The sequence below is a fragment of the Babylonia areolata genome, chromosome 19 (genome assembly GCF_041734735.1).
Source record: "Babylonia areolata isolate BAREFJ2019XMU chromosome 19, ASM4173473v1, whole genome shotgun sequence".
NCBI lineage: Eukaryota > Metazoa > Mollusca > Gastropoda > Neogastropoda > Buccinidae > Babylonia > Babylonia areolata.
Window position 1 is genome coordinate 4,909,363 of NC_134894.1, and position 52,500 is coordinate 4,961,862.

At 39.5% G+C, this 52,500-nt stretch overlaps 4 protein-coding genes across 17 annotated transcripts in view; 2 read left to right on the forward strand and 2 right to left on the reverse strand.

Annotated features, from left to right (window-relative positions):
- Positions 1 to 9,189: 9,189 nt before the first annotated feature.
- On the forward strand, positions 9,190 to 19,182 carry LOC143293402 (S-acyl fatty acid synthase thioesterase, medium chain-like). Its single transcript, XM_076604238.1, has 7 exons — positions 9,190 to 9,349; positions 10,614 to 10,752; positions 13,019 to 13,118; positions 14,491 to 14,569; positions 15,242 to 15,335; positions 16,000 to 16,085; positions 16,481 to 19,182. Exons 1-7 carry the CDS (start codon positions 9,205 to 9,207, stop codon positions 16,615 to 16,617), a joined length of 780 nt encoding a protein of 259 aa, XP_076460353.1. The 5' UTR covers positions 9,190 to 9,204; the 3' UTR covers positions 16,618 to 19,182.
- Positions 19,183 to 20,250: 1,068 nt separating this feature from the next.
- Positions 20,251 to 23,668, reverse strand: LOC143293403 (BBSome-interacting protein 1-like). Its single transcript, XM_076604239.1, has 2 exons — positions 23,559 to 23,668; positions 20,251 to 22,513 (listed from the first exon to the last, which is right to left on the reverse strand). Exon 2 carries the CDS (start codon positions 22,198 to 22,200, stop codon positions 21,973 to 21,975), a length of 228 nt encoding a protein of 75 aa, XP_076460354.1. The 5' UTR covers positions 22,201 to 22,513; positions 23,559 to 23,668; the 3' UTR covers positions 20,251 to 21,972.
- A 226-nt stretch (positions 23,669 to 23,894) lies between these two features.
- LOC143294036 (uncharacterized) lies at positions 23,895 to 40,225 on the forward strand. Of its 2 annotated transcripts, XM_076605435.1 has the most exons (9): positions 23,902 to 24,012; positions 25,657 to 25,686; positions 28,946 to 29,024; positions 31,726 to 31,779; positions 33,044 to 33,114; positions 34,170 to 34,228; positions 35,801 to 35,912; positions 37,618 to 37,665; positions 38,550 to 40,225. In XM_076605435.1, the coding sequence occupies exons 1-9, from the start codon at positions 23,902 to 23,904 to the stop codon at positions 38,715 to 38,717; spliced, it is 732 nt and encodes a 243-aa protein (XP_076461550.1). In that variant the 3' UTR covers positions 38,718 to 40,225. The 2 variants fall into 2 exon arrangements, with proteins under 2 accessions (XP_076461551.1, XP_076461550.1); XM_076605436.1 differs by lacking the exon at positions 25,657 to 25,686 and having other exon boundaries at positions 23,895 to 24,012.
- Positions 40,226 to 51,185: 10,960 nt separating this feature from the next.
- Positions 51,186 to 52,500, reverse strand: part of LOC143294037 (glycoprotein-N-acetylgalactosamine 3-beta-galactosyltransferase 1-like) — a 9,857-nt gene continuing 8,542 nt past the window's right edge. For all 13 annotated transcript variants that reach the window (XM_076605449.1, XM_076605446.1, XM_076605443.1 and 10 more), the window contains one exon: positions 51,186 to 52,500. This exon is cut by the window's right edge and continues 125 nt beyond it. In XM_076605449.1, the coding sequence (XP_076461564.1) occupies positions 52,464 to 52,500 (37 nt within the window). In that variant the 3' untranslated portion in view covers positions 51,186 to 52,463.

The window sequence follows — 52,500 nt, forward strand, 5'->3', positions numbered from 1 at the left end:
GACAGAGAGAGAAAGAAAGACGAGAGAGACAGAGACAAGGAGAGGGGGGTGGGGGGGTGGGGGGCACAGTTCTTCATTTTCATCATTTTAAACACATTACACATATTTTTATTCTTGTGTCAAAATGCAGTTGTTGGTTGCATCAGAGACAGAGAGAGAAAGGAAGACGAGAGAGACAGAGACAAGGAGAGGGGGGTGGGGGGGTGGGGGGCACAGTTCTTCATTTTCACCATTTTAAACACATTACACATATTTTTATTCTTGTGTCAAAATGCAGTTGTTGGTTGCATCAGAGACAGAGAGAGAAAGGGAGACGAGAGAGACAGAGACAGAGAGAGAAAGGGAGACGAGCGAAGCAGTAACAGAGACAGGGGGAGAGGGAGGGAGAGGGAGAAGGGGAGACAAGAAGGTGTGCCTACGTGCGTGTGTGTGTGTGTGCGTGTGTGTGTGTGTGTGTGTGTGTGTGTGTGTGTGTGTGTGTGTGTGTGTGTGTGTGTGTGTGCGCGAGAGAGGGAGAGAGAGAGACAAGACAAATTCTTTATTTCGAGGATAATAGATAAGCACTGGTGTGCTTTTTTTACACCCAGTCCCCGCCCTGAATAGGGTCTACACTACACAATATTTAATAAAAATGAAAGCATGGTGTTAGTAGAGATACACAACAGAGGAAAAAAAATATGCATAAATCAAAACAAAACAACAAACACACACACACACACACACACACACACACACACACACACACACACACACACACACACACACACACACACACACACACACACACACGGCATACAGGCACTAGCATGGTGTTAGTAAAAAGCATAGGAAAAAAAAAGAACAAAATCAAAGAAACACACACCGCATTACACATCAGAATGGGGGATAGAGGGTGAGGAAGGTTCTGTCAACCATACACATTTGACAAATAGTATCAATAAAATGAACGAGAATGAGAGAGGGGCACAGAGAGACATACAGACACACGCACCTTATGACACACAGATCAATTAACATGGGTATTCCGCAAGGTTCTATAATTTCCCCACTTCTGTTCAACATAATGTTATATGATTAGCCAAAATATCTGTCTAAATCTATAAATCTCGCTCAATATGCTGATGATATAGCAGTTTGGATGAACGTAACTTTGCGAAAGAAAACGGGCCTGCGTTATATCAATCACATTAACAATTTATATCAATCAGAACTTGATGAATTAAACATTTATATGAAAGATAATGGATTACAGTTTTCAACTGAAAAGACACACATGATACTTTTTAATAATGGTGCTGCCCCCAAAATTACCAACTTTTCATCTTGATGGAAGAGAACTCTTCTACAAATCTCAGGTCAAATTCCTTGGTGTTTATTTTACTCCAAAGCTAAATTGGAAGAAACATCCAGAAAACATGAGATCAAAAGCAATGAAAAGCTTACATTTGCTTAAAATTGTCAGTAAACAGCCTTGGGGTCAAGATTCAAAAACACTTATTCATCTCGCTACTGCACTGGTAAGATCTAGACTGACGTATGGACAGGAGGTATATTTCTCTGCTCCCAATGCTTTCCTTTAAAAAAAAAAGCAAAGCCTAGATAGCAAAGCCATAAAGCTGGCCCTAGGTGTTCCGTTTCATACGAACACATTACAGTCGTATAGAGCTGCAGGAATACTACCTCTTAATGAATTAAGAAAGCTAGCATCGGCAAAATATGTAATTAGAGCAAATGCTACACATAATTCTGTCAAAACTGAGATTAATATACGGTCTGACAAACTTTTTTTTCGAAACGAGCGAAACAGAACAGAAATCTAGAAACTATTTCTACATACGTGTCAGATACTATTAATCAATCAAATGTTGATCCACAAAACGTTGCTCCGATTATGAGCACTTAACCAGTTCCATTATGAGAATTAACGGAGAAGCTTTTGATATTCAATATTGTGACATTAAGAAAGATGAAAATCCCAATATACTAGTTTCTCGAGTCAAATCACACTTGTCCGAAACATACCCCCACCACTTAAAAATATTTACAGACGGTTCTGTTCTAGAAAATCAGTTTGCTGGTTCTGGATATGCAATTCCTGCTTTGAAAATTGAAAAGTCATATCATATTGGAAAGGCCGTCTCAATTTTTACAGCTGAATTATTTGCCGTCCTTATGGCATTAACATATCTAATTGATCTGCCCCTGAACTTGATTAATGTTTTATTTTGTGTCGATTCAAAATCAGTTCTGCAGTCTATCAAATCAGGTTGTACGAACATTAATTATAACATCATTTTTGAAATAAGATTTTTGATTCACTGTATTCAAATGAGAGGAACTAATATTGAAATGTGCTGGATTCCCTTACACTGTGGGCTTTTCTCTAATGAACGTGCAGATCTTGCAAAGCTTGGAGCTAAAAACGCTTTAAATGCAATTGAACTTCCTCATCGTTTATCATCATCTGAAATGTGTAATATTGTTGAAAGAAATATGCAAAATTCCTTTATGTCTTTAGAAGTTAACACTTCTGCCTTATTAAATGCTAAAAGAACTGGCAGGGCTGTTAAGAGCATGGCATTTAGGTTATTACTAAATGCCCCATACACAAAATATTGTGAAAATATTGATTGCATTTGTAAGGGACGTTTTACGGTAGAGTACGTTTTAACCCGCTGTTTAGTAATGAAACCTTTTTTGCCTCCAGAAATTACGGAACACGTGTTACCAGTTTCAACTGTTAACATTTTTTGGAAAGAGTTATATATTTCAAATTGTTCTTTATTAAAGTTAGCTAGCTATGTGTTAAATAGTCCAGTTGGTTGTTTATTGTAGGTCCCCACATGAACCTCTTTTCAAATAATAATCTACAGAAGTAGTGCATACAATGTTTGATTTTTGTTTTTGTTTTTTGTTTTTGGTCCTAATCCCGCTTTCCCCGTCCCACCTCTCACAAACACCCTTCCAATATTATGTTCTTTCTTTCTCCAATCACTGACACTCACCCTCTCCATTTTACATTTAGTACTCTATCTTTTCTCCACATTCTGTTCTCTGTGTGTGTGTGTGTGTGTGTGTGTGTGTGTGTGTGTGTGTGTGTGTGTGTCTGTCTGTCTGTCTGTCTGTCTGTCTCTCTCTTCCTTACGTAGTCCCCTCCCCCTTGACCCCACCCCACCCCACCTCCCCTCCACCTCAACCGCCCCCATTTTCATTCGAATATACAGAAATGTCGATTTCTAATTAATAATAACAATCATCATTATGATAGAAATGATAATAATCCAAATGATAATAATATCGTTTATTTTCAGTCTAATGTCATCATCTTAGATGAACAGACTATAAATAAATAAACGAAGAAAAGGCAGAAATACAGACATACAGAAACAGACACGGAGAGACAAACAGACTGACTGACTGAAACCATTTATTGTAAGATTAACTTTTTGTTGTACTGACATTTCCGCAACCATTTGAATAAATATTAACTGAGCAACATAAAGAAAATCTAATTTGAGAAAGAAAAAAAACACCTACCAATGATATGAATTTAAAAAGAACATATTTAACAAATCAGTTTACCAAATTTCATTAATATCAATATCTCAAAAAATGTTTTAACGCACACACACACTCACATACATGTATCCCCACCCACTCCATACATGCATCCATTGCATGCACACAGACGTCCATTCAAAAAGAAAGAGACAGACACAGGGTGACACAGAGACAGAGAAATACAGATGGTTTATACAAGAGAGATCAGAATAATGACATTCACGGCAGTAAGCGTTCCGTGGGCTGACAAGGAAGACTGGCTGACACAGGCGATCCATCAGAGCTTGGGGACAGGTCAAAAGGAGCTCTCTCTCTCTCTCTCTCTCTCACACACACGCACACACACGCACACACACACACATACACACACGCACACACACACACACGCAAAAACACACACACACGCACGCGCACACACACACGCACACACACACACACACACACACACACACACACACACTCACGCGCACACACACACACACGCACGCGCGCGCGCACACACACACACACACACACGCACACACACGCGCACACACACACACACACACACACACACACACACTGGACCGACAGGCAGGATGGATGGGAAGTGGCAGGCAGGCAGCCATTCGCCGGGCCTGGTTGGCACGTGAGCTTTATTGTTCATTTGACTCTTTGGTTTACCAAGAAAACTGCACCGTATGGGGAAAGTACACTCAAATTGTTTTGGGGAAAAGAAAAAAAAGTCATCGAATTTCAGTTAATTAATACTACTACTACTAATAATAGTATTTATATAGCGCTGGATTTTGTGCAGAGACAAATCAAAGCGTTTTCACACCAGTCATTCACACGCATGCATAACTCTAAAACTGTAGAAACTAAAGACAAGGAAGGGCAGGCAAGGGAGGCTATTTTGGGAAGAGGTGGGTTTTAAGGGCAGACTTGAAAGAGCTGAGTGTAGAGACTTGACGAAGTGAAAGAGGAAGTTCATTCCAATCGCAAGGTCCAGAGACAGAGAAAGAACGGCGGCCAACAGTCGAGTGTTTGAATCTGGGTATGCGTAAACAGAGTGGATCCGAAGCCGATCGTAGTGAGCGAGATGGAGTGCAGAGGTGAAGGCAGCCGCAGAGATAGGAAGGGGCAGTTTTGTGAATACATCTATAACATAGAGTGCTGATCTTGTACTTTATTCGGTGTGAGACAGGGAGCCAGTGGAGATGTTGCAAAAGAGGAGTGATGTGCTCAGATCTTTTCTTTCTGAGGACGAGTCGAGCAGCAGAGTTTTGTATGCGCTGAAGGGACTGAATGGATGAAGCAGGCAGACCAGACAATAGAGAGTTTCAGTAGTCAAGGCGAGAGAGAATGAGAGAAACGACAAGTCTAGATGTTGCGTCAGTGGACAGATATTTCCGGACGGCACTGATGCGCCCTAGTTGACAGTAGCAGCACTGACATGTCTGACTAATACATTTTTGCATGGACAGTGTATTGTCAAGGACAATACCGAGGTTCCTGACTGACGTGGAAAGAGGGATGGATGTACTGCCAAGTTTGATTGTGTCGATTGTGATGGAAGACAGTTTTTGTTTAATTCCTATGATCATTGCTTCAGTTTTGTCCGCGTTCAATTGTAACCTATTTCGAGTCATCCAGTTTTGAATGTCCAGGAAGCAGTTGGATGTCTCTTGCAAGAGCGACAACAATTTTTCAGGGGTATCACTCTTCTTGAGTTGAGTGTCATCAGCATAGGAATGATGACTGATATTATGGCGGTTGATAATTTCAGCGAGAGGAGCAGTGTACAGTGTGAAGAGCACTGGGCCTAAAACAGATCCCTGTGGGACTCCATGTTCGATTTTAACGGGTTCAGATTGGAAATGATCAACAATGACAGACTGGAATCGATCAGTGAGATAAGATTTGAACCAGTTTAGAACAGTGCTGTTGATACCAAATGTAAAATGAAGACGGGAAAGAAGGATGAATTAGGAATAATTAGGAACAAAAACCAACTGGGTTATCAAGATATACATATAAGAGTGTGAGAAAGTTTTCTACCCATGAGGTAAGGTAAAGGTTAAGTGTGATGGAGATGATGAAGATGATGGTGATGATGATGAGGAGGATGAGGATGATGATGACGACGACAGCAATAATCATCATCATCATCGTCAGCATTGTTACCACTTCTTTTCGGTCAAGTTTTTTCGTTTTTGTTTTTTGTTGCTGTTTTTTTTGTTTGTTTGTTTGTTTGTTTCTTTGTTGTTTTTGTTGTTCTTTTGTTTGTTTGTTTTTTGGTGTTTTTTTTTTTCATTGTTTGAAGTGTTTCAGCGTTAACCGAAAAGAGTAGGGGGCGGGGATGGGAGCATTTTACAATACACTTTTCAATAACATAATGGAAGTCATTCCATATTTCTTAGCATCCGTGCAAATAAACAATCAAACAAACACAAACAAATCTTGAGAAAAAAAATAAAATAAAATGGGCAAACATGAAATACGATTTAACAATTGCTAGGAGTTAAACCGGTGCTTCTTATAATGCTAACTGACAGCTACTTTTTTTTTTACGGTCCCTGGTCATCATAAATCTGTTCCTTTCAGTGCAACAGAAGTGAGGTCCGGGGCTGTCTCTTAGAATGCTAAAATGAAGACAGACCGATCCCTCTAACATGGAACAATACAACTTTCACAGAACTCAGACCAGTCCTGAACAATGGGGGTGGTGGCCAAGGGGTCCGCCTAGGAAGCGAGAGAACCTGGCCGTTCAGGATCAAATCCCGCACACGACAGAATGTTCTCCCCTTACAATAGAACTTGAGTGATGGAGGTATGGACGCTAGTCATTCGGATGAGACGATTAAACCGAGGTCCCGTGTGTAGCACGCACTTAGCACACGTAAAAGCCGTCCCCCCTCCCTCCCTCTCCCCACAGCAACATTAGAGTTGTCCCTGACAAAGTTCTACAGAAAGTTCCAGATAGAGAAAGAAGGGGGGGGGGGCGTGGAGGGGGGAGGAGGAGAGAAAACGTTGTCGCTGTACTGGAGCGACGCGTTCTCCTTGGGAAGAGCAGCCATGATTTCATACACAAAAAATATCTTAAAACTAAAATGTTGTAACATTAAAAAGCACATAAAAAGATATTCTAAGACAAAAAATATAATAAAGATTTGACATTAAAGAGCGTCAGTCTAGGGCGTTGGACAATTCTGTGAAGTGAAGTCGCCCAGGTCTGAAATACATACATACATACATATAGAGAGAGAAAAAAAAATGCCCAGTAACACAATCGGCCTCTTTTTCACTGTCGTCTTCTCCTATTTCAGTGAAATTCTCGCAAGTTTGATTGATTGATATGGATAATGATACAGCGCCTATCCTCGGTCGGACACCAAGCTCTAAGTGCTTTACAAACACGGGGTCATTTGCATAACAGGCTGCCTTTTTGAGTAGAGCCGACTGACGGCTGTCACTGGGCGCTCATCATCCGTTTCCTGTGTCATTCAGTCTGATTTCAGGCACGCACATATACACACTCAGACAGACATGTAACATTTTACGTGTATAACCGTTTTGTTTTATTTACCCCGTCATGTAGGCAGGATGACTCCGTTTTCGGGGGTGGGGGTGGGGGGGGGGGTGTTTGCTAGGTATGTTCTTGTTTCCATAACCCACCGAACGCTGACATGGATTACAGGATCTTTAACGTGCGTAATTGATCTTATGTGTGCGTATACACACGAAGGGGGTTTAGGCAATGGCAGATCTGCACACGTGTTGACCTGGGAGATCGGAAAAATCTCCACCCTTTACCCACCAGACGCCGTCACCGAAATTTGAACCCGGTACCCACAGATTGAAAGTCCAACGCTTTAACCATTCGGTTATTGCACCCGAAGATCTAAATGACGTTTACAAAGTCTGTAACTGGTTTAAAGCAGTTGAACAGCTGGCAACAAGAAGAAGAAGATCAACAACAATAACAACAGCAACAACAAGTGTATAGAAAAACCAAAAAAAACACCGATGAATGAACGAACACGCCAGACAATTTCGAGTCACCAGATAAATTCATGGTTCGGATTAATCAGAAAGCAATATTATTATTGGAAGCTTACCCAAACGGTAACGCTTTTTGACATATCTAAAGTTTATCATCTTTAAACATGGTGTTCGTTGGAGATGACTTTTTTTCTGAACCCGGATGGTATATTTCTCTAATATAGACCTAGGATTCTTATGAAGGGCTACGCAAATCTATAAAAGGAATAAAATAAAATAAATGCCTTTTTTTCTTCAGTTTATCTGTACATCTGTTTTGCTATGCTTTTCTTTGTTGTTATTTTTGTTTGTTCGTTTCTTTGTTTTATTTTTGTTTTCGTTTTTAGTCAAGTGAAATGTTTGATTTCGTTCTTTTTTCTTTTTTTCTTTTTATGGCTTCTTTTTTATATATACTTTTTTCCCTTGTAATACTCAACATATACGTAGCCCAACTATTCCAAGACATATTTAAACGAAGGCGCACAATACACACACACACACACACACACACACACACACACACACACACAAGTACAAGTGGTTGCACACGACGAAAACAATGAACAGCAGCAAACAACAAGAGCAAACAACTAGTGTCGATGGTTTACAGTTTGAGGCCTGTTCCACGCTCAGCAGTTGGTGCAAGATGAACACAGCTCCTGTGTTGGCGGTTTTCAGCCGAGATGATCCATCATTTTTGCCACACAAGAACGTGACAAAACTCGCATGGTGGTGGCGTGTCTGTCTGAACACTGAAGGGTAACATTTACCTGTCTCCACTGTCTCTTTCTCCCTGGAACGGTGGTTTCTGAAGGTTGGTGAATGCGTGTTGATTAAGTTTCTAGACTATTTGTTCGTTTTAGACTTATAGGAATCGTGAGATTTTGCAGTTTGCTTGTGTTGAAATGTATACCAAGAGTTGTTGCTTTTTTTTTTTTTTTTTTTACTTTGTGGGATTTTTTCAAAGCTTATTTTGAGATTTTATAGGTTTGCATATTTTATGTGCATTATCTACCTACATCGACACGTAAGCTAGTGCTTCCCCATATCGTCTACGCCGATATCTATCTATCTATCTGTCTATCTGTCTGTCTACCTGTATCTATATATATTTGTATGTGTATATGCGTATTCGTGTATGTGTGCATACGCGCGCGCGCGTGTATGTGTGTGTATGTGTGTATGTGTGTGTGTGTGTGTGTGTGTGTGTGTGTGTGTGTGTGTGCGTGTGTGTGTGTGTGTGTGTGTGTATCTGTCTGTCTGTCTGTCTGCCTGCCTGCTTGTCTGTTTCTCTGTTGGTGTACGCGTTCTTTTTTTTCTCTTTTTTTTGTGTGTGTATGTGTGTGTGTGTGTCTGTCTGTGTGTCTGTGTGTCTGTCTGTTTGTCTGTCTGTGCCTGCCTGTCTGCCTGTTTGTTTCTGTGTCAGTGTGTGTATGTTTATCCATTTTGTTTTGTTTTGATTTTTAGGTGTGTGTTTTTTTTTGTTGTTTTGGGTTGTTGTTGTTTTTCCCAACGCTCAGAATAGGCGCTCATGATAATGATAAATTCACATCATCAATATTGATTATTCATTATTATGATAATAAATTATCATAGAACAGAAGCATCATCATCATCATCATGAGCTCCTCCTCCACCTGTCCCCTGATGAACTGCCGGTGTCCCCGCCCTGAGGCCTCCCACCGCCTCTTCTGCTTCCCCTGGGCCGGGGGAGGGTCCATCTTCTACGCCAACTGGGCCAACTACCTGCCCCCGAACATCGAGGGTACGTATGTAGCACCGCGCCCTAACTGACCTACTTACTTACATTCACGCAGCGTTACAGGTGCTCCATGCATAGAAAATGGTTGCTGTGGTTGGTTTTTGTTTGTTTGTTTTTTTGTTTTGCTTTTTTTTAGCTTGTTTATTTGTTTGTTAGTTTTTTGTTTGTTTGAATCTCTGTTGTTATTGTGTTGTTGTTTGTTTGTTTGTTTGTTTGTTGTTCTGTTGTTTTGTTTTGTTTTGTGTGTGTGTGTGTTTTTGTGTGTGTTTTTTGTGTTTTTTTCTTTTTTTTTAGATCGATTGAAGGTTACAAAATTAAACAAGATAAAAGTTCCTGAGATTAAAAAGAAAAAAAAAAAGCTTCTACTCAAAACACACACACATGCAAGCACGCACACGCACACGCACACACACAAGTGCGCGCGTGCACACACACACACACACACACACACACACACACACACACACACACACACACACACACAAAATGTGACCGATTATTTGCATAACGCATTTCTGTCTTCAAAAATCAGTCATCACTCATTTACCAAAACAAAATTTTGACAAAGTAACAGACGACTGTTTTACAGACATGATGATTTTATATGTTAGATTTTTTAAAGTTTTTAGAAAAGAGAAATATATCACTCAGGATGTCAATCACGTATAGAACAGTCGTCTATTTTACAGGCATTATGATTTTGTATCTTAGATTTTTTTAAAGGTTTTAGCAAAGAGATAATCACCATATCAGTCAGTTCTGTTTACAGGCATTTTGATTTTATATGTTATATTTTCTTAAAGGTTTTTAGAAAAGACAAGTATATCAGTCAAGACATCAGCCACTTATAGTAACAAACGTCTTTTTTGCAGACATTAGGATTTTACATGCTACATTTTTCTTAAATGTTTAACCCTTTCACCGCCAGTCAATTTAGAGTACAAAATTCCCTTGTGCTATAAACACAGAAAAGACTGGCTAAGAACAGCTGGGGATTCCCCCTGCGATGTATAGAAAATATGGCCTAATCCTATCACCGAGCATTAAGAGCAGTAGATTCATGGATAACAGACCAATGAATGGTCACCTTTTAGTGACATGGGTCCTCTACCACGCCTGTGCATAAAAATTATATGCGAGCTTGGCGGTGAAAGGGTTAAGAAAAAAGAAGTATATCAGTCAGCATACCACTCACTTATACTGATAGCATTTCATGATAAAGTATCACCCAGAGTAGCTATATCATTCTGATATTATTTCTGGGCAGTGTACGGCATCACCCTGAGAGGCAGGGAAACTAGGATGGCCGAGAAACCCTGTGCTTCCTCGCAGGAGACAGTGGCGGAGATCGCCTCCACCATTGCCAGTGAACTTGGGGACAAGCCCATCATCTTCTTCGGTCACAGGTAAGGAGTAGTGGAGTTGTTTAATCCTTTCACCGCCAAGCTCGCATTTATGCACAGGCGTGGTAGAGGACCCATGTCATTGAGAGGTGGCCATTTATTGGTCTGTTATCCATGAACCTACTGCTCTTAATGTTCGGTGGTAGGATAGGCCATATTTTCTATACATCGCAGGGGGAATCCCCAACTATTATTAGCCACTGTCTTTTCTGTGTTTATACCAAAGGGAATTTAGTACTCCAGATTGACTGGCGATGAAAGGGTTAACGACCTGAGGACAAGTTGTTCAGCGCTTGGGTCTTGGTGAGGTCAGTGGAGGTCGTGTTGCCCTAAGGTCAGGCTATCCAATTCAAGGTTTGGGGTCTTTGTTCGGTGAAGGTCGTGTTGCCCCAAGGTCAGGCTGTTCAGGGTTTTGGGTCTTTGTTCGGTGAAGGTCGTGTTGCCCCAAGGTCAGGCTATTCAGTCAAGGTTTTGTGTCTTTGTTCGGTGAAGGTCGTGTTGCCCTAAAGTTTGACTGTTCAGGGTTTTGGGTCTTTATTTGGTGAAGGTCGTGTTGCACTAAAGTTTGACTGTTCAGGGTTTTGGGTCTTTATTTGGTGAAGGTCGTGTTGCACTAAAGTTTGACTGCTCAGGGTTTTGGGTCTTTGTTCGGTGAAGGTCGTGTTGCCCTAAAGTTTGACTGTTCAGGGTTTTGGGTCTTTGTTCGGTGAAGGTCGTGTTCCCCAAGGTCAGGCTATTCAAGGTTTTGGGTCTTTGTTCGGTGAAGGTCGTGTTGCCCCAAGGTCAGGCTGTTCAGGGTTTTGGGTCTTGGTTAGGTGAAGGTCGTGTTGCCCCCAAGGTCAGGCTGTTCAGGGTTTTGGGTCTTCGTTAGGTGAAGGTCGCGTTGCCCTAAAGTTGGACTGTTCAGGGTTTTGGGTCTTTGTTCGGTAAAGGTCGTGTTGCCCTAAAGTTTGACTTTTCAGGGTTTTGGGTCTTTGTTCGGTGAAGGTCGTGTTGCGCCAAGGTCAGGCTATTCATGGTTTTGTGTCTTTGTTCTGTAAAGGTCGCGTTGCCCTAAAATCAGACTGTTCAGGGTTTTGGGTCTTGGTTAGGTGAAGGTCGCGTTGCCCCAAGGTCAGGATGTTCAGGGTTTGGGGTCTTGGTTAGGTGAAGGTCGCGTTGCCCCAAGGTCAGGATGTTCAGGGTTTTGGGTAGGTGAAGGTCGCGTTGCCCCAAGGTCAGGATCTTCAGGGTTTTGGGACTTCGTTAGGTGAAGGTCACGTTGTCCCAAGGTCATGCTGTTCAGGGTTTGGGGTCTTGGTTAGGTGAAGGTCACGTTGTCCCAAGGTCAGGATGTTCAGGGTTTGGGGTCTTGGTTAGGTGAAGGTCGCGTTGCCACAAGGGCAGGATGTTCAGGGTTTGGGGTCTTGGTTAGGTGAAGGTCGCGTTGCCCCAAGGTCAGGATGTTCAGGGTTTGGGGTCTTGGTTAGGTGAAGGTCGCGTTGCCCCAAGGTCATGCAGTTCAGGGTCCTGGGTCGTTGTTCGGTGAAGATCGCTTTGCAAGATTTGCTTTGCGCAAATTTCTTAAAAACGGAACAGTCAGATTACAGATTGCAGATTACAGAATACTTTATTATTTCAACGAGATAAATTCATTCTTTGTGGGCTTTTCCAAATACAATAGACTGAGCAACACGCTAGACGCCACGTTCCTGGCATCAGAGATCTTTTTCCACCCCTCTTGCCGCGGCCAATCAGAGGCAGCCTGTGTTTGTGTGTGTGTGTGTGTGTGTGTGTGTGTGTGTGTGTGCGCGCGCGCGCGCGCGTGTGTGTGTGTGTGTGTCTGTGTGCTTGCGTGCATGTATGCGTGCGCGAGTGTGTAAGTGTACACATGTGTCAGGAGAGCTTTTTTCTTTATATATATATATATGTATATGTTTCAGTCCGAGTGAAATTATATGTCCGCACAAATACAAAACTGATTAAATCACACAAATATTAAAATTTGTACGTTAGGAAGTAAAAACGCAATATTTCTCTAACTATTATCAAATCTGCGTGAAGATATTGGCAGAACGATGGATACTCTTAAACATAAATATTGAATCCGAAGGACATTTTAACTGAGCTAACGTGTACTGTAGTGTGTATGGTGCCTATTTCTGCATAAGTTTGATACGTTCCGTAACTGTTGTTTATGCTTCTGTAAACATACTTGTCTACTTCATTATGCCTGTGTGAGATCATTTATGAATATCAAGCGTATCTTTGTCTACAATACCCAACACAGTATGGGATGTCTCTTGGCTTACGAAACGGCGGTGTTGCTGAAAAAGGTGTACGGGAGACAACCTGAGCACATGTATCTCTCTGGGGTGTCTGCGCCGCATGTGAGTGCTCTTTCCTTGCATTACGTTTCTCACAACAGACATTATTTGAAATTTTGTGATTTCTGCTTCACGAACAAGTGAGCATTTGAATTGTTGAATTATTTCCTTCTGCGATGATTTGATTTATTTTTTGTCGTGGCAATGATTATCGTCTCACTTCCATGATCATCGTCATGAACATCATCATCACCATCATGATCATCAGCACTATGATCAGCATCATCATCATCATCATCACAGTGAAAATCATCATCATCAGTCTTATCTACTATCATCTTTTTCTGGGGTATTTAAACCTGATATCTGTCTGTCTGTCGGTCTGTCTCTCTCTCTCTTGGTCTGTCACACGTAGCTGCCTGTCAGTGAGCCAGCCTGTGTCTACTCTATCTATCAGTCTATCTATCTTCACACACACACACACACACAAATATATATTATATATTATATATATATATATTTGAGTGTGTGTGTGTGTGTGTGTGTGTGTAGCCGTGTACTGAACCGAGTGGTTCTATTAGGGTACGGTACAAAAGAACTAACTAATGATTGACTGTATTAACGGATAGACAAGAATTCCCGCGCACAGGCCAGGAACATATAGAGGCCAGTCACAAATAATCACCATGTCGTCAGATGCTTGGCGCAGTCTTCCATTTGATTCTTCTTAACGTCACAGTCAGTGACGTTTCTGGACACTGACAGTTTGTTCGAGAATATTCTAGTGAGTGCATATGACGCGTTCTTTCTCATTTGCTGTCACTGATGAAGGTTACAGTGTTTCACTGATTCTCAGTACTCTTAAGATGTGTGTAGTAGTCTGTTATGGTGATTATAAGATAGTAGACTACCACTTGGTAATGCATATGTTGTGCTAATGACATTTGTTTGTGTCATTCCAGGCCCTGTCTTCTCTTTTTATGTCTTCTTCTCTTAGTTCTTCTCTCATTGTCTTCCTCTTAGCTCTTTTCTTATGTTATCATAACTATTGTAAATAAAACAATAGAAAAACCCATTTGTGACTGGCCTCTATATGTTCCTGGCCTGTGCGCGGGAATTCTTGTCTATCCGTTAATACAGTCAATCATTAGTTAGTTCTTTTGTACCGAACCCTAATAGAACCACTCAGTTCACTACACGGCTACACACACACACACACACACACACACACACACACACACATATATATATATATATATATATATATATATATATCGTGTGTGTGTGCGCCCGCATGTGTGTGTGTGTCTGTGCGTATACGTGTGTCTGTTGGTGTGCATGTGCGTGTGACAATTTATTTATTTGTTTATTTATCTATTCATTTATTCATGTATTGATCTGTTTGTTAAATTACTTCGTATTTTGATCTCAACAGACGAAAAGCAGACGGGAGAATATGCGAGATTTGTCAGATGTGAAAGACGAAGAATTCCACGAGCACCTGAAGCAGTTGGGTATGCATGCGAGACAACAGTGCAATGTGGTTATGTGTGATCGAACAGTAGGCATGTGTGTGTGTGTGTGTGCGCGCGCGCGAGAGAGAGAGAGAGAGAGAGAGAGAGAGAGAGAGAGAGAGAGAGAAATTCTTTATTTCGAGGATAATAGATAAGCACAGGTGTGCTTTTTTTACATCCAGTCCCCGCCCTGAATAGGGTCTACACTACACAATATTTAATAAAATGAAAGCATGGTGTTAGTAGAGATACACAACAGAGGAAAAAAAATATGCATAAATCAAAACAAAACAACAATCACACACACACACACACACACACACACACACACACACACACACACACACACACACACACACGAACACACACACACGAACACACACACACACACACGAACACACACACACACACACACACACACACACACACACACACACACACACATGGCATACAGGCACTAGCATGGTGTTAGTAAAATGCACAGGAAAAAAAATGAACAAAATCAAAGAAACAAACACACACAACACACACCGCATTACACATCAGAATGGGGAGAGAGAGAGAGAGAGTGCGTGTGTGCGTGCGTGTGTCAGTGTGGTGTGTTTGTTGTTTGTGTGTGAACGCGCGCGCGCATCATCACTGCATGTTATGCTGTTCTAACTGCACATGCAGGGGGCACGCCACAGGAGCTGCTGGACAATCAAGAACTGCTGAAGATCTATCTCCCTGCACTGAAAGCGGACTATACCATGGTGTACCAAATCGCGTGAGTTTCAGATAGACAGAGAGATAGATAGATCATTTTGTTTTCATTATACTGATATTATTTATCTATTTAGATTTTTGTGTGCTTTTGTTGTTGTTTTGTTGTTATTGTTGTTGTTTGTTTGTTTGTTTTTGTTTTGTTTAAGTATTGAATACCTTCTAACGGCTCTTGGTAAATTCGTAAAAGTCCATGGTGCTTATGTAAGGGTTTCGTCATGCGAAGATTGGGTATTTTCTTGTCAGTTTTACTTTTCTTTTTCTTTTATGTACGTGTGGGTCACAGTGGGGCAGTGGGAGAGTTTATCACACACACACACACACACACACACACACACACACACACACACACACACACACACACAGAGAGAGAGAGAGAGAGAGAGAACCCAACAGCAGTTTAAGACATTCCTTCATACTTCAGGTCAATTTATTAGGTGAAATGGGGGAAAAAATGATAAAATAATAACACAACTGCTCATACTTTATCACGTTTATGATCTATTATTTATATATTTTACATGTAAATAAGACTCATTTCTTAATACTCCCTGCACCATCATCACCATCACCATCATAATCATCATAACTGTTACTCCTCACGATCATAAACTGATTATCTGCTGCAGTTTAAAGCTGTAGCCTGGACCTATATGTGATTGTTACAGCTATGAGCGCCCCACAGGTCCTGCTGCTTTGACGTGTAACTTCACTTTCTTCGATGGTATTCAGGATGAAGACCACAACTATGACGGTAAGCTCATCACACACATTCAAAAAGAACTAATCCGGCTTTTCCTGTTGTAAAACCGAATTTTATTAACGTTCATGGACATATCATGTACTATTTCCCGAGAAAATGAATTGGGGTTGTTGTTTTTTTCATGGACACACACAACTTGCATACGAACACTCGCAGGCAGACACACACACGCGAGAGAGAGAGAGAGCGAGAGAGAGAGAGAGAGAGAGAGGTGCACATAGCACACTCAGTTCTGGGTAAGAGCCAGGCCGAAAACAATTCCAAGTGTGATGGCCCAGGATCGAACCCGCGTCCTCAGCTCTCAGTCGTTCGTCCGTAACGCTAACCACTTCGCCACGGCGACTGGTTACTGCCTTAATTATTTGTTTGTTTGTGTCCGTCTGCAGACTGGAAAGAGTTGACACAAGGATCGTTCTCACTGTACAAGATGCCTGGTGGCCACTTCTACCTTAAGGAACCGTACAACTACCTCAGGATCCTGGAGTTCATTCGGAGAGACTTCCCTCAGGCATTTGGCTGTTAGAGACAAAGACAAGACAAGTCGAGACAAAATTATATATTTTCGAGGATTATAGATACCAGGCACCGAAGTATTTCTTTTTTTCTTTCCTAGCCTATCCTAAGTTGCATGAATATTGCTGTACTTGTGGCTAATTTTCTTTGAAGTTCCCAGTTGGTGTTATTTTTGGTCCTTTAGGGTCGATAGTGGAGTGATGGCCTAGAGGTAACGCGTCCGCCTAGGAAGCGAGAGAATCTGTGCGCGCTGGTTCGAATCACGGCACAGCCCCCGAAATTTTCTCCCCCTCCACTAGACCTTGAGTGGTGGTTTGGACGCTAGTCATTCGGATGAGACGATAAACCGAGGTCCCGTGTGCAGCATGCACTCAGCGCACGTAAAAGAACAAAACAAATAAAACTGCACACAGGAAAAAATACAACCAAAAAATGGGTGGCGCTGTAGTATGGCGACGCACTCTCCCTGGGGAGAGCAGCCCGAATTTCACACAGAGAAATCTGTTGTGATAAAAAGAAATACAAATATTGACAAAACCCCGTGTAGTCGGCTGAACTGTAACTAAAGTGCAAGCAATAAACAGATCCAGGCACTTACCTATACAGTGTCTGCACTGCATGGCACTGAATGATAAGGGCATAAGCATAAGCATGTTCATATGTATATGTATCTATCTCTGTACAGATAGATGGATAGATAGATACACAGAAACATAGACAGCTTGACAGAAGACATTCATTTAAAAGGGAGGATCGACTCATTACAACTCCATGCAGTGGATATACAATATGCCTATATGTCACATTTTTTCTTGTTTTTTTTAGAGTCGTTGTAGTGGTTGTTGCTTTTCAATTTGTTATTATATGGCGCTTCTCCAATAAATAATGATCTGAAGTGTCTCAAAAAGCTTATATTTAATCACCCAATGCTTTAAAAAGACAAGTGGCCTTTTTGTATTTTATCCAAAACATTCAACAGAAAAGTGGTCTCCGCTTTTTTTTCCTTTTTTTTTGTTTTTTGTTTTTTTGTTTGTTTGTTTGTTTTTTTGTTGTTTTTTTTTGTTTTGTTTTTTGTAACCTACTCAATATCGTACAGTAGTCGATTTTGGTACGTTAGCTAGGTTTTTGGCAGAAAGACAAAATTGGAATGGCTCACAAATGGCGGAACACAAAGTAAACAAGAGAGGCAAGGCCTTCAAGACTCACTTGTGACTGAGAGTAAAACACACAAGCTTTTTATGTATTGAATATAATTTCAAAATGTATTGTTTAAGATGAGAAAGATCAGTTTAAAGCAAATTAAGTCCCCTAGCATTAATTAGAGTAATTTCCCTTCTTTACTATCTGCACCAAAACGTTTGCAAAATAAACAAACTTCCATGCTTAGCAAAAGAAGTTCCTGTTTGAACAAAAAATGATGATTATGACTGCTCTTGTTGTTGGGTCGAATATCAGATCAAAGTGCCAAGTTTAGAGAATACAAAAAATATAAATATAACAGTAAATGCAGTTTGCATATAATTAGGCTTCATTATTTATTTTTTTGTGCCCATCCCATAGGTGCAATATTGTTTTAAAAAAGATGAGTGGAAAGAACTGAATTTTTCCTATTTTTATGCCTAATTTGGTGTCAACTGACAAAGTATTTCCAGAGAAAATGTCAATGTTAAAGTTTACCACGGACACACAGACACACACACACAGACAACCGAACACCGGGTTAAAACATACTCACTTTGTTTACACAAGTGAGTCAAAAATGTTCAAGCAGATATTAAATCAGGTATACTATGTTTATTTTTAGGTGTGTTGATAAAAGATTAACATACTTAATTGCAGAATTAAAGCATCAAAAGGATTAAATGCTTTGGGGGGAAAAAAACCGTTCAGAACATAATACTTTTCTTGTTTGATTAAAATTAATTGAAACTAGATCTGGCGCGAATAGATGGGGACATTTCGTTTCTGTTTCGTCACGTTTTTTTGTTTTTTTTTCATTTTGTTAACTGGCATTAGTGCTGTGAAAAAAACTAAGGATGCACAGCTTGTTGGAGGTGTTTTGGCTGCAGCTAGAGCCATTTGTTGATATTCTAGGGTCCGGTATTATTGTGGGCTGTTTAGGTACGTGTTTCAATGAGTAAAAGTGGTTGAAACAAACTTGCTCAAAATTCAGTACTATTGAACTTGAAGGCAGGTAATAGGTTTCTGTTAGTAATAATTATATTGTTCTCATCATGGTCAGTAATGACTGGTATTGCGTGATATTTAATGTTTTTGTCATGGATGATTGAATGGTTAATTGACTTGTGTGGTTGAAGAATTCTGTTGTACTACAGAATTGCATCACAAGGGTTTTGTGTGGTTGGATGCAAAATTATTGTCTGGTAGGTGCAGCATTTCATAAATTAGGAGAGATGGTGTTATTGTTGTTAGTAGAGGTGAAGCTTAGTTGTAATCTGTTTGAAAATGGCTGGGCTGTCTCTGTCACTATGTGAATTAGGTGTCTCCGAATTCTGAGTCATGGTACAATGGTTTGATGGGATAAACTTTAATTGTTTATTAATTCTGTATTAAAAAAAAAAAAAAGTACAAAAGAACTCTTTTCCCATTCCATTAAAAGTGTACATTGATGTCTATGGTGTACCCATTCCATGGGACATAAGTTGCACTCTAGAAGAAGAAAAGAATCATAATTAGTCCTTGTAGATGTATGAGGGCAAGCTTTAAAATTATCTCTCATAGTCACTGTAATCGTGACTGTTAAAAGCTGCACAATATGCCTGCAAAGTATGTGATTGTAATAGTGTGTTTGTTGTTTAAACTGAATGTTATGATTAGATGTGTATGTTGTGAGTACTGATTCAGGGTAATTCTGTTTTTGTTCGCAATGTTGAGGTTGTGAAATTGTAATTTTAAAGAGAGATTGTCTTATGTACTGTATGTCTAATTGTTAGGTAAAATTAAAACTTTGTTTTGAATGTAATAATATTTTATTGTGATGGTGTAGGTTAAGTACAACATTGTTCTCTGTCTGTGCTGGTTACAGTGTCTGTGCTCTCACGTTCACAACTGTCTCCATCGTCATCACTTCATGTCCTTTGGTTGTTGTTTTTTTTGACCTCTGTTCAATTCATCAAATGTCACCAAGAACTTTTGTATTAAGAGTAAGAATAACATCTACCTGTAATCTTTTATTTACTTTGTGTCAAAAGAAAGAAGAATAACTGAAATAAAATTGCAAAATTTTAAATCTCTTTTTTTTTTCTTTTTTTTTTTTTGTCTGACTAATTGAGCGAGATATCATTATCTTTGATCAATCTGAACTCGGGGAAAACTCTCTTCACACATGATTTTGGGTGGTGGGGGTTACATTTTCTAAAAAGCTCACACACTACACAAAACTACTTAACCAGTCTTGGCGGTCTTGAGTTCATATCTTATCAGACTCGGATGCACAACACTTTTTCAACCCATAGACATTTAAGTGATCATTGTCGTCACACACACACACACATACACACATACCTGCAGGCATACACACATGCACGCATACACACACACATGCACGCACACACACCACGCACACAAATATACTAACACATAATTCATCAAACACACAACAAATACCCTGAACACACATACACTTGTATACACACATAATTCATATGCATGCACATACTCTTTCTCCCCCTCTCAATGAAAAACAGACATGAGAAAATTCATGAAATATTTCTTATTCATGACATGTGATCAGTGCATAGATCAGTGAATATTTGAATGTATACTGACATGCACCCATCATCATCATGCCAACTACAGTTACATAAAAATATGTGTTGAAACTATACATGTTTTGTATGCATGTTTCATTTGTGTGTGACACGTGGTACCATATATGCATGTCCAAATAGTGGATTGCATGTTGTGGTTGTATGAGGTTAGCATGCATGTTTCGATGCAAGCATTTGATTTTGAAACTAAATGCTTGAATCAGTGTGTGAGAGTGTATATTGTGTATGTGTATTAGTGTGCAGTGATACAGAAAATATTACCAGAACGTATCTATCACCACTTGTAGCCTTTCTTTCATATTATGTTTTTATATTTAATTATCTTAAACACTTGCCCCTTCTCTTTTAAAAAAAACAAAATTCAAATGATCTAGAATGTTTCAAGATATGACAACACCATCACCCATTTTTCTTCCTTTTAGTTTCTTTTACCAGTTTTATGTTCCATTTCTCCTCTTTTTTCTTTTTTTTTTCCCCAATGAACTCCATCATAAGTTCATTCCAGTATTCAGCTTCTAGATATCTTTGTTTTTTAAGGAGAAATCAGAGGATGCGTAACAGTTCTGCAAATGAGCAGGAAAGTTTCAGCATCCATGGAAGGCTTTCTCTTTTTCTTTCTTTTTTCCTTTCTTTCTTTCTTCCCCCACCCCCACCCCCCACCCCCCTTGCATCATAATTTTTCTCCTTTCTGTTCTCTTTTCTTCCTTTTTTTTTTTTTTTCATATTCTTCCTGGAATGCAGAATACATCCTGACAAACAGTTAGGCAACACAAAAAACTAAGAAAAAAAAGAAAAAAAAGAAAGAAAAAAAAAAGAAAACAGTTGTATCTGCAAGATCTTCCAAAAAATGAAGAATATATCACAACTTTCAATTTCATCAAAAACAAAACCTCAACCAACATGTTGGAATGGAAACTTTAAAAGCTTCAGTTCAAACAGTCAATCAAGATCTACATACACCCACAGTAATGCATGAATGCACAAAAATGAGAGCTCTCGCGCGCACACGCACACACACAGAAAAAGAGAAAATTTACAAACACGCACACACACACACACACACATTCAAACTGTTGTGAGGTACAGGTACCAAAACTCATTCTGAAGCCCCATAATTAAAAAAAAAAAAAATCATTAACTCAGTTCAACAACCTTTTTGTGTATAGATCTTTCTTTTCCATGGATCTTCATAAATTTTAACAAAACTATATAGTTTTCACTTTGATTTATAATTATGAAAATCAAAAAGCCTGCCAACTGATACATGCATGTCTGTGTACTATGTTCTAATGCTTGCACATGCAAAAACATATACATGCACACGCTCACACACACATACACAAAATGATTTCACCAACTTGAATCAAATCTTTTTGTACTTTTCAAGTGAGACTGAAAAAAGTACATTCTCGGGCAAAACACAAGCATACTTCACTACCATACACTCTCTCATAGTCATACGGGCAAAGAATAGATCTGCACAACAAATACAGGCACATAGGTGCACACAGACATACAGAGAGATGCACACACAAACACACACGCACCACCTCCACAATAATGGCGCGGAAATATCAGTATCCTTTAAACATCTCCGCATCCTGCCCAAGTTCTTTCAGCTCCTGAGCCTTCACCTCCTCCATGGCTTCCTTCTGCATCTTCTCCATTTTCTCCAGGGTGACAGATTTCAGAGGGAGCAGTTTGGGCTTGCACAGCACCACTGTAGGCATGTCTTCCTGATACACCAACCCCTGTTTCGGCAACACCTCTTGAAGCTGAATTTTCCCCTCTGAGCTAGACATGGCTGAAGAGATTTCGAACCGATTACTCTCCCCTGCGTACAGAGAATTCCTCTATGACGCTTGGAAAATGAACAGCTATTCTCCCTTCCTCTTTTTTTTTTCTTCTTCTTCAAGGCACTAGATTTCACTTACAGATAAAGTATCTAGAATTTGAATTGTTTGGAAAATAATAAACTATTCGGCTGCACTCCTTGCCAAAGGAATTCAGCAGTCAAAGGTTCACAAACAAGAACTGTGTAATTGTAGTAGGGTCAAGGTTCTACAGCAGCCCTAGGTGTAGTTATACAAATCCTGGATCACCAGTTCCAACAACCTGAAACATCACAGACAGAGTGTTAATCATAAATGTAAACATTGCGAATATGACTAGTTTTTGTGCATTGAACAGTTTCTGAGGCTTGTCACAAAAATGAAACAAAAAGTGATTTTCACAAAGAAAAGTAGGACACCTATCCCTTCCTCTTCCTTACAAAATCCTTAAAATCCAACTCCTTAACTTTTTTGGAGAGAGGGGAAGAGGTGTGTGTGTGGGAGAGAGAGGGGGGGGGGGGGGGGGCTCAAGGCATACATGATATCCATTAAACTGATCAATTGCAAGCCCATGTGAACAGATACATGTGTGTGTGTGTGTATGTGGTGTAGTATGCATTCATCTTCATCATGATCATGTTTGAATGTAAGTCACGGTGCGTGCATGGCTACAATGGTTTGTGAGAGTCAGTGTCATGGTCAGGTTTTGTACCATGCATGTATGTTTTCACTCATAAGAGAGAGGGACACACACACACACACACACACACACACACAGAGGAGAAGCTTTGACACTTTAATGTCATTGGCCATGAGGTCTTCATGACATGGGTGAGTGCATCAAAATACTTTCATTGCATAACAAAACATTAGTAAATGAATGAAAATGGTGAAAGCAAATACCAAAAGAAAACAAAGTTCTTTCCTTGAGAAAAATGGTAGCAACAAACAGGCCACCCAACACATAATAACTTGGTTCATTAATCCATCAATACAACAGATTCCAACAATGGCTACAGAAGAAAATATCAAAGGGATCTAGCAATGCAGATTAAAAATATCTGAAATTATAAACAACAGAAAAGATAAGTATTTGTTGAAGATCAGAAAACATGTGAGCATTGAGGAAAAGAAAAGAAATTGAATTGAATGAAATTGGAATAAAAACGTTAAAAAAACCAACAAACTATGACTGACTCAATGACTGAATGTGAGAGAATCAGTACGAATTCATCGATAAAGTATTGAAATTTATATGGTTTCATTCATCTCTGATGAAAATATAACAGTCGGTTATTCAACAACGATTGAAATTATTTCTGAGTTACCTGACTGTAGCCGCAGAAAACAATGTAGTTTGGAATAAACTGCACCACCGCCTCAGTTCGTTGAAAGTATGCCAGAGAGAGAGGGGATGCCACTCACCAAACTACCTTGTGAACTTCCGTTGACCGTTCAAAAAATAAATAAACCAAATTTCTACGATAGCTATCAGTTAATGTCAATAAAACAAAAGCATGCACATTTAGATTTTGTTTCTATAATCTGCAAGATACAATCGCTGATCATTTTCAACGTAATACCAAAATATACTAGACCATTTTCCTTGCCAGAGCAGACGATAGTATCATGACCCGGATGTGATTGGTCGGTAGGCATAGACGCTCAGCAATGGCCGGCGAATACGAGGATGCGGTTTTGAGAGATCTGAAAGCCCATCTGCAGACTGCAAAGATTCCGCTTCAGAATCTGTCCACGCTAGCACAAAAAGGAGATGACCAGGTACTCGAGTTTAAGATTAGCTTATGGACGAAATTAAGTGAAATTATGCGAATCTACTTGATACACGGTTGTGTGGGAAGGTTGTAATGATCGTACATAATCTGCTTAACATTCTTTACTGGTTACTTGGATCATAAAAATTATGATCTGTCTCGTTCGATTTCACTTTCACTTTCACTGCGTTGACGGCCACAATCATCAATTTGATTTTTACGCCGTTATTGTTGTTGGGTTGCGATGAAAGAAAAACAAGCTACAGAAAGTGACAGACCTATTAATGAGGATGAAAACTTAGTCCTACTCTAAGTGGGTTCTCCGGCAGGCTACTATCACTTCACTTTTCGCCCTTCCGAGCTAGCCGGTCCCTTGATGATCTAAGACAGCAGGGCCCCAAAAATAAATTAAAAAACCCCAAAATATTAGGGTAAGAGAGGGGGTGGGGAAGAGGAGGGGAGGGGGGACCTATTATCTAATTAACTACTGATTGGGGGGCACCCTAGACTTAAAGGTGTCCAAGGTGTCTGCTGCTATAGCTGTTTCAGGCAGGTTGTTCCAGTCACATATCGTTCTGTTGCCTTTCATATGTTGAGTGGTTTGAGGGACAGCGGCCTGAAGAAAATCCACAAGTATCAATTCAGTTATGTTTCTAATTTGTTAATTTTCCACTCCACTATATTAAGCACAACAGTTAAGTTCAGTTACTCAGGAGGTGCCACTGCGTTAGGTCAAATCCATATTCGCTACACCACATCTGCGAAGCAGGTACCTGACCAGCTACCTGATCCAACCACCTTAATCAGGCCTTGAGGGGGGAAAGGGGCTTAAACAAATACATTGATACATCATTAAATTAATGAATAAATAAACATACAGTGAAATATATAAATGAATAACAAAAAAGGAGTAAGCAGACAGGTAATGGATGAAAAATTAATAAATGAAAAAAAACAAACATATGAAATAGAAAAAAGACAATAGTGATAAATAAATGAAAAATAAGGAAATATTTTTTTTAATAAATGTCAAAAAGAGAAGAAAAAAAAGCATGCACACACACGTACACACACACACACACACACACACACACACACACACACATTCACACAAATGCACACACACACACAAATGCACACAAATACACACAAATGCACACAAACATACATGCACAACAGATATGCAACAAATATGCAGTTTCATAGATATGAAAGCACAAACAGAAGTGCACAGGCACAACACCACACATAAAAGCACACAAGCCCTCTCTCTCTCTCTCGCAAACACACACACACCATCTCCCACATTATATATATATATATATATATATATATGTATGTATGCGTGTGTGTATGTGTTTGTGTGTGTTTGTGTGTGTGATTCTTTTGGCCAATGTGTAAGGACCTAACAGAGACAACCTGTATTTTTTTTTTTTTTTTTGGCCAATGTGTAAGGACCTAACAGAGACAACCTGTATTTTTTTTTTATAAGAAATTCAGTTGAAGATTGTTGAACAAGATATTCGTGATGTAATAATAGGAGACAATATGCATGTTAAACTCAAGCATTGATCTTGTAATCAACTGATGTTTTTGTATGCTGTCAATGCTTCATGTGTACTTCTTTTTCTGTTTGTTTCACACTGCATAGCTTAAAACACTGGATGAAAAATCTTTGCAGGTAAACACATTATACATCCTGGGTAACTAAAGGGATATTGGAAAGATTCTTGTTGCTGGTGCAGTGGAGATATAATATGCTTTGTGATCTGATGTTTGTGGCACATGATTAAATATTGCACGTGATGACTGGGGGTGATTTTGAGCTCAAACAAATCAATGGTAATTATTATTTTATGATGTTGGAAATGCTTTGCCTTTTTCACTTTCTTTCTCTTACTTTGTTTTGTTCTCTCTTTTACTTCATTTTCTTTCTCACCTACTTCATAATTCATTCCCTGATTCTTTTCTTTTTTTTTCACTTCTTTTTTTCTTTGCTCTCGAAATGGAAACTTAAACATATGTGTGTGTGTGTGTGTCTGAGAGAGAGAGGGAGTATGTCTGAGAGAGAGAGAGAAGAAGAAGAAGCAGAAGAAGTAGAAAAAGAAGAAGAGATACTACTTTCATGTCAAGTTGTTCCATTAAATGGTTTAATTAATTGGATTGAATTTCATTTTACTGCTTTTCTTACTCTTACACTTACAGTCAGAGTAATTGTAGCAAGTGTCCATCTGGATCCTTTTATTGACACAAAATGTATTTTTTATGAATTAATCTCTCTCTCTCTCTCTCTCTCTGTCTGTCTGTCTGTCTCTCTCTCTCTCTCTCTCACTCCATCTCTCTCATTTTTTATTCCCCAGTTTTTTCTGCCCATGTCAGAATTTTTCTTTTTCTTTTTTTCTTTTATCTTTTTTTTTTAGATTAGTTTCTTCTCTTTTTTTAGGGGCGGGTGGTGTGGGGGTCCTTGTTTTATCATGACTAATAACAGACTCATGTGTTATGGATTGTTATATGTGGTGGTTTGTTCATATTGTGTTTGAGAAAGGAAATTTACATTGTAAATGAATAGTATTAGCAACAAGAAAAAACAACAGGAAGAATGAAAAAAAGTGAATCAGTATGTTTGCATGTGATAAAGAGAGAGAATGTATATACATACTGTGTGTAGAAAGTGTGTGTGGGGAGGGGGTGGGGTGGGGGGGTTGGAGGGGGTATGGGGCACCTGCATGTTTGTGTTTTTATGTGCTAACACATACACACACATGCGCGCACATGCACATGCACATGCACACACACATGCACCCACAAATACACACACACACACACACACACACACACTCAAAACACACACACACACACACACACACTCACGAAACACACACACACGACACACACACACACACACACACACACACACACACACACACCTGCATGTTTGTGTTTCTTTGTGTGCTAACACACACACACACATACGCACGCACATGCGCACACACACACACACACACACACACACACACACACCATTCCCTGGTTCTGCTTTAACAGATTTGTTTGTATGTGTGTTTGTTTACTGATTTCATCAAGCTAAAAAAAAATTGCCAATTTCTCCTCACTAATAGTAATACATTGTTCTAAGGGTGGAACATTAGTGAGCATGCCCAGACCCTTAATTGTTGTTTACATGAATCTCCTTACCACTAAACCACAAAACAGAGTCTGACCATAGTTGAGTTTTGGTATATTTCATCTGCTGATGTGAGTGATAATCATAATGAATTTAATCACCAGTCATTTTGACATACAGTCCTGTTTTTGTTTTTCCTTGTTGTGTCTTTCAGTTGGTCTGTTTTTTGTTGTGTTTTTTTGTTTGGTTAGTTTTTGGGTTTTGTTTGTTTGTTTGTTTTTGTTTTGTTTTGTTGTTGTTTGTTTTGGTTTGGGTTTTTTTTTGTTTGTTGTTGTTGTTGTTGTTTTTTTTTTTTTTTTTTTGGGGGGGGGGGGTGGGGGGGGGGGGGGATTGGTTTGGGGGGGGGGGGTTGTTTTGTTTTTTGCCTGTTACTTGTTACAATGATGATGATAATGATCATGATGATGTGTGTTCTGGTTTGCCTGCGTATTATTAATATTATTTCTAGTCTTCTGTGATTGTAATGCTGTTGATGACAGTGATGATCATTTTTTGTCATTGTTTTTAGTATTATTCTTACTATAGTTGATATTTTATCCTCTGTTTGCTTTGTAGGAGGTATTAGATTCTTCATATTTATTTTGTGTTTGCAGCCCGCAACTCCTATCTTTTGCTCATTTCCACAAGTGGGATTCAAGTTGTATGGTCCTTTTCTTACCCACACCATGCAGGCAGCAGTAGTGAGCACACGTGCAGACAGTTTGGACACTAGAAATATCTTCACCCTTGATGTAACTTTCTGGCTGTGCTTTTGTTAGAACCACAGATGACACAGTCCTATGGACAAAAGTTCAGTGCTTTGACCACTCAGCAAAATACACCCATGCCAAATGTAAAGCAGATTATGGATATGCATAACATAATATAGATAATTATATTCAGTAGTTTGCTTTTTGCTTTGTATGAATTTTACATGTTGACATAATGTACATAATATATTATTCAGTTGGTTGTTGTTGGTTGGTATGGATTTTACATGAATGTATGCAAATAATTGTTGTTTGGCTAGGACCCTTAACACTTACGTAAATGGTAGGGGTTGTTCATTTATTTATTGATAATGTGTCTTTATCAATGTTCTCACAATATATGTGTTTGCTGCACTCAGATCATTCTGCGTGATAGTATGTGTATAGCTATTAGTGAACTTATTTTCTTCCTTCATATAGTTTGTGAATGTGCACAAGAGTATTTGTGTTATGCCAGACAGATGCGTTAGAGGGGTTGTTATAAACTTGTCTGACAATTCCTTAAAGAGTTTAAAAAAACATGACAACAATCTTGTCTTTTTTTTTCTTTTTTTTTTTTTTTTTGTCTTTCTCATTTGTTGCTGATAATATCCACACATGTGTATGCAAGTGTGTGTGTTTGTGTGTGTGTGTGTGTGTGTGTGTGTGTGTGTACGCATGCGCGTGTGCACATGTATATTTTTTCATGTGTGTATCTATCTGTACGTATGTATGCATGTGTGTTTATATATGTGTGTGCACGTGTGTGTATGCATGTGTGGGCATGTCTCTGTGTGTGTGTGTGTGTGTGTGTGTGTGTGTGTGTGTGTGTGTGTGAATATGTGTGTGTTTGCATACATATACATGTGAATAACTGAATCTGTCATTTTTACGGGTGAGAGAGAGTGAAAGATAGTGAGAGTGACACAAAGTGGGATAGAGAGGGTGTGTGTGTGTGGGTGGGAGAGAGAGAGAGAGAGAGAGAGAGAGAGAGAATTTTTCATTTTGCATCAACCTGTCTGCCACAGCTGGTCAAACAGTTCCTGTCAGAAAATATTCAAATTGATGGTTCCGGACCTGAAGCCAAGCAAAGTCAGCTTTACATTGGTAAGATGACCAGAAAAACCAGCCAGTAAGATTTTTTGTTTTCACACAACAAAATTCAACTTGTAATTGTATATATTTTTATATCCATGTTAAAGGTGGGGTAGTAGTGGTGAGTAGGGGTAGGTGTAGAAGGTAGAAGAGGTAGAGTAGAATAACAGGCAGAGGATAGGTGCACGATCCACTCTCTCTTCGTACCACAGCAGGGTCTTTTAGAAAGATGAATTGAGGTGTTTATTTCTCTAACTTAACAGCACACCTGGAACACACATAATATTAAAACCCAGGTTAAATCAATACCAAAACATATGCTAGACATAATTACACTGATGTAACAGAAACATCATTATGTTGTCTGGACAAGTAAACAATTCCACAGATAACCTTTCTCCATCCTGACACTCAATGTCTAGCCGTACACTCTCTTCTCAAAGAGATCTATGTAAAGATGTAAAACAAGCTTCATTTAGCTTACTATCAACAATCAGTGTCACATAGGTTAATGTGCACCAAATATATGACTAACAAATACTAACTCCCAGTGTTTAACTCCTGTTAAATCACCATACAGTAATAGCTGTCGCACCAAGTATGTGGCAGACAATTACAAACTCCCAGTGTTTAACTCCAGTTAAATCACCATACAGTAATAACTGTTTCCATTAAGACTGAACCAGTCTGTACTTTGTCTCTGCAAAGTATCTCATTGGTAAAATTTTTACATGGGAATCATAGTTACCAAGTAATTTGGTAAATATATAGCAACCTGTGTGCACCAACATAGAACTGCCTGTCAGTGGTCTCAAATCTTATTGAACACATACCGCTATGTGTTACCCCACTGGCAAATAACACATGACTACAGCACATTGTAATCACAACTACCAAGTCACACATGTTCCCCATGTTGCATTATCACCCATGTGCACACACATGGAAAAGCTTGAACATACAGTTAGCCTGTAGATTTGTTCACCTTGAATATAACCATCACCACCTAACATACAAAATAGGTATGTCATGCCTCAAAATAATTCCAACTGTTACAACCAAAACATTCTACACAGATGCAACACACATAATAATCTGTGTTTCTTTGTGACTGAATGCTTACATTGTTCCCACAGTATGTCAACAATTGACATACCACTGACATGTTACTGAACATTATCATTTATGTAAGCCAAGATGCACAACATGTAAACCCAAACATGATATCCAAGCATCATACCATAATATCAACCTGTAGGAAACAGGAAAGGGGGGGGGGGGGGATAATACCCAAATACCCTAAACCAGTACTCCATTTAGTCATGTATTGACTACATTGTGTATTTTAACCACTTTTCCCTCAGTCACTAGCCTCAAATACAATTAAGCCATGCACATGCTGGCTATGCTCTCTCACAAGTCATGGTATCTGCATCAACACATTCCAATTACATTAACTGTGCAATACCACATCAGCCAAAAGTGTCATAATGTTCTTGTGATACAACATTACAATTTGACAAACTCCAAACTGTTTCCAAAAACCAGAAAGTAAATTGCCAACAAACCAAATTACCAGTACAAGCATTACTCACAGCCACCAACGTTTCAGGGTTCACTTTATATTCATGTAGCAGAACACAATCCCACTGAGCCAGTGTGTTAGTCACAGAATCCAAGTATACCATAAATCAAGCATTCAACTAAGTCCGAAAAATAGATGCTAGTTTGACACTCACAGCCCCCATGGTACTGTCTTGACCGTCTGGCTCTCCTGGCCTGCTTCAAGGAAGGAAAAGAAAGAAACCCCACTTGCCTATTCATTTTATCCTCTTCACAAGCTGGCGCTGTATGCAAACTATCTTCCAACCCAGAACGTTTCCAATTGGCTGAAGTTAACAGACCAATCTGGGACCTAGACTTGCACATCAGCACTTTTCTCACAGAACCCAGCATTGTCAAGGAGAAGGGGAGGGGAGGGGGGGGGGGGTGATGAAAAGAGGAAGGGAAGGAGGAGGAAAGATCGCCCAGCCCTGATTCTGTTCTAAACAGCTCATGATAAACACACAACACCATGTGGTGACCATTGAGGCAGATGCCATCCTGCCAGAGATCGACATTGGGGGGGGGGACGGGGTTGAAGGTGATGGGAGTGGAAGGGAAAAGGGCAGGGGAGTGTATAGGAAGAGAATGGTCAGAGGAGATACCATCTTTACTTAGCATTTCTTGATAACTTGCTCCCTCTGTACTTGGCCAAGGGAAGGGGGGGGGGGGGAGGGAGAGAGGGTATGGGGAGGGGTGTTGGTGGGAATAGATGCCATGGAAGGGGGGTGGGGGGAGAAGAGTAGGGAGGTAGAAAGGGGTCCATCAGTGAGCAGTGTGTCTGAGAAAATCCCATGCTTCCACCATAGGCGCCTGACACACTATAACATCCAAATCATTGTTTTATTTTATTTTTTGATAGCTTGAAACAAAAAAGGTAAAGGAGAATAAAACCCAACACGCGCACACACGCATACACACACACACACACACACACACACACACACACACACACTCCTGCATGTGCACATGCCAACCCACTACCATCATTGTTATTATTATTATTCTTGTTCTTGTTGCTGTTGTTGTTGCTGTTGTTGTTGTTGTTAGTTGTAGTAGTGGTATATTCATCATCATCATTATCATCATAATGGTTGCCATTGTGTTTCAGCCTGCTTCTGGGGGATCAAAGAAATTGTTCTGCAACTGCTACAGGCTGGAACAAGTAAGTGACAGGTTGACTGCTGTCTGGTTTGGAACGTTCTTGTTGTTGTTGTTGTTGTTCAGTTAGTTATAGTTTGCTGTTTGTTAAGTTGAGGATTAGGCCTTACAGACCTTCCTATGCCAAGCCCTGGACGCAGTGGACATGTGTTCACTGCCTTGATGGCCACAAAAGGCTATGGGACCTTTGATGGTTTACAGCTGAGTGACTTGAGGTTATTGTATGTTGTGTTGAATGTCAGTGGTTTCTCTACTGCATTTGGAATTCATAACGGCTTAGTCTTCTGTGAAGGCCTTTGACTTTCAAACTAGGAGGCAAGACTGCATACTGACTGCTGCAGCCTTAACTAGGGGTAAGTTAGCCTTTGTGGACCAACCCAACACCGACTGTCCTAAAGCCTTCTTGGCCAAAAGAGTAGGGATGTAACTTGGGCACAGCACACTCCACTATAATCAAGTCTAGACGAGATAGTTGGGACAGCAGTTGTCTCCTCTGCTGTTCTGATTGTGATAGTGGGACACGACTGACTGTCATTTTTCATCAGTATTAGTATGGATGATGGGCTGCTTTCTTGAGTGGCTGACCGTGTGATTGACAGAGTGAGTGAGTGAGTGAGTGAATGGCTGGCTGGCTGGTTTACAATATGTTACGACTGGTTGATTAATTGAGTCACACACACACACACACACACACACACACACACACACAAATGGGTGAGCAAGTACTGCGATCTGCAAATACACACCCCCACCACTCAAATAACTGACACGCACACATTGTACTTGACGCGCGCGCGCGCACACACACACACACATGCATCCACCTCCTCACCCCCCACAAACAGGCTCAGGCTCAGGTACACACATGCAAAGCCTGGGGAATTAACATTTTGTTCTTATAAACTATTGCACATGGCTTGTTGTTTTTTAATTTCAATTTTTGATAAATATAGAAAGTATACATGAAAAAGAAAAGGGGGCAAAATACATAAAACATAAAAAAGCAAATAAAAAGGGAAAATACACATAATGACGTATAAAGAAAAAGTATCTTAAGGAAAATCCTCTGAGAATATTGTATGTTCTTGTACTCTCACTGTACTGGGATTCATTTCTAGAACATGATTATAGAATAGACTCACTTTATTATTTTCAAGTTTGTGTATAAATGTCACCTGATTAAGTATAGCAGATTCCACTGTTGTGGAGCTTAAGTTGCATTTATCGTTGGATGTTGTGATGATGGTACTAATTACTGTGTCTGGCAGACCCTAACAAACAGAACAGAGGTTCCCTGTGGACCCCACTGCATGCTGCCACCTTTCAGGAACATGGGCCTGTGAGTCACCTTGTTGTCTTCTTGTTCAATGTTTTTTTCCCTTCCACCATACAACTCATATTTACATAATATAGTATTTGCTCAAGGCATCACGAAACAGCAACAGATTCTTCTTGTCCTGAAGATCACACACACACACACACACACACACACACACACACACACACACACACAGAGCATGATTCATAGACTATGCAATCATATTTGGGAATAAGGTATATTCAACAGTATTTTGGACAAGAGGCAAAACAGGTTACTTTATGGTGGATTTTTTTATGCTTACCAGCTCTCTCACTTTACATTTATTCTGGTAGTCACAATGTTCAGTGCTGATACCAGATACTATAGGAATGTGTTCTTCAGTTGAATGTCTATTCACATAGTGTGATTTCAGATGAAAAAAAACAAACCCAAAACGAAACCAACAACAACAAATCCATATATAAAGAAATGAGAACATAATACAATAGAAGTTGCAAACTTCTTTTATATATGTATGTATATATATATATATATATATATATATATTTTTTTTTTTTTTTTTTTTTTTTTTTTTTTAAGAAGAAAAAAAAAGAATGAGATAAATCAAAACAAATGTCCAAGTGGACATCTTCAAATGGTCTTTCCTGAATTAGGTGCATTTGTATGTGCGGCTGTCTGTCTGTCTGTACATTTGGGTAACAGTGAAAAATGCATAGTTCAGAGTAATATTACAGCAGTGGGCTGTCTCATAAAAGCAATCAGTGAAATATGCATGAAATATTTCATAAAAAATAGTCAGTTCCACCAGTATCAGAATCACGTAAAATGATCATATGTCTTATAAGCCACACAGTAAACAAATTGTAAGAGAGTGATATAATGTGGTTGGGGGCGGGGTGTTGGAGCGGGTAGGGGGTAGAGTGGCTCAAGTGAGAGGGTATAAGAAGGGGTAACCACAAGGGGAAAAACCAGGGCATGAGCATGCTGTTCACAAGGAGATATTCTGTGATGGAGCCAATAAGTGTAAGATACTATATTCAGCATGTGTGTGTGTGTGTGTGTCTGTGTCCCAGGTTGTGATGATGCTGTTGGACAATGATGCTCAGCCAGAGCTGCCAGATTCTGAAGGCAGGTAGGTATTGTATTGCATTGCATTGTATGGTACTGCATCACATTGTATATTATTTTGTTTTGCTGTGTTTTTTGTCACAACATATTTCTCTGTGTGAAATTTCTGCTGCTCTTCCCATAAAGAGTGTGTCACTACCTTGTAGGGCCACCCATGTTTTATTTGTTTTTGTTTTTCATGCTGTCTGCATGTGTATTTGTTTTACTGTCAGAGTGGGCTTTTCTTCAGAATGCAAGACTTCTGTTGCCGTGGGTTATTTTACATGTGCTAAGTGTATGCTGTACATGGGACCTCAGTTTATTGTCTCATTCAAAAGACTAGGTTAGAGTCGCTGTATCAGACACTGTGCATTTTTTCTTTTCTTTTTTTTTAATTCTGTAGAAAACAGGTAATATTGCCAGTTTTTCATATATGTACTTCCTGTTCGTTTCTTTTGTTCAAGTAACAACTTCCTTTTTATGAAGTCCATAGAGTAATTTTCTTTAACTGCACTTCTGTTTGTTTCTAAAATGAATGCTTGTCTTTGATTCCACCTTCCATCTATCATATTTCACCCAAATCACCATACGTTTCCTTCCCCCAATTCTCTGCAACCTTCTTATTTTGAAATGATAACATCGACATGAAAAAGATACTTTAACTAAATGTCTGTAATCAGCAGCATGTGTGACGGATCTTTAACTCAGACGACCCATTTGTTAGGGTTAGGAAAAAAATCACAAAAAATACAAAACATAAAGTAACTGAATGAAACTCACTGTATTTGACCCACTGCCCCCTCTCCTCGCATCGTGTGAATGCCCACCCCCCTCCCTCTTCACTGCTCTCAGAAGCTGAGTCACTATCAGTAACGTCTTGCTAGTAGCTTTCTTCTCTGCATATACTTTATTAAACGTCTTCATGATCCTCGTCGATGTCAATACTTTCAGTTTGAAGCATTTCAATCACTTCAGCAGTGGTAAAAGCTGCTATCATGATCTAGTTTGCTCCATAAATTTCCACTTGTATCGCCTGTGACGCCATTTTCAACACATATTCAGATTAGCTTGTTGTGTGGGGTCCTGAACTCACTGGCTCGCTGTGGAGTGTGTTGTTATGCAATTTCATAAAGAAACTTTCCATTCGACCCTTGACACCGTTCACAATGCCCAGTGAAGCTGCAGTTATTATGCTACCCCATGAGTAAAACGTGGAAAAAATTTCAGTTGCCGAAACCGCTATAGCATTCCGTCGTCCGGAACGCTACGTTATGTCAGGAACGCTATAGCGTTTCATCATCCAGAGTGAGTTGATAAGATTCCTCCTCCCTTTGTCTGTGTGTGAGAAATCATACGTTCTGTGATAAACATTGAGCAAGCAATGGCAGTATCACCTCTTTTAGGTATTTTTGTGGAAACCTGACATTGTTAACTCTCCTGTAAATTGATTTTGTATCAATTGACAGCTGTCTGTAATTTGATCATGTGTATGACTTTTTAAAAAAAGGTGTATGCTTCAGTTGAATATCATCACTAACTGTTCTTTTTAGATGTAGTGAAATATGTACATCCTTTTTTTTTTTTTTTTAACCTACAGAACTCCAAAGGACTTTGCATCGGCGTCAGACAAGATATGGCCTCTCTTTGCTGCCATGCAGTTAGAAAGGACACCACGAGCAGAACTTATTAACAAACATATCATACGGAAGGTCAGTATTTTCAAACATATGTGACACAGAAGGCGAAACCCCGGCTAAAGTCGCAATTTATCATTTTTACTTTTGTATACCTTCTAAAAGTTTAAAAATCAAAGATTGAGACAGAAAAAACAGAATGGATCTGTCTGTCATAGTTTTTTTTCTATGATTTTTTCTAAGTTCGTGTGCCTGAGGAGTAGAAATGGAGAAATCAGCTCTTGAAAAAAACACATATTTGTGTGCATGTGACTTGAAAAACAAGAATTATCCAGAATATTTATTTGGTGTCGAAAGATTCAGATCTGAATGAACTTTTAATTTCCATATGAAAAAAGCACAGGAAAATTCATATTTTCTCTCTATGCTACTCAAACAAAGACAAGTATTGCAAGTGGAGGAGTGACGTCATGCAATACAGATTATTCAGCCACAATAAGCTCATGGAAAAACCCACATATTTATCTGCCTGTGGCTTCAAAACAAGAATTTTCCTGAACATACATGTGGTGTGAGACGATTCAGAATTAAGTGAATTCTAGATTTTGATATGTCAAAGGCACAGGAAAATTTGTATTTTCTCTCTGTACTCAAACAAAGACAAGAATGGTATATGGATGAGTGACGTCATGCAATGCAGATTATACAGCCACAAGAGAGCCGAGGGCAACAGTGAATGTTCAGATATTTCATGCCCATAAGTTGATGCATGAATCTTTGGAACTTCGGCTTAGATCCAGATCAAACTAACGTTTATTAACTGCAGTCATGATGTGTATTGCCACATAATCAGCTAACGTGAAATCAGCCTGGAACATGGACTCAAGGATTAGTCTTTATGGCCTGGAGGGTAAATCCACTGAGTGTTACAACTGAAGTGAAGATCATGTATGTCCTTTGTATGCAGCATTACCAACAGCTCGAGCATCTTGACAAGGAAGGAGATCCTGTGTGAAAGTGGTTGAGGGAGTAAGAGTATATGCATGTGTGCATGCGTGCGCGCATGTACAAATGTGTGTGCGTTTGTGTGTTTTGTGCATGTTCGCATATGTACGTGTGCATATGTGCTTGTGTGTGCCCGTGTGTATGTGTGTGTGCCCACGTGTATGTGTGCAGTTCATGAATGTTAGTGTGTATGATATGTTTGTGTATGTGAGTGATGCTGCTTTTAATAATGATGATACATATATGGCGCAAACTCCTCAAAGAGTGGGCCCCAAGCACCTCGTATGAAGCAATACTCATAAAACAGCACATAATGACATGCAGCAGCATATGAATATTCCTTTCCTTTTGTCCCGTGACCCACCGGGTCGTGGCGGGGACACAAGGGATACAGCGGACGTCACTGTCCTCCAGCCTGGTCTGCTCTCGGCCTATGACACCAGCTCCGGCATCTTCAGATGAGTCCAGGTCTTGACATCATCTGTCCAGCTTCTCCTTGGTCTTCCCCTCTTTCTTCCGCCCTCGATGGTGCCCTGCAGGATGGTCTTGTACAGGGTGTTGTGGCGGGTCACGTGGCCAAACCAGGCCAGCTTCCATGGTGGCCAGGAGGGGTTCGAGGGGTGGCGAAGGTTTCGACTTTGCTCCAGACATAATCGTTGGTCTTGTGTTCGACCCATGAGATGTGGAGCAGCTTTCGGTAGCATTTCATCTCAAATGCTTGGATCCTCTATATGAATATACATATACATATATGTATTTGTGTGCATTATTCCAGGGATCAGCACAGACTGCAGCCCAGCAGCCTGGATATGGCATCAAGATGGTAAGTTATACGCAGGTTGTTTCATCATGTGCTTATTTTGCTCAGTTAGGAGGTGCTACGTTTTTTTTTCAGAACAGCTTTCTTGTTATCTTTTCTTGATCATCTTCATCCGCTGTGGCTCATAAAGCCACCACTAGAGATATCCTCTGTTGTCTGTCTTGTGTCATGTCTCAGTTTCTGCCAAGTTTTGAACCCGCAACCTTCTTGTTGTTGTCCCGAAAAGCTACCCATGGTCCTCTATGGCATCTTCAGCTACACACTGATTACCTTGTCAAATAGTAAACTTCATACGATTTTCAGTACCACTTTCACTTACGACTTGACTGATTCAAATTATCATCTTGAATTTTTTTTCTAAAATAATGCATGTAAATTTCTTTTAATTGCATTGTATTGTATCATGTTGTATCGCATTGCATTACATTGTATTGCATTGCACTGCATTGCATTGCAGTGTATTGTATTGTATTACTTTTTGTCACAACAGATGTCTCAAGGATGCTCTTTATTGGGAGAACAGGTCATGACAGTGCAGCACCACCCATATCTTTTTTGTTCCATTTGTGTTGTGTCTGCTGGTGTATTTATTTCACTATCCTTTTTTTTTTTCGCTATCAAAGGGGATTTTTTTTCTTCAGAATTTTGCCAGTGGGTGGCACTGTATTGTGGCAACATGCTCTCCCTGGCAAGAGCAGCCCAAATTTCACCTAGAGAAATCAAAGAGTAAGGATACAATACAGTACAATACAATACAGAACAGTACAATACAACACAATACAATGCAGTGCAATGCAATGCAATGCAATACAATACAGTTATGAATACAATACAGTACAATACAGTACAATACAATACAGTGTCTAGCGTGTGTGTCTGACCAACAGGCAGAATACTCTGGACCATCTTCAGGAGCTCAGAGTGACCGCTACATGCAGGCAGCCATGATGGGGGACGTTCTGGCTGACGACCCCGATCAGATGTCTTATGGGAGCCGAGGAGGAGGAGGAGGAGGAGTGGGGGAGCAACCTCAGTTGTCGCTTTGGAAGTCATAACAACAATGGCGATTTTGAGATCATGATTTTATTTATTTTTTGGTCTTAGTTTGTTGTTGTTTTTGCTATATGATTGTTCCTGTGCAAAGTTTCTCCTCCTTCTGCAAAGTATTTTCTCCTACTGCGAAGACTTTTCTTCTTCTGCAAAGTTTTTTTTTTCTCTCTCTCTCTGGAGAGGGTTTTGTTTTGTTGTGTTTTTTCTTCTACAAAAGGTTTGTGGTGTTTTTAACTGGATTGTTTGCACCTTTTTTTTTTCTTTTTTTTTTATCTGATGTGGCGGAAGTTCTAGTTGGTGAGTTTCATGACCTATTTATTGGCTGGTCAGCATCCATAAGGTCATGCTGTCTGAGGGGGTTAGTCATGGTCTGGTGGAAGAATGATGTCAGGGTTTTTATCTTGCTTGTTTGTTTCTTTGACGTGCTGGCGTGAATAGAGTAGTAGGCATTCAAAGGTTGGTTGGTTTGTTTGTGAATTCTTTTTTATTTTTTTTTTTTTTTTTTAATAAGTTAAATAGCTGTCATCTGTTATGTTGGGTGTTTTTGTTTTGTTTTGGTGTGTGTGTGTGTGTGTGTGTGTGTGAGTGTGTAAGATTATGAGTGAAGAGTTATATTTTCATCTGCCCCCCCAAAAAAAAATTGACAACTTTTTAATGCCAGTTCCATGTGTGTTATGATTATTTCATTTAGGAATCTTTGCGTTTTGATTGAAGGGAAGAGTTTGCTGTTATTCAGAGGATAAAATAAACCAAAAAGGAAAAAAAAAAAAAAAAATATATATATATATATATATATACTGAATGAAAGATGAAGGAGGTACATAGTAGGGTAGCTGTAACATCAAACAAGGTTCAATTTCAATGCTTTTGGGGGGTTGAGGGGGAAGGGGAGGGGAGAGAGCAACATTTTTTACATTGGTCCTAAATGCGTTAATGATTATTTGTGCTTGCTTGCTTGTTTGTGTGTGTATGTTATTGGGGGGGAGGGGGAGGGTTGGTGTGTGTGTGTTGAGAGGTATATGGGGAGGTGGTATGCGTGTGATTGACAGTTGAAGAGATATCAAAAGCAGTATCTAACTGATTCACATCACAAAATGATGGAGAAGGGAATTTGTGCAATGTCTGTACTTTATGGTATCCCTCCTTCTCTCTCTTTCTCTCTATATAAGTATGTACATATATATATATATATATATATATATATATATATATATATATATACATACATGAATTCATTTGTTTATCTTTTCATTTATCTATTATCTGTTTAACCTATTCTCTCTTTCTTGTGTACATCAAGTTATTTTTTGTGACAAAATATTTTAAAATATATTGTTACCCCTTTTCCATCATAACTGAACACGTTTATGTACATAACTTTATTCGTCAAAGACTAAAAGTTCTGCCTTCTATGTCCAGTAAAACATATTAACAGTATTATTGAAACTTTGAAACTTTCCTCAGTAAATATTTCAAGATGATCAAGACCTTCCAAAATAAAATATAATCAAAGTGTAAGTGGTGTGTGTGTGTGTGTGTGCACGCGCACATGTGTGTGCATGTGTTTGGTGATTCTGTTTTAGAACTGGTGATATTTGCATTTGATTTCTTTTTAAGTTACTATCATTAAGTATTTGTGGATTGAAAGGTGTTGTGACAGGCGCAGTAGCAGAATGGTTAAAGTGTTGGACTTTCAATCTGAAGGTCCCGGGTTCGAATCTCGGTGACGGCGCCTGGTGGGAAAAGGGTGGAGATTTTTCCAATCTCCCAGGTCAACATATGTGCAGACCTGCTAGTGCCTGAACCCCCTTCGTGTGTATACACAAGCAAAAGATCAAATACACATGTTAAAGATCCTGTAATGCATGTCAGCATTCAGTGGGTTATGGAAACAAGTGCATACCCAGCATGCACACCCCTGAAAGCGGAGTATGGCTGTCTACATGGTGGGGTAAATACGGTCATATACGTAAAAGCCCACTCATGTATATACAAGTGAACGTGGGAGTTGCAGCCCATGAACACAGAAGAAGAAAGGTGTTGTGTCACTAGAGTTCGAATTTAAATGTTGATATATTTTCTGAAATGAAAATATAAGTCCCATTTGATTTCCATGCCATCCTTGGGTTTTGATGCTGGTCAGGCATCTGCTTGGCAGATGTGGTGTATCGTATATGGATTTGTCTGAACGCAGTGATGCCACATTGAGCTACTGATACTGAGCTGAAAATAATTTGAGTTAGTTTATTCCTCAACACAGAATCATCTGAGTGGTACTGTTTGTGAAAGCAAATAGTTTTTCATGACTTTGATCTTCGTGTTAGTAGTTCTGTTGCTGTAGCATAATGTATATTGGTTGTTCAGAAATATGCTTGGCTTCTGGATCTGTAATTTGATTCATTCCTTGAACCAGTTGGTGCATTTGCTTTTATTTGTTTTCTGCATTAAGTTCTGTCTCTGTGGTAGAGTTTGCTTATGAACCAGCAATAATGTGTATAAAAATTTCCCTCTCTTTTCTTCTCTAAAGTTGGTGGACTGTCAGGAAGGGCATTTTATGATTGTGTTTTTGATGATTGAGTGATATCAGCCTCTGGGAAGGGAGTGAAGTTATTGAAATGCTTATTACAATAATTTGTAAATAAATTTAAGAAAGAAAATCAGAGTATGTGGGTATGTGTTTAAGTGTGTGTGTGTGTGTGTGTTTAATAATCAGTGCAGGGGGTGGAATCCATTTTCATGTTTGTAGGCCTTTTGTCTTTCCTTTTTATTTTTATTTTATTTTATTTTATTTTTATTTTTTGACTCACTGGTGTGAACAGTCTGTTTTAACCCGGTGTTCGGTTGTCTCTGTGTGTGTGTGTGTGTGTGTGTGTCCGTGGTAAACTTTAACATTGACATTTTCTCTGCAAATACTTGTCAGTTGACACCAAATTTGGCATAAAAATAGGAAAAATTCAGTTCTTTCCAGTCATCTTGTTTAAAACAATATTGCACCTCTGGGATGGGCACAAAAATTTTTTTTAAAAAGAAGCCAAATTATATGCAAACTGAATTTACTGTTATATTTATATTTTTTTATTCTCTGAACTTGGCACTTTGATCTGATATTCTGACACAACAAGAGTAGTCATTTTTATCATTTTTTGTTCAGACAGGAACTTCTTTTGCTAAGTATGGAAGTTATATTTATTTTGCATGTCTTTGGTGCAGATAGTAAAAAAAGGGAAATTAATCTGTAATTAATGCTAGGAGGCTTAATTTGCTTTAAACTGATCTTTCTCAAACATTCCATTTTGAAATTATACTCAATACAGGAAAAGCTTGCGTGTTTTACTCTCAGTGTACAGGGCTTTCACTATGTTCATTCGCCCAAGTGGTCTTTTTCGGAAAATACTAAAATCGATACGACGAGTAGACTTTATAGATCTATTGGCTGAGCCCTGAAGGTTATGGGCAAAAATCAATTGCGTACACATATTTATACATATTCAAAGCGCATGCTCACAATTATTCGCGAACGCGAACGACGCCATTTTGTTTCAAGTTGTTGACCTGCCCGTTCAATCCTATATTCAATCGACAATACACGATAACATGTGATGGAAAGTTGGAGAAGGAGACCGTTAAATATTTATTCAGAGAAAGATTTGTGAACGCCTCATCACTTACCCGATTATGCCCCAAACTGCCATAAAAATATCCGCAGTCAGTCGGAATTCACAGTTAAAAATAATAAACCATGCGAGTTAATACCCTTGAATTGATGAAACGTAAAAATTTCCAGTCTTGACTTTTCTCAAAATGAAGTCCTTTTCACTTCATACGACGTTTAGAAGTACTTGTACTTGGCTCTTCATGATGTTAGTTTAACAAAATACTCATTTTTCATATCAACTTTAAAACTATAAAACTAGAATGAACATAATAGAGAAATTGAATCGACCTTGTCAACCAGGTGTAACTAAACTTGTACATCTATCTAGATCCAGAGAAAACGGCTAAATGTTGCAGTTATTGCGACGATAGCCACGTCTCCTTTACCTGCAGACTTAAAAAGAATTTTAATTGCCCTTAAAGATTTTTTGAATGCCCAAGATACACTGGAATAATATGATTTAAACAGAGTTCTCACTGCGAATACCGCAATTGATTTATCGTCCTTTATAAAAGCCTGTTTAAATGTTATATATTAAGGCGCCACAGTACTGTAATGGGTAAGACAGTTTCTTCTTACCCGAACACGCAGGGTTCAAGTCTGCCATTAGGACTTTTTTTTTTCTTTTTTTCTTTTTCTTTTAACCCGAAGCTTTATAACAACAAATACAGAACACATTTTAACGATTAGACTTTTTTTTTAAAGCATATCACAAGTGAGTCTTGAAGGCCTTGCCTCTCTCAGTGTTTTTTATATAGCTAAAATTGTTTGTATACACAAGTATATCCATGCATGAGCACACACACGCACACACAGACACGTGTGCATTCACACACACCTCTCTCTCTCTCTCTCTCTCTCTCTCTCTCTCTCTCTCACACACACACACACACACACACACTGTTAATACAGGCAGTCTAAACTGAATTCAGTGGCAAAAGAATAAGTTGATAAGAGCAAATTTGCTGCAAATTAATAGAGACACTAAAACCACACAGATATATAATACGCATGGTACAAAATGGATCTCGGTTTATCGTATCATCCAAATGACTGAGTCCTAACCACCACCATCCAGGTCTAGTGGAGGGGGGGGGGGGGGGGGCGGGGGGGGGGGGGATACTGGCGTGTACGGGACCAACGAATTTCTGCAGTTAGACGGGGTTTTTTCCCCTGGCCGATCGCGTGGCTGTAGTGCAGTGTCTTTTATCTATCAGCCTTCATTTCATCTGTGCGTTTGTTCACCTATTAACCCTTTGGCTGTTGATGATGAGTAGGGATGCTTGTCAGTGCAGAACTGTTGCCTTACTGAGATAAGAACCTGACGTCAAGATGTCGGTAACCATTCTTCATTTCGACTTCAGTGATTCCTCGTGGAGTTGCCTTATGTTTTGTCCAGTAAAATTAGTTTTCATTTTTCATTCCTTTACGGGGTCAACTGTCTGACCGTTGTTGGCATTTGGGGTTGCTAACCGGTGTGAAAAAAAAAGAAAGAAAAAAGGTTGGCTGGGGATTTAAATGTGTGCTGCCATCCTCTGCCTGAAGGTGGCAGAGGACTGGGCACAGACCACATGTCCTCGGGAAGCACGTCCCAGTCACGACAAGGAAACAAGAAAAGAACTGTTGCACTTCAAATTCATACTACGTTCATTTCATGTCATCAAGGTTTAGCAGTCTAAGGGTTGAAATGTAAAACTGCACTGAGTGTGTGCTGGACTGAATTACCATTTTGATTCGCTTCGGGACCCATCGCTCAAGGTCTTGTGGATGTGTGTGTGTGTGTGTGTGTGTGTGTGTGTGTGTGTGATTATGTATGTGGTGGTGGTGGAGTGTGTGTGTGTGTGATTATGTATGTGGTGGTGGAGTGTGTGTGTGTGTGATTATGTGTGGTGGTGGTGGAGTATGTGTGTGTGTGATTATGTATGTGGTGGTGGTGGAGTGTGTCAGTGTGTGTGTGATTATGTATGTGGTGGTGGTGGAGTGTGTCAGTGTGTGTGTGTGATTATGTATGTGGTGGTGGTGGAGTGTGTCAGTGTGTGTGTGATTATGTATGTGGTGGTGGTGGAGTGTGTCAGTGTGTGTGTGATTATGTATGTGGTGGTGGTGGAGTGTGTCAGTGTGTGTGTGATTATGTATGTGGTGGTGGTGGAGTGTGTGTGTGTGTGTGTGTGTGTGTGTGTGTGTGTGTGTGTGTTTCTGTTTGTTTATATTATGTGGTGTAGTGTGTACGTGTGTGTGTAGAATATGTGAGTGTGTGTGTGTGTGCGCGCGTGTGTGTGGACGCGTGTGTGCAAACGTGGGTATGCATGTCATATGTGTATGTCAATTCATATTCTGGTAATAAAGTCTCACAAAAAGGCAATATCACACACACACACACACACACACACACACACACACACACACACACACGCACACACACACACACACACATGCACGTAACCAAGGACGCCACACCATTTTCAGTCTCAGACGGGGGATCGATTCCACACTGACAAATAATTTATTTTGAACTGTTTAGAGTAAACGGTGGTCCGTATTTCCTCTGAAAATGAATAATTTACTCATGTGTGGAGTCTATGCACCTGCTCTCTCTCTCTCTCTCTCTCTCTCTCTCTCTCTCTCTCTCTCTCTCTCTCTCTCTCTCTCTCTCTCTCTCTCAGATTTCATATGTGTAGAACGTTTTGCAGTGTACACGATTTAAAACATTATCTGCTACCAGATATAGGCCTAGATAGACACTTAAATTTATTACAACGAAGTTTAGATTTGGAATATCTGAATTGACAACGCATCGCTCAAGGTACAAAACGTTTAGTGAAAATGAGTTAGTCTGTCAATTGTGTAATGAATCCCAAGAAAATGAGGTACATTTTGTCCTTTGTTGCCCGGCACTAACAAATATTCGTGAAATGTTTATAAAACTAAAATATCACAAGCATACCTCTCTGTTTAGATTAAGTCTACTTATGACTATGTCGTCAAGCAATAGTAAGGACGTTCGTGATTTTTCTTTGTTTTTGTATTGGGCTTTTAAACATAGAGAAATGAATATGATGATATCTTTTTTCATCTGTATTTATACTTGTTTGCTTATGTTCTTTCATTGAGTTGTACAATGTGAACCCTTCACGCGGGGCTGAGGACTATATATGTGAATAAACCATTCCGTTTCGTTCTCTCTCTCTCTCTCTCTCTCTCTCTCTCTCTCTCTCTCTTTCACACACACACACACACACACACACACACACACACACACACACACACACGCACACACACACACACAAACACATGTATTTTTTTATGCCATCATCTTCAATGGTGTGTTTTTTTTTTTGTTGTGTCTCTTTTTCCAAAACTTGTGGAAATGCTCTCAGCACACACCCTGTACACGTAGAGAAACCGATGTTTCACCACCAGCCAAAGTGTTGTGCATGTGACGTTTATCGATTTACCCATTTTGGGATGCGACATGTAGCAATAAGTACATCACTGTCCACTGCCCCCTGTCAGCCAGCTCCAACCCCCTTCTGGCCTGTATGACGAAGGTAATAAATGTAAAAATTGACTTTCCCTCTCTCGGTGTGTGTGTGTGTGTGTGCAGGTCAATGTCTATCTCATGCAGCCTCTATCTCTGTCTCTTTCCTCTTTTGAGGAAGGTGGCAGAACGGTTAAGACGCGCTCTGTCAGTACAGTGTCTTGCGAGGGTCTGGGTTCGATTCCCGCTCTCGAGTTTTCTTTCATGTTACGGATTGAAAAAAACAAACTGAGCGTCTGGTCATTCGGATAAAACGATAAATCGACGGAGGTCCCGTGTGCAGCACGCACTTGGCGCACTGAAAAAGAACCCATGGCAACAAAACTTGTCCTCTGGTAAAGTTCTGTAGAAGAAATCAGCTGTGATAGGTACACAAATTTATTTGCTTGCACTCAAGGCCTGACAAGCGCGTTGTGGTATGCTGCTGTCAGGCATCTGACTAGCAGATGTGATGTAGCGTATATGGCTTTGTGGGAACGCATTAACGTCTTCTTGAGAAACTGAAATTGAAATTCTGTCTTTTTCTGTTTCTTTTTTCTGTGGTCTCTCTTCGAACATTTCTTCTTCTTCTTTTTTCCCCCCATGTATTCTCTTTTTTTTTTCTTTTCTTTATCCTCTTTTTTTTTCTTTTTTCCCAACCCTCGAACAAAAACACAGATAGAGACAAACAGACAGAAGAGTTGGGGGGTGGGGGGAGGGGGGAGGAGGGGAACGATAAATGAAATTGGACGACCGAATTAATTAACACAGTCGATGTTTAAGGAAAATCACCAATCTTTAGAATTCTACCATGAAAAAGAGGGTGGAGGGGGTGTCTTAAAAATGCCGAAGATTCAATCTCTCCTCTTTCTGGTCAACAAATTACTTCGATGGATTCTATCATGATGATTATTATCATTGCCGAAAAGAAAAGTTTGAGATCGATTATTTGGCAATTGTTTAAGGATGACGAACTGAATAAATCAGAATATGATGGAGACATTTCTTTGTTGAGTGTCGACAGTATGTTTTAACTCATATTTTTAAATGAAAAAAAAGCATATGCAAGCGGCTTCTGTAATTATTCTTCAGTCGATCACGCTATTACCTTAATCAGTTTCTAGAAATAAAGAAGAAAAAACAACTATGCATGGAAGAGAAACATTTTCTGTTTCTCTTCCCGTTCTACGCAGCATCCATTTACCGACTGTCAATAAAGAAAGAGTTGTTCTGTAAATTCCGAACGGTGTAAGAAAGTCTAGAAAGTTTCAGTTTCAGTAGCTCAAGGAGGCGTCACTGCGTTCGGACAAAACCATATACGCTACACCACATCTGCCAAGCAGATGCCTGACCAGTAGCGTAACCTAACGCGCTTAGTCAGGCCTTGAGAAAAAAAAAGGGGGGAATAAACAATAGATAAGCTTACATAAATAAATAAATAAATAATAATTATAATATAGAAAAAGGTAATAATAATAATAATAATAATAATAATAATAATAATAATAATAAAAATAAAAAAAAGACACCAAAAATAAGACTGATGCGAAAGTGAAGCCACTCATAGAAGAAAACAGTAAAGAAGAGGACATCATCATATACACAGATGGCACAGTCACCAAAGACCAGTCTGGTTGGGGATTCACTGCGAAACAAAATGGAAAAACAATTTGGGAAGAGAATGCTGCCTACAAAGTCACAACCTCCAGCCTAACGATGGAAACTGAAGCTGCGACACATGCCCTCCAGTGGCTATCGTCCATCTGGGGGTGCGGGGGGAGGTGGGGTAGAGGATGAGGTATGTGAGTGTATGCATGCCTACACTGTGGGAGCAACAGGATATTGGAACGTGTGTATATATATATATATATATATATATATATATATATATATATATTTGTATATATGTGTGTGGGGTTTGGGGTGGGAGATATGGGCGTATGTGTGTGTGCTTGTACAAGTAAGTGTTCATCTCTGTGAGTGTGTATGTGTGTGTGTGTGTGTGTGTGTGTGCCGTGGAAGCTGCGATACGTAGACTAGAAATGAGTGTGTGGAGGAGGGGGGTAGAGGAGGTGCAGGGTAATGTGTGTGTGTGTGTGTGTGTGTGTGTGTGTGTTGGAGCTCATGTGCGTTTATAATATTTATGTATTTGACTGTGTTTTCATATCTGTGAAACTGCATGTTTGGTGCATATCTGTTATGCATGTGTGGGTGTATGTGTGAATGTGTGTCTTCATGTTTTACATTTATTTCCTTATTTATCATCATTGGAGTCTAGAAAATATTCAAACATTAATTTTTTTTAAAAATCTTCTGCATTCGTGGCCTTGCAACTCCAGTGTTCACTCTACAAGTAAGGCTTTTTGTACACGTGTACAGCTGTTTGAACATAATATCTCGCCATAAGTCATAGTTGAGAAGAAAAAAAAAAAAAAAAAAAAGAGAGAGAGAGGGGAAAAAAGAAAAGAAAAGAAAAAAAGAACAAACACACAGCACATGCAAACAGTCCCCACTTTACCAACAGCGCGCATTAATCGTTGGGGCCCTCCGGGCATGAAGGTGCACAGGTGTCGCTGACACCACCTGAGTTCAAACTGCCTTCCGCCTTCGGTCGATAAGAACGTCGAGAATTCCGCTTCTGATCGTCTCCCCTCTTCGCTGCGCAGGAAGTAAAAAAAAAGTCACCATTGAACATGATATTGATTCAGGCCTAGTCCGTTAAACGTTTTCCGAGTCTAACTGAAACTTGCCTATGTCGTTTATTGACAATTTTCTTCCCGGCTTATCGGTTAGCCCGAACTTTCCTTCTTATCACTGAAATCGTCAAGAGGGAGAGTGGGAGTGGTTGAAACAAAGAAGGAAGAGAGGGGGGAAGGCTGAGGTGAAGAATTAGAGCGTGTTGGTCGGTCAGAATGGGGACTGTTAACAGGAAGAAATTCTTTTTTTTTCTTTTTTTTTGTCGAGTCAAAACAGGCATGCATGGTTTTTTTTGTTTTTTTATCTTCAGATCTTCTTAAACTTCCATATGTATTTTCATTGTTGTTGCTTTTGTTGTTGTTTGTTATTCCCTTGCATAGAAGGTAATATTTCTACACATAAAAATATATATTACAAGGGTTTTTAAGGGGGAAAATAGCACAACGACCAATAACAACACATTTCACAAGTTTACATTACACTGTGATACATTTTTAAAGTCAAAATAACAGAAGGAACATAACATCAACGTGCGTATTGACAGGAACAACAACATTGTAGTAGTAGTAGTAGTAGTAGTAGTAGTAGTAGTAATATAATAAAGGAGAGAAAAATAATAAATGAACAACGTAAATAGAAGTTCACAGCCCATTTCATCTTTAGGTCAAATAGTGAAACCTGTCAAACAAGGAATAATGAAATAATTAGTAAAATCTAGTACCTCTGTCTAATCAAATGCAAAAAAGCAAAAACTGGTGGAATATTACTAATACTAATGATATTCATAATAATAGTAGCAATAATACTGATCATGATAGTAAATGCAGGTAACAGCATTGCACAAGTAACATTTCAATATATCATAGTGGATTTGAAAGATGTACAGATGAATTGACTGGCATTTTTCACTCATGTTATACATTTCTTTTAGGTTGTTTCAAGGCGTTCGTAATAAAAACCAGTCAGCCAGAAACCAGTCATATGTTCTATTCTTCACAGAAATATATTTTTTTCTGTTTCGTACTTAGACTTAAGGTATAAAACTGTTTGAGAGCGCTTGGTTTAACTTACATTAACTTGAACAGGAATACAATTTTTTTTTTAATTTCAAGGAGTAAAATATAGTCAAGAACTCTACTTTTAGTGAGGAGGAGTTGTGCAGTCTCTTCCCCACTCTCTCGCCTACCGACGCTCACAGTCCCACAGGTGCAGATACTGCCACGTGTAGGACGGCCTCGGCATGTGCAGGTTTTTTCTTTGGAGCTCCGTCTCCTAGGGGGACTTCCAGCCAAGGATAAGAGCTCCCCCTGCCCTTTGGTCATCCTCTTCCGCCTTCACAGCCGTTGGGAAAGGTTTCCTCCTCCGTCTGGTCCGTCGTTGGGAGACTTCACATGCGGCAGGTAGTACTGGGTTACATGGTACCAGTAGCAAGGGCTATGATCCTGACCTGACACGCTGGACAGGACACGTTGTCCTCATGACAGACAGCAGGATCCCGGAGATGCTTTTGTATGGCCAGCTGAAGGAAGGCCACCGCGAACTTGGAAGTCCCTGCAAGCGCTTCAAGGACACTTGAAGACAAACTTCAAAGCATGTGACATAGACATCGCTTCCTGGGAAATTGATGTCCTTGACCGCTCTCGCTAGAAGATGCTGTGCTGTAGTGGCATAAAGACGTTTGAAAACAAAGTAACACTGGCCATTAAGGAGAAGCGTGAACGAAGTAAGCAGGACTCAACTTCAGGAGAAGTTTTCCTTTGCAACACCTGTGGGAAGTGCTGCGCATCCAGAATCGGCCTCTTCTCCCATATGAGGACACACACCGACAGATAAGCCTGCCTGCCTACTCATCCGTCGGTCCGACGGGAGACTCCATCATCATCATCACAAGATCAAACACATGCTGAACGACACGCCCGACTTACCGCCAAAACAATCATTTCAAATTGTTTGAATGTTTTCCCAAAAGCGTTTAGCATGGATGCAATCCCCGCAAATATGGTGTATGCTATCCTGTGTTTCTTTGCAGAACGTACACCTGGAGTCATTTGTCACATCCATGTTAAAAAGCATAACATTTGTAGCTAAGATTCTATGTTCAAATCTGATTTGAAAACATCTTAATTTGGTTTTCTGAATTTTCTTTTTCTTGTTAAATAATTCCGTTCAAGCTCTGTGTTAAATTTCGTATTCCATTGGCTACAACGTTTTGGTCAGGCTCATCAAGACGAAAATTATTATATGCTTTTGAATCTTCTTCTATATTTGTTGTTTGGTGCTTAAGTGTGTGTGTGTGTGTGTGTGTGTGTGTGTGTGTGTGTGTGTGTGTGTGTGTGTGTGTTATTTACTTTGCTGCATGTGGTCAATGGGATGATGGTAAGTCATCAATTCGAAGATAAAGTTTTCTTCTGGAATCTGTAATAATCGGTCAGTTTCCGTTATCTCCTTCTTCTTCTTCTCTTTCCCATTCTCCGTGCTTCTTCCCCTCTAAAATTCTGTTTCTGATTATCGTTCCACAGTCACAGCAACTTCATCAGTCCAGCCCCCCACCCCTCACCCTTCATACAGAAACTCATGCGTGTATACGCCTACCTACGTTTATGACTATGTGAAAGTGTTCTCTCAAAGACAAGTGAACGTGAAGTTCTATCATACATGTCCAAAATTGTGACATGGTCTGTGTTATTCAATCAGAAAGGAGGGCTTTGCATTGATAATACATCAATAGGGCGCAGTTATGGTATAAATGCATACGTCAATGTTCGAAAATTGGCAGTGTACTTTGCATTCCAGTGAGTCCGAAGCTAAGGGGAAACAAGGCCTTCAAGACTCACTTGTGGCAAATTAAGTCCCCTAGCATTAATTACAGAGTAATTTCCCTTTTTTACTATCTGCACCAAAGCGCTTGCAAAATAAATAAAACTTCCATGCTTAGCAAGAGAAGTTCCTGTTTGAACACAAAATGATAGAAATGACTGCTCTTGTTGTGTCGAATATCAGATCAAAGTGCCAAGTTTAGAGAATAAAAAATATATAAATATAACAGTAAATTCAGTTTGTATATAATTTGGCTTCTTTTTTAATTTTTTTGTGCCCATCCCAGAGGTGCAATATTGTTTTAAACAAGATGACTGGAAAGAACCGAATTTTTCCTATTTTCATGCCAAATTTGGTGTCAACTGACAAAGTATTTGCAGAGAAAATGGCAATGTTAAAGTTTACACAAGTGAGTCAAAAACCATTTTCCTGGCGAGTAAACCTGTTGCTTCTAGTTTAGGACTTGATTTAATATACAACTGCGGAAGAAAAACAAGTGAATACGAATACAAATATTTTATTCAGATTTGGACCAAGGAGTAACAGGGGACACCACATTTATTAAATACATGTCAAATGTGCCACAGTTCTATTTTTAGCACTCATAAATATTCAACAACATGAGTAGAGAGAAGAAAATGAATGACACACACACATAATGTGACATCATCAAATTCAAAATTTTCTGTGCTTTGTAAGTTTATAAACAGGTCACTGCATGTATTTTTCTTATTTGCATGACATTCGAATTCATTTCGTTTTGTTCAATGAAAGTGGAAAACAAGGAAAAGAAATAGAGAGAGAGAGAGACAGACAGACAGAGAGACAGAGGGGGGCGAATGCTGAACATATGCGTACATCTAAAATGCAGGATTACAGCACAATGTCAGTTGTTTTTTCTCCCATGATTCAGTCATTCCGACCCACTTCAGCATTTCAGGCATTGTTTTACATACACACCCACAGCTGCACTGTACATTTGAGCTACCCACCTTACCAAGCAAAGCAAGAACAAACAAAGACACACAACGAATAATTACTGTCACAAACGATGATGTTTGTGTTTCAGGTGTGACTGCCGGTACTTTGCTTATCCGCGTTG

Bases quoted from the DNA above. Each gene is read 5' to 3' on its own strand.
- LOC143293403 (XM_076604239.1), bottom strand. From the start codon at position 22,200: ATGTCTAGCTCAGAGGGGAAAATTCAGCTTCAAGAGGTGTTGCCGAAA.
- LOC143293402 (XM_076604238.1), top strand. From the start codon at position 9,205: ATGAGCTCCTCCTCCACCTGTCCCCTGATGAACTGCCGGTGTCCCCGC. The intron at 10,753-13,018 runs GTAAGGAGTAGT...TACCCAACACAG, and splicing joins ATCATCTTCTTCGGTCACAG to TATGGGATGTCTCTTGGCTT. The intron at 13,119-14,490 runs GTGAGTGCTCTT...TGATCTCAACAG, and splicing joins CTGGGGTGTCTGCGCCGCAT to ACGAAAAGCAGACGGGAGAA.
- LOC143294036 (XM_076605435.1), top strand. From the start codon at position 23,902: ATGGCCGGCGAATACGAGGATGCGGTTTTGAGAGATCTGAAAGCCCAT. The intron at 31,780-33,043 runs GTAAGTGACAGG...TGTGTCTGGCAG, and splicing joins ACTGCTACAGGCTGGAACAA to ACCCTAACAAACAGAACAGA. The intron at 35,913-37,617 runs GTCAGTATTTTC...GCATTATTCCAG, and splicing joins ACAAACATATCATACGGAAG to GGATCAGCACAGACTGCAGC.